General features: G+C 33.1%; 3 protein-coding genes across 4 annotated transcripts in view; 2 read left to right on the forward strand and 1 right to left on the reverse strand.

The window, feature by feature from the left end:
- Positions 1-10,574, reverse strand: part of LOC142324008 (uncharacterized) — a 54,706-nt gene extending 44,132 nt beyond the window's left edge. The window contains exons 1-2 of the mRNA XM_075364553.1: positions 10,029-10,574; positions 6,490-6,615 (exon numbers count right to left, since the gene is read on the reverse strand). Coding sequence (XP_075220668.1) covers positions 6,490-6,615; positions 10,029-10,416 — 514 coding nt within the window. The 5' untranslated portion in view covers positions 10,417-10,574. The remainder of the gene's footprint in view (positions 1-6,489; positions 6,616-10,028) is intronic.
- Positions 10,575-10,656: 82 nt separating this feature from the next.
- Positions 10,657-21,587, forward strand: CSN5 (COP9 signalosome subunit 5). The gene is made up of 4 exons (XM_075364551.1): positions 10,657-11,126; positions 16,212-16,446; positions 19,956-20,150; positions 20,780-21,587. Exons 1-4 carry the CDS (start codon positions 10,972-10,974, stop codon positions 21,224-21,226), a joined length of 1,032 nt encoding a protein of 343 aa, XP_075220666.1. The 5' UTR covers positions 10,657-10,971; the 3' UTR covers positions 21,227-21,587.
- Positions 21,588-29,116: 7,529 nt separating this feature from the next.
- Positions 29,117-59,055, forward strand: Ctu1 (Cytosolic thiouridylase subunit 1). Of its 2 annotated transcripts, XM_075364558.1 has the most exons (7): positions 29,117-29,574; positions 32,477-32,708; positions 33,229-33,347; positions 41,880-42,068; positions 45,501-45,705; positions 46,391-46,528; positions 58,907-59,055. In XM_075364558.1, the coding sequence occupies exons 1-7, from the start codon at positions 29,527-29,529 to the stop codon at positions 58,924-58,926; spliced, it is 951 nt and encodes a 316-aa protein (XP_075220673.1). In that variant the 5' UTR covers positions 29,117-29,526; the 3' UTR covers positions 58,927-59,055. The 2 variants fall into 2 exon arrangements, with proteins under 2 accessions (XP_075220673.1, XP_075220672.1); XM_075364557.1 differs by lacking the exon at positions 58,907-59,055 and having other exon boundaries at positions 46,391-47,098.
- The last annotated feature ends 1,893 nt before the right edge of the window (positions 59,056-60,948 follow it).

Here is a 60,948-nt window from a genome sequence, read left to right on the forward strand (position 1 = left end):
TTCTACTTTGAGTAAAATTTTGGGATAGGGACTCATGGTAACCCACCTCCTTGACCAAATGCAACTAAAATTCATTGGCATCAATGACTCACATTCAGAAGTCATTGTTCAAAATTTCATAAAAATTGGTTTACCCTGTCTGAAGATATCAAGCAAAGTAATAACTGATAAAAAAAAAACTAGGCTTATTATATTCCCCATTCCTGAATGAAACTGCCCAAATGCATAATCAGAGTGACATACTAATGTAATGGAATCATTTTAAAATAATTACAAAACTTTCACCTGAATCAAGAAATGACAAAAAAGAAAAAAGTGTTCCCCTAATGAATGGAGGTTTGAATAAGGCCAAACACCATTAGAAATTATCATAGTATCTAAGGGGCATTAAATTATGTAAAAATGTTTACCTACCCTTTGAATAAATTGTCAGATATAAGACCTGTAATGTCTACATCTCCAAGTTCTCTACAGATCAAAATTAAATGGCATCAATTCCATATACAGAAACCATCATGTCAAACCTTATCCAAATCATTCAATCCAGTCTGGAGATATCAAGCAAAACACAATCCAACATACATACATACATACCTCCACAATTATTCAATGCTAAAATTGTTGTTTAATTAGAAGGCGATCATGACACGTCAAGATCTGCAAAACCCTTGACATCCAAAATTTGATTAGCATACTTTTCCTTATATAGTATACTGTATTGCTATACAGTATATCTATGTATCTGGGAAAGTAAAAATAATAAACATAATGGGTGCAGCAATAAATTGGGCAATTTGGCGACGCTGGATAGTCTACCCCACTGGGTAGTGTGATAGTCTACTGATGAATGTTAAAAATGAAAGCATTGCTATTTTGTAGCCCTTGTCAGGATGGAGTCATAAAACAGTGAGCAGCATCCTTTTACAGTTAAAGTGTATTTACAAAAAAAATCTGTCACAGTAAGTCCATTAGAAGGACAGATTTCTGGTTTTAATTCAGAAAGAAAAGAGGTTGCACTGCTTTAATGATTTCTGAAAATAACATTGCTTTTTGTATTTTTTTAATTTTTTTATTTCATGTTATGTTAGTATCATGTGTTCAAAACGATTAAAAATTCAAAACTGATTTTTTGGATATCACCCCTTTCCTTCATACCAGATCACATTTTGGACTACTGCAAAACTAAACTACATAGCGAAACTAGGTTACAGTGAAAGAAAAGTAGACAGTATCACATGTTGGAAGTGGGGGGGGGGGGAGTTGAAAATTGATTTTCTTTACATTTTAAGGTACGAGGTGTATAGGATTCACTTAAATTGGGTTCTCTCTCTCTCTGTCTCTATACATATATATAAAGTTGAATCATAGGCCAATGTATAAAATTTTGTAGCTTGAAAATTTCCAAAACTACTATATCAATTTCATTGAAATTTACATATAGTAGCGCATCAGAAGTTGCCCATGTGAAAATTTGATGAAGACATTTGGTTGAGTCATTCTTGAGTTACGCTCAATTTAAGGGAAAAAAGTATCTTCTCTGTTATCTGTCACTACTGAATTAAATCAAGCACTTAAACTAATGCTTTCATGAAAACTACAGCTCCATTATAAATAAAATATGCTAGATCGCAGTACACACAGTTTATTCAAAGAACATTTTACCGAAGCTTTTTCTAAAATGTATTTATTACTTTTATTTTTAATTTAAATATTAGGGTAAACCTATATAGCCAGATCTGTTTTTTCTGTATTACTGATTTATAATTTTAAAAATAATGTTTATTATACAATAAATTTTAAAATAATTAGGTTTATATTTGATGCATAAGGTCTGTTCAGAAAATAACCAAATTTAATTTTTTTAATCTTTATTATTAATTTTACAGATTATTGGTCCTTGTCCCCTTCAAAGTACTCCCCTCCCCTATTGACAAACTATTCCCAGAGGTTTTTCCACTTCATGAGGACCTCCTGGATAGCTTCATTTGAAAGGGCCTTTAACGTCTGTGACGAATTTGCTTTAATATCAATAGTCTCAAAACAATGTCCTTCATCAGTGATTTTAATTTGGAAATAAGAAAAAATCACAAGGAGCCAGGTCTGGCGAGTAGTGAGGCTGAGGGAGGACAGTCATCTGATTTTTGGCACAAAACTGATGAATTGACAAAGATGAGAGTGCAGGCACATTGTCATGGTGAAGGAACCATGAGTTGTCTTGCCACAACTCTGGTCTCCTTTTGCGGATTTTTTCACATAACCATTGTAAAATGCTTTGACAGTATGCATGGTTCACTGGTTCACCTTGAGGCAATAATTCAAAATACACAATTCTATTGAAATTGAAAAAAACAGAAAGCATCACTTTGACATGGATCACTACTGATGTGCTTTCTTGGGGTGTGGAGATCCTTTGCCATTCCACTGTGATGATTGAACTTTTGTCTCGATGTTGTAGCCGTAAGCCCAGCTTTTGTCTCATGTTATGATCATTTGCATGAATGTTTGACTGTCATTGGCTTGTTCAAGAAGTTGCCGACAAATGTCCACTTGATGTTCTTTCTGCTATTTGGTCATCATATGAGAAACAAACTTTGCTGCAACTTGATGGATGTTAAATTTTTCGGTCAAAATGTCATAGCATGATTCAATTGAGATGCTAGCCTCTTCTGGAAGTTCTCTGACAGTCAATTGGTGATTTGCATGTACCAGATAGTTGATTTTCTGAACATGGATGTCATCAGTTGAAGTTGAAGGCCTTTTTAGTCGAGGGTCATCTTCAATTGACTGACAACCACTTTTAAATCATGAAAACCATTTGTAACATTGTATATGACCCAGAGCATCATCTCTGTAAACTTGTTTTAAAAGCTGAAACATTTCTGTGAAAGTTTCCCAATTTTATTCAAAATTTTATGTTGTATCATTGTTCCCAAAAATCACTACTAACACTCAAACACGTTGCACTCAAATAAGATTAACATGAAACTAGACAAAATATCAATAATCCGTGGTCGCAGAGGAGGTTATGAGAAACACAATGCTGCCAACCGCACGTCACTAAATATCTCTGTTAGCATGTAATTAAAAATGTTCAGTTATTTTCTGAACAGATCTTTTATATTTAAATGGGGCTATAGTTTTCATGAAAGCATTAATTTAAGTGTATGATCTAATTCAGTGGTGACAGATAATAGAGAAGATCTACATAAAATAAAGTCTCTTTTTGGCTCTAACTCCAGTTCCTATGAACTGATTCATTTGATAAGCAATAGGACTCTATTCTCAATAGGATTACATCACCCCACCATGTTTCTTCAAAATCGGTTAAGATTTACATCCAGTAGAGCAGATGAAAAAATCTTATGTACACACGTCTGGATGCAGTAGCGATTTCCAAATTCTTTGGAAATCTGCTAAAAACGGTAACAGTTATGTGATCATGCAGCAAGTGTTTTGGAATCTTTTAATATTCCTCATAATGATCCAGTGCCTTTTGTTCACATAACAAAAACACAAGTTTAAAACTTTGAATGGGTCCTTGTTGAAAAGAACTGAAACCACTAAAAGGGTGTGTATAACAGAAAATTTTGCAAGTGGAAGGTGCTATATAAAAGTCCCAGTACGTTACCATATCGACATGCAGCAGCATAATGTATTTTTGATAGGAGTGTAAGGAGAATTTCACACTAAATCTTAAGTAAATTCAGCATAAGAGTCAGAATGTCATGCACTGAATGATAATGATCATGATCATGCAAACCAATCTGCTTTCTGTCATCGGAAGTTGGAATGATAAATGTTAATCCACACCTAAATAACCTTTTGATGGGTAATGAGGCTCTATCAACAAGCAAACTTATGTCAAGCAAAAATCCTCAAACATTACACAAAAGACCATTTCATCAGTGGAATTATAGGACATTTATTTGAGATGCAGTTTCAGTAAATTCACAAAGCTATGTTAGCAAATTAAAAAATTTTCTTCAGCCAGAATTAATTTTTCTTCCCGTTAACCAAAACATATTATTTCAACAAGATAGTGCTATAAGCCACATTTGAAGGGATTTCATGACAGTTGTAAAGAAATTGTTTCTTAATCATGTCATCTCAAACAATGTGGATAGTCTTGATCACCTGATCTGCCTGCATGTGATTTTTTCCTTTGGGGTACCAGAAATCACATGTTTTCCAAACACCATCACCGTGCAAACTCTAGGACCTTTAAGAATGGATCCAAGAATAGGTAGCTCGAATACATACAGTCGTACTGCAAAATGTGATGAGTTTACCTATGCACAAGACTGTTGGGATGTGTAAAACAAAATGATAGTCATCTTTGAGATGTTTTTAAATACTGTATTTTCACTTCATACAAAGTGACAAAGTAATAGTTCTTTTACTTATTTATGAGTAAAAAGTTTTATAATTTTTTTTTTTTTTTACTTACTAAAAAAATAATTTAATTACTTTTAATTTAAATTAGTAAACATGCATAATTTATATTTTTTAATAGCCGATTTACTGTCACATACTTTAAATACAATTTATTATTAAACATAATTTATTGAAATAATCCTACAGTACAATACTGATCAGCAACAGTTGTAAATGATCTTATAAGAGTCTGAATCACTTTCAGGAATAACAGAGCCATTGTAGACTCATAATCATTCCACATCATGCTTATTAAGGAAAGTAAGGAGTGAAGCATAACTGAATAAATTTGACTGAAAAAAGTTTCATAGCTTTTTATTAAACTTTAAGAAAGATCATGCAATATTAGTTTTGTTGCTGAAGTAATGTACTTCAATGAAAAACATAAAACATTAGCATAATAAGGTAAAAATTTAATTTATTCAGAAAATAAATATAAATATATTTTTATTAATTACATCACAGTTTTGTCAGCTTTTGTTTTATTTTTACTTCAAAACAGATCCTACTTAAAAAAAAAAAAAATACTCCTTATACCACTTCAGTGTAAAAAGCAAGAAAAAAGGAAAAGAAACAATGAGCACAAAAAAAATTACATTACGCAAAATACTAGCAGAAATAACAGAAATAATGATATATTACGAAGATCATAAACAGCACTGTTCATGAATGTCAAACCAACTTCTGACAAAGGAAACTATTAGCCTGACAAAAAAAGTTCTGTAAGGACTCGAGAAGTATAATTTTGAGTAAAAAAAATAAACAATTATTAAGTTATTATTATTTTTAAATGCATAAACTGACAGTAATAGCAACAATAATTAAAATACATACAATTTTAAGTAGTAATAAACAACTGTAGCAGTAATTAAACAAGAACAATCAATTAAAATAATATTAGCATTAAAACTAAAAATAAACATAAAAAATACCAAGTATTTTTATAAAAAAATTATTATTAAAAAATACTGTAATAAAAAATAAAATATTATATTATTATATTAAATATTAATTTTAAAAAATCAGGTGCGGCTGTGTTGGGGCGCATGGCCGTGGTTTAATGTTTCATATTACAGACCTTGGATGAAGTTCCTCCGAGCTACAAAACTGACCAGCTTATCAGTAGAGTTAAATAGGAGAGCCACCATCGTATTTTTTTTAACAAAACTGAAAGTCTCCAAGGGAAAATTTTACTTCCTTCATTTGGCCAACTCTACAGATAAACTGGTCAGTCTGTATGTCAGTGAATCACTATGAGTGTATTGGATTGAAATAAAAACAAGACATTGACTGTGTACTAGATTTTTAACATAAAACAGACACTAAATGGTACATGTTATTTATTTCGACTAATATTCAACAACAATTTTGTTCAACATTGGTCTGCGATATGAGAAGTAAGAGACATAAGGCATAATAAGCAGTAGTAGAGGTGCTTGCGCCATTGGCGTCGTTTACTGAGCAAGCTGTGCCAGCTTTGCGACGCTCCCGAAACAGTCTCACTCACTCGGCACCAAACATTGGGGTACTTGTGCGTGGCCCGTAACCGACCCTTTCCAATGATATACGTAACTTATATTTCTGGCTGGCTTTTGCATGGGCTGAAGCTGACATTTTGAATTTTTATACTTTTTACAAGTTTACTTTAATTTTTTACACATAAATATTGTTCAAAATACACTTACTTAAATCAATCTGTCTCGATAAACTGTAAACACAAGCACACGAATCACCGTGCTATCACATCTAAGTCATGAGCTACACTGAATGGAAACGAACAAGAGCACCAGTTTTGGACGATCTGCTCTGTGCCCCCTCCCCAACAAACTGCTCATCAGTGATGCAAACTCAAGTCGTATTGGCGAGCTGACCATAGGTTATAAAATGACACCACATTTATGTCTCAGACTAATAGTACGGGGGTTATTAGGGCAGGACGATATAGACCTTTTTGTTATACTACAGATTTCTGTTCTGGTACCCGTATGTTTTGGTGTGATTTTAAAAATGTTTCACATAAAAAAAAAAAATAAAAATAACATGGATAAAATATACCATATTTTCGTAGTAACCAGTCTTCTGGGACAGGACAATATGAACCAGTAGGATCAACATCACCTAATCTTGGCAATTTACTGGGTCGACCAAATTTAGAACGCCAACGAAATGCTGCAAGCTGTCCTGCAAAATATATATAAAAAAAATTAATCACAGCTTTTTTTTTAAGCATTCAAACTTTTCTGCCACATATGTACAGGATTAAAATTTGAGCAAAAGTTTTCTGGATGAAAAATTTTTTTTTTTTTTCAAAATTAGAACATTATATTAAATCAGATCCAGATTAATTTGGATTAATCCACGTAGAGATTAACTAGTTATTTTATTTAAGCTATGATTATAAAACCCAAAAATTAAAATAATTATAAAAATCAAATAATTTTGTTAATCATCATGATGTTTTGTACTCTGGCATCAACTGTTATAGCTAGTGGTTTTTTTTGCATTAGGAATAAATGTGTTAGAGTGTGTATTTGATTTGTCTAATTATTTAGTATATTGTTGTGTATTTTATCATTTCAAATGTTTAAAAATTTAAAGTAAATGTCTTTTTGTGAGTCTGTAGAATAAATACAATGTGTTGTAGGATTGTATGAAATGGAAGGCAAATGCTGATTCTATGCTGTTATGGAGCAGTTTCAGTATGTTAGTTATACATCCTACAACCATCAATCAATCAACTTTCTTCGGATTTTATTGTGATGATTTGTTAATTTACTTTTTTTTACTGAGCTAAACGTTCAGCTTTTTTAAACATATCTTATTCTATCAAGTCTTCATAGACCATTTATGTTTATGTATTTTGTTACAATTTTAATCATTTTTAACTGCCAATTATCACAAGCATAAACATCGCAAGCCAAAGCAGCATTTAATGAAAGAAAAATTTTTTTAACTAAAAACATATACATATATATAAAGAAGTTTCATTTTTAAATCTAATCAACTTTCTGTTTGGTTTGAAATTACTCTGAAATATAAATTCTTAGACTACAAACAGCTGAAATAAAAAAAATTAAATTAAATAAATAAAAAAGCTTAAATTTAATTTAAGAGAAAATTTATAAATAAAACTAAATGGGATAATTATTTTAACAACTTTTAATAACTGTATCAAAATAATAATTGGATGTTTTTCAAGAAAAAAAAGAAATTTTTTTTGGAAAATGTTAATTCTAAATTGATCTAGTTTCTTTCATGAGTTGCGGCTTTCAACAGGGTTTACTGATTCCATTTTGCAAGGGGAGCAGGATATCCATCTTTTAAATCCAAAATGGCAGGTTTAAACTTGGCTCCATTTAAAAATTTAAAAGCAGTCAAATAGTTATCTATGTATACAGTCACAGCAGCAGCAGTAGTCAACTGGTGAGAGTTCCAGTCTCATAAATCAAGAGATCACAGGTTTGATTCTCGTATTGTCATTTTTTTTAACTCTTATTTCCACAATAAAAGTTTATTGTCTCACTTGGAATATGAATGATTAACAAATAGTTAACTAACAGATTTTGTTTTATAAAATATAAAAAAAAAAGTAAATAAATACATTTATTTTAATTTTCATTATGCCTGCTACAATCCATAGTATAATTATAAAAAAAATCTACAAAAACATTTTAAAAAAATTTTGGATTCTAACAGGCTAACTGAAAAGTAAAATAAACTTATTTTTAAATGTTTGTTATAATTTTATAAAACAAAATCTGTTAGTTAGGTCAATAATTATTACATTGAAATAAACAATAATAATAAGCAAACATGAAATTCATACATTTTTTTTTCTAGATTCTTAGAACTATTATTATAATAGTACATAACAAAGAATCACTCTGAGTTAGTATATACTTAAAAAAGTAATTGTTAAAAAGAAACAACGTGGAGACTCAAACCCAAAGACCTTTTGATTATGAGACGAATGCTTGCCTGATCCTGCTGCTGCTGTGATGTATGTGTACAAATAAGCTACTTAAATCACTCAAAAATCTCTAAATAGAGACAAGGAAATAGAGCCATTTTGAAAGTTGCCATTATGGATTTAAGGTAGGGATCCTCCTTCTACATCCTTGCAAAAGGGCATCAATGAACTTTGATACAAGCTGACTGCCTGCCCTTCTTAAAAGTATTTTTAGATAAGAATTTTTTACAAAGTATACAAGATTTAAATGATTAGATTTGTGATTTAGTCTGAGAAACCACAAAATCTATTAACAAAACTGTACTTTGATAAATATTTCTTTAAAAAAACAATATTTTGGATTTAAGAATTCCCAAACATCAAGATCTTGAAATATGGAATCAGAATTTTTCTATAATCACAATGATATTTCTTATATATCTATCATTATAAGAAAGTAAAATAATACAGTGAACAAACAAAAGTATACCTAAATATTTGATTTTTATTAATATATACGTACATCACATCCAGAACGGGTAGGTGTATAAAAGAGAAAACTATTCCAGCATTTTACCAGTTACATCAAGAGACACCATGATTAAAACTCATGCAATGGGACAGTGTAAAAAAGTACACCCTTAAATTATAAAATAAAATAGGGATGGTGAAGTTCAAATTAATAATTTCAAATATAAATATACTAAATACACTAATTATGTGACAATATTAAATAAAATAAATACAGAATAAAAAAATATAAATTAAAAACCTTTTTTTCTTTTTTTAAATATTTTTCCTGGAAAAGAAAATTTAACTTCATTTTAAATAAATTGATTGGAAGATCTTTTAAAGGATTGGTAAATAATTAAAAACTGCAACAAAATAATAATACATCCTAATTTTTAAGCCAAAGTATTGTGTTAAGTTACACAAAAACAGTTATGTAGTCTGGTTTGATACAGATAACATTCTTTTTTTTCTAAACGGTTATAATTTTTTAAAAATAAAGGTTGTATACTCTTAAACAGAAGTACATAGATTTAGAAGTCTTAATTTACCAATTATTGATTTGCACGATTTATATTTATGGGTGCCAAACAATGATCTGACACTCATTTTTCTATCTAGTTCATTCTGACTTTCTGAGCAAGCTCAAAGAGCTGATATTATATTTCTGACAGGAATGTATGTGTGTATATTCCAGTTCAGTTAACTATAGTAAAGACTATTTTTAAACTATAAACTTTTGAAATGACAATTCTGAATGAAATTTAAGAAATATAATGCCTTTAATATCTTACAACATTTTCAGTCACGTTTGCAAATGAAAACCTGGCATTATTTCGTCACTTAAGTTGGTTATACAGGCAATTATATATTTTATAAAACAAAAAAAAAATTATAGAAAATCATGGTATTCTGAATGTATTATGTCCAAAAAAGAAAATATTATTTTATTTCAAATAAATGTTCTTTCTAAAGGCAAGATAGATAAAGTTCTGAGAGGTGTATATGTCAAATAACTGTTAAATAACGGTTTAGCGAATAACAAAACTTGGAAATCGGTGAAATAACGCGCATCTACTATTAACCTTTAAAGATTCTCTGTTAAAGTTTCAATACAGGTAAAGAAGTAACAAACCTTTGTATTCAGCCTTCAATTGTTCCGATTCAAATTCTTGAAGAACTGTCATTAAAGCTGCTCTTTCTTCAGTTGTTAATCTCATTACTAACGCATGAGCATTTTCTTTAGTTAAAGGAGGTGTTGCCTCAACATTAGCATCCTTAGCAGTAGTTGAATAAACTTTACTTACAGAGTACACATTTCTATTCATATAAACATTTCCACAACAGTTAATATTTAATTTTGTTATACGATTTACGTCCAAAATTGAGGAAGACAATGATTTATTTGTATAAATATAACTTACAAAAGTTCGTTTTAAAAATCCATAATTACCACTTTTAACCCCAATAAAGCCAGATTTTTGTAAAACATCAGAAAATCTTACTATTTTCATTGAATTCATTTCTTTAATATTATAATTATCGTAATGATAAAGTTAAAATTCCATTTTAAATACACACTGCAAAGGTACGTTATGAATGCGCTCATTAATATAAATAATCGATGAAGGTTATTAAAAACTATGCAGTACGAAGAGATATCATTTGGGCCTGCCGTAAAACAAACAACATATGAGTAACAGCTGTTTGAAATACCGGCTGGTATTTTCGTTCTTCACCATCGAAGTTATGTATTATGTTAAGTAATCTCTAAATATAGCGAATTGCTGCCTACAATTTTTTAAACGAAGGTTAAATTTTTTTCCTAACTTTTACTTTCATTTTTGCAAAATTAATTGTATAATTATTTATTTTGACTGGATACCTGCCTCCATGTACCGTATCGATATTCGTTATTTCATGCATAATTGAGAACTGATTTTTTTACTAGTTTCTGTGTGGACAGTGTATTGTTCTTGTTTATAATTAAACACCTGTTTCGTCGTAGATGATCTTTCAAAAGTGATTAAGTATTTTAAATTTTGTTTTTTTTTTCTAGTAACGCTTTAGAATATAAGATGGCTAGTAATTCGGGGGAAAATCAAGCTAACATTGCTAGGAAAACATGGGAAATGTCGAATAATATGGAATCGGTTAGTTCAGTTGATGAAATTTATCGTTACGACAAGAAGCAGCAGCAGGATATACTGGCAGCCAAGCCTTGGGAAAAGGAGTAAGTATTCTTTACTGTTAGTTAGCTTTGAGGTTAAGGGGTAGTTTTATCTAGTCTCATTGCCCGTATATACTACCAGATCATGATTATATTAAGGTTTTCTAGCATGCATATTACTTTTTAGACAAATAATAAATGGTAAAAGAAATGCGGAAAATCAAAGAATAAGTCTTATTAAATAAATCTTATTTATTGTAAAGGCGTCACTTTGAAAACTGTACTCGAAAACAGGAGTGTTAGAAAAGGGTATTTTAATAAAATTACATACTTCTGGACTTTTAAAAATAATTACTGCTTATAATATAAGTACTGTTTTAATTATGCAATAACTCATGGTTTCATAACCTTTTACAGAAGTGAGGTAGACAATTTTATTTAATTCAAACGTAGAGTTACATTTAAACAAGGGTTCTTTATGTTATCAAAAGATTTAAAGTATTTAATATTAGATAGTTATCTTATTAAATTAGCATATTTTTAATTTGAGGTATTTTGTAAAGACTTGTCATTCATTCTTGTGAACAATTAACCCTTTAGTATATGTATGTGTATGGAGAATGTTTGATTACATTTCATCTTTGTGAAATAATTAAGGTTAAACTCTATGCCCAACAGACATTGTACTGTGTCTACTGCAAACACATCTCAGTTTTGTAAATTTCTGCTAGATGGCCTTAGTTGTCTAGTAACAGATCACATTTCATTATTTGACAGTGTGTCATTATGTTTTATTACTGTAATTCAAGCTTAATATAAGATTTTAGGTTAAGGTTAAACAATACCATTGACTAAACTTTATACAATGTCAACATAACCTAATGCTCACCAGCCTCATCTAATTAACCTTAAATATTAAATGCTGGGAGACTAACAAATGTTTTTAATATGAATATTTTAATTTTACTCACAATATTGGGAAAATAAACTGTGTTATATGCCCAGCAGACATTTTACTACAGCTATAGTGGGCTTATTTACAGTACTAATGCCATCTAGCGAGTCCTGAGGAACTTAGATTTCGTCAAGAATGTCTAGACATAATACAATCTGTGCTGGGCATAATTAATAAATTTTATAATGTAATTATAATTTAAATTTGTGTGAAACAAATTATTAATTTGCAAGCTTTTTTATTTAAGATACAAATTACTTTATATCCAATCAATGTAAGTCGCTTAGATTTTTCATCCAATTTTTACTTTGCTGTTTTCAAATGTGAGCTTTTGCAGCATAACCAAAACTTCTCAGAAGTTTGAGACTAGATTTGACACTGTTCCAAAATTTATAAGATATTGTAGTTCCCAAAATAGAAGTTGGAGAGCAATTCATCAGATAGAATGTTCTTGCTACGGCTTCTGCCTATAAATTCTTCACAAGGTTGGCATTGAAGAACATATTTTTGGCCTTTTATGGTCCCGTTTTTGTGTTTTGCTAATCCATTTTGTTGTATAAAGGAACATGTCAGACTTGTTATACCATCTTTGTCACATAAACTGAAGAAAGCAATTAATGAATTAGCCCTCATTATCGAATCTAATTTTTAACATATTTTTTTATCTGTTTGGTTTTCAATTTTTTTTTGTATTTTGGGATGAAGAATTTGACCTCAGATTTTTCTTTTAGAAAATATACTATTATGTACCTGCTATAATCATCTGTTAGGGTGAGACAATATCATGATCCTCCTATCAAAGGGTTTTCTACGGGTCCACATAAATTGTGTGAATCAAATGTAGCAATATGATAGAACAATGCTCCAAGATTGGAAAAGGTAGTCTGGTCTGCTTCACTCATATTCAAACTTTACAAGGTTCCACATTGCATGAAGAGACTGAATAACTGGAGGCTAGATCATTATTCTGCTTGAGCATATCCTTATTCAAGTAAGTTAGAAGCCTATGCCAAATGTCACTTGATTCTTTATTAACTTTCTCAGATGATTTTGCAAAACAAGTTTGTTTTAAAGGACTTATTCTATATAAATTTCTTATATAAATTTAAAAGTGGCTTATGTAAAAGGACTTATATAAATTTAAAAGTGGCCATCACTTTCATAGCGATGGCCACTAAAACATTCTTGTCTATTATATGGCACTGAAAATCTTCACTGACTAGTTTGAAACCTAATCCTGTCAACTTCCTTGCAGAGAGTAAATTGTGCCCAAATTAGAAACATATAATCCAGAGTTCATTGTTATTGTTTTTATTTTGTTACACAATATTACTTAAAAACTTATCTTAACTTGTCCATATGATGTGACAGTATCTTTGTTTGCAAGAGTCACTGGCTTACCTCCATTGGAGTAAACCTTATAAAACAATCTTTGTTTGGAGTCATGTAATCTGTTAAGCCTGAATCTACCAATTTCCATCATCTAGCCAAGCAGCTACATCATCACTGTCTTCGTCAACTGGGTCTGCAGTACAAGATTTAAATAAGTACTTAATTTCTTGGGTTGATGACAAAACTTTTATGGAAATATTACAATTTCAATAGACCATAAACATCTGGTCTTGCTTTTATTTTGCTGTTCTGTGTTGGATTTTTTACCATTCTTAGTAAAGAAAAGTGAATCTTCAATGCTTTCATCAGAAATATTTTTAACATTTTGCAATATAAGGGTTTTGATATTCTCAGCTTTTAAGGTTACCCCTAATCCATTCTGTGGGAATATTGAAGACCAATACATTTAACTTCTGTGCAGTGCATATGTTTGTGTTGATGTATTCTACCATATTCAAATAATTAATTTTCAAGTTTGGTTGTGATGAGGATTTTTAACAGTCTGACCTTGCTAGTGAGACCTGAGTCTTTGCATGCTATTTCCAGATTCTCCCAAATCAGCTTCATTGTGATACAGTTTCTTTTTTATGAGAATAATTACTGGTATCCAAAGCTAATACAACTTTCGTCTTTGCTTTGGCCATATTACATTCATTGGTGATAGCTGATACATTACTTAAAACACATTTCCATAAATCCTCATATTCTAGGTAGGTTTCATAGCAAAGTTAAAATCTCTGTAATCATGCCCTTAATTTCTCAATCTGTGGGATAGTTACTTGTGGTTGCCATAGTTTAAACAAAATAAACTTATTCCTTGTACAGTTATAGCACAAAAATCAACTTGCAACATGTGCAAAATATGGAACCCTAACTCCAAAACCTCTATAAAGTGAAATATATACACAATAACACTATTTACTTTTAAACTTAAACATTTGTCCAAAGGCCCATAACCTGATGAAAGGGATAATCGCAAAAAAACTTGGTGCAACTTATTTGCATGTTGCTGCATTTAATATGTACACAAAAAAAAATTAACCTTAAAAACATATGATATATTTGTGAGTAACAATGTTGCTACATATACTAATTTGTAAATACATTTATAACAGAAGAATCCTTTGAAGAAGACTAACTCTTTGTATGTTTATCTGAGTTAAACCTTTTAAAACGAAGTACTTTATAACTGCTTGAACAACAGTTTTATCTATTTTTGAGGAAATGTCAAAACTTGTTTGCTTTACTTAATCGCCGCAAACAAGCAATTAAATGCAAAAATCTGAAACTTCACAGCACACCATCTAAATGATGGTACATGACTAATATCTTATAGTAATTTGGTCATGCGTGTGCAATCTGTATGTCAGGCGAAGAACTTACTAAATGAACCTGTTATTACTCTTTTCTAAGATGTCTGATATTTTTACATAACTAGGCTTCCTTGGATCTACTGCCATTCTTAATTAATTAATTACGCTGCAAAGCTTAAAAGATAATTTAAAATTAATGTATGTGCAATCTTTGGTACTTTTCAAGAAGATGCCCGCAGCCAGTCTTTAGTTAGTCGGTTGTCGTTGTTATTAGATGGCACCACTGAAAGGGGAAAATAAATAAATTAAAATTATAGTCTAACCAAACTTAATCTATCTTGACTAGAGAGCTAAGGTTAAGTTTGGTTCAATTATATATACTGGTGTTCTTTGATGGTTGGGTTTTAATTAACCACACATCTCAGGAATGGTCGAACTGAGACTATACAAGACTACACTTCATTTACACTCAAACATATCATCCTCATTCATCCTCTGAAGTAATACCTGAACGGTAATTCCCGCAGGCTAACAGGAAAAATAAAATATTTATACTTTCAGATTTATTTTTATTATATATATATTTAGTTATTTATATAAATTTATTGTGCAGTGCACCTTCAATTTATGTGGCTGTTACATTCTGGAACATTTTCACGTAAATTGAGACACATTTAATGCAGAAATACGGGTTAGGTTCTTGTTAAGTTATACAGTAAATGATATGTGTAAGTTAGTGTACTTTATTTTACTATTCTATTATTACAGTATCATTGTATTATTTTAATGCAGAAATACAGGTTAGGTTCTTGTTAAGTTACACAGTAAATTAACTATACTGAAAAAATACTGTACTTTATTTTACTATTTTATTATTACAGTATCATTGTATAATTTTAATGATTATTACAGTACAATGTATCTATTTAAAAAAAAAGATACTATTTATTTATTTTCTCCTTTCAGTGGCACCATTTAGCAACTAACTATGACAACTGACTGACTACAGATCGATCGGCTGTTGGCATCTTCTTGAAAAGTGCCCAGCCTTCAATTTCAGTGTTGTTACTCTGAGAGATTAACAATCTCTCATTCAGTATTCAGTTAAGAAAAAAAACTCATTTTGATTCTTTTTCATTGTGTGGATATACATTTTAAATATATTCTTGAGAAATTATTAAAGTAATTACTGTTTTTTTTTTTTACATTTTATTTTGTTACAATCTATAGTGATTACCATTTCTGGAGAGTAGTAATATTTAATCACAAAAATTGGTGTAAATAGAACTTTTTTTTAAAAAATAAACTCAAATTTTATACAATTTCAAATAAATTATGTAATTGATCAGTAATAAAATAATATGTATTTAAATTTGCATTGTAAATTTCTTATCTTTGTTACCATAATATTCTGATTAATTATAACATCTTGTTTATGTATAATAATTTAATGGATATTAACTTCATAATTTGACTTTTTTTTTACAGCCCACACTTTTTTAAAGATATAAAAATTTCAGCATTGGCTTTACTGAAAATGGTTATGCATGCCAGATCCGGTGGTACACTAGAAGTAATGGGTTTGCTGCTTGGTAAAGTTGATGCAAACACTATGATTGTGATGGATTCATTTGCTCTTCCTGTAGAAGGTACTGAAACAAGAGTCAATGCTCAAGCACAAGCATATGAGTATATGACTGCTTATATTGAAGCTGCAAAAACAGTAAGTTGAATTAATAAATATACTTTTAATATATGCATCCAGAATACATTTTATTGAATTATAGTGACTTATTTTATTTGAACACAAATGTGTTCAGAGGTGTTAGTATTAAGAATTTCAGAATAGAATTTTAGTTAGTATGTTTAAATCTTTGGAAAAGTCTTTTAATTGATAAATATTATTAAGTTTTATTCAGTAGAAGTCTATTATAATATTTTTGATGGAAGTGAAGAAAAATAACATTGTAGAAAATGTAATAAATGTAAAATTAGGTATTTCTTAGCTTCATGAATAACAAAATCTTATTATATAGTTATTTTCCTCACTTCCTGAGTGGCAGTTTGAAAATAAAACAGTCCAAATTGTATGCATTTGTTATATTTTATTTTGCTATTCAATAGTTTATGTTAACTAACAAATAAAGTTTTAATTTTTTAAAATATAGTTTTTTTAATATTTTAATGTCTTATTGGGTTGACAAGAAAGAAATTTTGGTTTTGTAAACTGAAATAAAACTCAGTTCTTTTATACAACGAATGAACTTTAATCAGTTAAATATTTTCCATTCTGTCCAATAACCTTTTGCCATCTTTCTGGCAATTTCATGATTCTGTGCTCATAGAACGTCTGGTCCTTATCAGCAAAAAAACTGAACAGAGTGGGGTTTCAGTGGATCGACCAGAACGTTGGTTGCCTTTGAGTGAAAAATCTATAGAATGGAATTTTTTAAACCAATTCTGACATGTGTGTACTGTTAGGCATCAACACTGTAAACTTCACATATCTCTTTATAAGCCTTAGCAGCTTTCTTGCCTTTATAGAAATAAAAAGGTTTCCTGTAATAATAACATTGACAGAAGTCCTTCATAACAAATATAATGCCATCTATTTGTGAAAACTGAAATTACTGTCTTGCTGAGCTTTCATTCATTTTATATTGAGTTATTTTTATTCAAGTGCCAGGTTAATTTATTATATTTGCTATTATATGAAATTAGAACTGTTTGGGTGACTGTTGAGTGCCTCAGATTGACGCTAACGTTTTAGCATCTTATAAATTGTTCTTGTTATAATATATAAAATTTATGATTTAGGATCAATCAGATTAATTTAGAAGTTAAACCAAATAATTACATCACTTAACATAAAAATATACATTTATTTGTAAAAATTGCTTGTATGTGATTAATCCTATGACATTGATTTTTATTTATAATAATAAAATCTTCATAATAAAATTTCCCATTCTTTTCATGTGTAATCATATAAGCAATAAAAACCCTTCAATTTCTTTTAAATTGTGTAGTGATAACATGTATGTATGTTATCAAACTTGTGTATGTTTATTTGAACAATTTTGATAATAAAAAAAAAGTATAGTAATCCAGGCCAAATTCTTAAAATAAACATATGTCCTTAGGAAAACCAAAATTCACTTGAACATTTAATTTATATAAACTCATATAAACAGTTTGAGATATTTTTCTCCTAAAATCATGGTAATTAACACTAGTGTTATTTTACTGGTCTACAAACACATACTAGAAAATGTGTATGTAAATGAACTCTAACATTACTGTAGGGAAGTGAAAAAAAAAGAAAAAGAAAGGTGTGCTAGGTAATAATAGAATTGATGTATAAATTACTAGAATATACATATGAAAAAATCTGATGTGGACACCACGTGACTTCCTTGTATGCCTGTTAAATTACATATATGCATTTTTTTAAAATGAAAAGTACATAAAATTTTATTTTATTAATAATTCCTGATATTTTTTTTTTATTGTTATTGAATTATTATTACCGTAAATTTTTTTTATAATCGAAGGTTAATAAGTATTAATAATAAATCAATATATTTAAATTAAAAAAAAAAAGTTAACAAAAAAAAGAGATGAAGTCCGATTTGAACCAATGCCTTCCCCTTGATCCAAATATTTCATTAATTAAAATTTTATTTGGCTATAACTCTGGAACCAATGAAAATAAGTACCATTTATGATATAGCACTGAAAAGATTTCAATGACGGCTAATTACTGCAGTTAAGGAAAAGTCCAAAATCCAGATTTTTTTGGATTTTGGATATTTGGTTAAGTCGATTGTAATCAAAAGGAGAGATGTACAGCTAGATGTTAAAACAGTCCTAAATCTAAAATGTCATCATTCTACAGCTAATTGTTTTTGAGTAATGCGAGATACATACATACTATTGCCGAACGGCTTTGACGGCACGTGACACTTTCTAACCTTATGGTAGCCCTGAAAAGAACCATTTTTGTTGTCGATTGGCTTTGACAGCTCGTTGTAATTACTAACCTTATGGTAGCCTCGAGAAGGGCTGTTGTCGTCGAATGTCTCTGATGGCTCGTAATTCATAACCTTGTGGTGGCCCTGAAAAGGGCCGTTTTTTACGTTAGTTCTGAGAAGAGCTGTTGGGTTTGGAAGCTGATCTCCGGTGAAGCCAGGGAGTTGCGGCTCGTCCATTGAAGTCGGACCAGGCTTTCCCTCAGCGACAGTTGGGTCCCCACTACAGCATGGCAGTGATGGCCCGCAGAGCCCCGCAGTGTTGGCCCGGCATCAGTCATCCTTCACATGACTGACATGGCCAAGCCGGTTCTCCCTGAGTGATCCCACGCTGAGCCAGCTACTGTTCCTGAGTCTGCCAGCCAGGGCGATTAAAGCCCGGCAAGCTGGAGCTGGAGTGGGAAGGTAGCGTCTGTGTCCAGCGGCTTCCTCGGTGGGCTAGCCAGGCCTGCTGCTCCGGCGGGAATGTTGGCATCTGTCCGCCAGGAGGTCCCACATTGAGGTGGCCAGGGAACTTCTGTCTTCCATCTTCTTCTTGGTCTTCTCCAGGTGGTGATGATGAATTGAAAATTCACTCTCGTGCACGCTCTTTTATTGGAGCCTGAGAGTGGTGGGGCTGCAGCGCCGCTATGGTGGGAGAACTGCACTGTGGGATTGATGCTTGTATCAGCGCATACGTATACTGTGCGCCAGCTCATATCGTTGCTACCATGTTCGCCCGCCTATATTAAATTAGACATATATGTAGTAACAGTACATACATACAAACATCATGGTGAAACCAGTCAAAATGAATTCAGGGGTAGTCAAAATGGATATTTCCATTGAAATCTGATAACTGAAATTTTTTGCGATTACAATACTTCCTAAAGGAAGTAAAGATTAGTGAAAAGTCATACTACACTGTTACCTTCATCTAAGGCTATTTGGGTTGCATGAATTTTTTATTATGCTTTAATATTTTTATATTACAGTTTTTGCTGTGTAATTTAAAAAAAAAATTATACCATGTCTAATAGATATTATTGAATTAAGTAAAGAAATTGTGGTTTTTAAGCTTAACATTTAAAGGATTTACTTATTATTTATATTTAAGCATCATCATGCACCTTAGAATTTCCAAGTTTTACTGATGAAGTTTTTTTCAACTGCTTAGGTAAAAGCAAATTAGAATTATGTTGTGTACTTTTGTGTTAAATAGGTAGGAAGACTAGAAAATGCAATCGGTTGGTATCACAGTCATCCTGGTTATGGGTGTTGGTTGTCTGGCATAGATGTTTCTACTCAAATGTTAAATCAGAATTTTCAAGAACCATTTGTCGCTATTGTTATCGATCCTGTCCGTACCATTTCTGCTGGTAAAGTTTGTCTTGGAGCATTTAGGACTTATCCAAAGGTAAACCCTTATTTTTTTAAAAAGAATTTTACTCTTTTGAATTTAGTCTTTTTTTAACCACTTAACTGCTGTTGGATTATAAACTGGGAAGTTTATGTGATTACTGTATTTACTTAATGCCAAATTTCACATAATATTTATTTGTTAGTGCATTAAATTCCTAAATTATAAGTAATTATTTTTTAATAGTTTCGTGTAGTGTTCACTTAGTTGGTCTTATTTCAATGATATCATTAACAGAATTCATTTATCATCTTTTTCCTTATGGTTTTTAGGCAGTTAATCTAGATTTGTTTTACACCATCTACAAAATTCATCATCTCTTAAACAATGATAAAAGCAATGAGACAGTAATTGTTTTACCAAGATCTGTAAATTGCTAAGTTCTTGTTTTATAGTTCAACAGTTTTTGTTTTCTTCTATTAATCTATAGATCTGATCTTTAGTGGATAAGAATAATACTTGTGGGTAAGGAAAGGAATTTCTTGCCTTGTATATAATGGGGATGAGTTTAATTACACATTTCATGAATTACAGTGTGATACTTTGAATGGTTAAGTATAGTATTTACTATCTTTGATCACTTTTTTCTTTAAATCTGATTAATATGAATATGTTAATTTTTTCAGGGATACAAACCACCAAATGAAGAACCATCCGAATATCAAACAATTCCATTGAATAAAATTGAAGATTTTGGTGTTCATTGCAAACAATATTATTCTCTTGAGGTATCATACTTCAAATCGGCATTAGATAGGCGTTTACTTGATTCATTGTGGAATAAATACTGGGTCAATACTTTAAGTTCGTCAAGTTTATTAACAAATGCTGATTATACTACTGGACAAATATTCGATTTGTCTGATAAATTAGAACAATCTGAATCATCTCTTGGACGTAGTGGTTTTATGTTAGGTGGTGCAGATCCACACGAAAAAAGAACTGAAGATAAATTGTTAAAAGCTACTAAAGATAGCTGTAAAACAACTATAGAAATTATTCATGGATTAATGGCTCAGATGATTAAAGATAAACTTTTTAATCATATTAAGACAGCAAAATCGCATGCTTAACTTTTTTTATTTTTATTTGTATTTATTGTGTAATTAACATTGAATGAAATAAGCATACTTTTTATAATACTAGTTTTACATTAAATGTGTAATTAAAATATTAGTTTTCAGAATATTATATAATTCCTTAATTTATCTTTATTAAATGGCTTTGTCAAAGCTCATAATTTGCATTATCCACTATTGGACAATAGCAGAGCTTCTGTGAATTAGTAGTACATATACTAAATTATTTACTAAAAATTGATTATTGTAAGTCATTTGCCTATGTAATCTTAACACCATTATTTTGTCCTTTTAATCCTTCATTTACCGTTGTTTTTATTTGTTAATAATAAACATGAACAATAATTATACCAAGTTTTTTTTGTAAAGTTTTATTTTATTAATAAAAGTATATTTCTTAAAATAATAAAATCTGCTTTAAAGAAAAAATAAATGCATAAAATTTAAAAAAAAAAAATTGTTTTTATTCCTTACTTTAACTTTGATTTAGACAATTATTGATAAATTCGTAACTGCTGACATCAAAAAGTTGAAATTTAATGAACTGAAAAAGCATTATATTGCATTTTGTAAATTTTTGTAAAGTGTTTTTTTTTTTAATGTTGATAATTTTCATTTAAAATATGAATAGGCGTACAACAAAAAAAATTTTCATATGAAAAGAAGCTATTTGAACTATTCCAGAACTCAAGATCCTGCATCTTGACAAACTTAAGAAAAAGGCACATATGAATGACATAGATTAACCTACTGTAAGGTATGGCTCTGTGTAATGCAGTAACGTTTTTTTACCCACGTTTTCCAGTTTATTTTCTTAATTTCGGTGCAAAAATATATTTGAATATCAGAGTTCTGAATATCAGTGAATATCCTATCTGATTATGAAATTTGAAGTTGCATATCATTATACTGCAACATTGTTTACAATTCCATACACTGATGATAACAAAAATGAAAAAAATCTTCAAATTGTCTGTTGGGACAGTAGAAGAAGGAGACCACCAGAAGAACTTTCTGTAATAAATAATAAAAAATATCTTTGAAATTGGAGATAAGACATGAAAAAAATTTTATGTGCATCAAATCATAATGCATACAAAAAAATGGATCATTTTGAGGTAGGAGCTAAATTTCATTTTTCTATTTTTAACTATTAAAAAGTTATTTAAGGGTTGCCATACTTTCTTAAGATCTATATTTATATCCAAGTTAAATTAAGCCACATCTTTTTTCAAGTTAATTTAAACAAATTATTTTAAAGGAAATTATTTTACAAACTTACAAGGTATTTTGATCATTTTGTAAATTATTTTTTTAGAGACATTAGCTAACCATGTTCTCCCACTCCTGTTTATTCAACTGCCATCTTCAATCGTGCTGTGGATTAATAGATGCCTTAAGAACACCACAAAACCTACTTGTACACCTATTAAATTATATATACACATTTTTAAATGTACATAAAATGTTATTTCACTAATAACCTGACTTTTTATTCATATTTTTTTATTGTTATTGAATTATTATTTATTGTAAACTTTTTTTTGCAATCAGAGGTTAATAATTATTAACAAATAAATATATTTAAATTAAGAAGAAAAATGAAAAAAGGAAGAAAATGTTGCAAACAAAGAAAGAATAAAAACAAGAATATTGTAAATATAAAGAGGAAGAAAACATTAATTAAGACTAAGGAAAGAATAAAAAGATTAAGAGAAGATGACAAATATAAAGAGGGAAAATTTGAAAACTAGAGAACGTGTACACAAATTAGGATCAGAAGAATTATATAAAACCAAAGAGCGATTAAATGATTGGCTACAATAAACAAATAAATGAAATGATCAACTCAAACTTAGGGAGAATATTGTCTGACAATATCAAGGAATAATTAACTAAAAGATAAGAATTTTTTGCAGTTTATTAAAGATCTGTCATTTATGCCTCAGTGTATATGTTCTTTTGAGGATCTATTCTTCTTCACTCTGTAGTTAACTTTAATATAGAAAAAATTAAACAGAAATTCCAGAATAATTAAATAAAATTGTACAGAAGTTAAACTAGAACATCCAAAAATAATACAATTCTAAATTATAATTTTCAGTTAATATTAAATCAGATGTTTTACCAAATCTACTACATATACATTGGATATACACATATTTAGTAGTGCCCATTAAATTACTTTTGTACATTTTTAAAAGCATAACAAATTTTATTTCACTAATAACTTGTGATTTTTTTTCTTTTTTTTTATTGTTATTGAATAATTAGTTATTGTAACATTTTCTTTACAGTTGGGTTAATAATTATTAATAAATCTATATATTTAAATTTAAAAAAAAAACTTTTAATTTTTTAATTAAAAAAAGTTAAAAAGGAAGGAGATGACATCTGATTTGAACCGATGTGTCTCCCTTGTAATATCTAAATATTTCAGTAATTAAAATTTTATTTGGCTATAACTGGAACCAATGAAAATAAATACCACTTATGATATATCACTGAAAAGCTCTCAATGAGGGCTTATTACTGCAGTTAAGAAAAAGTCCAAAATCCAAATTTTTGGGGCTTTTAGGTTCAGTTGATTGCAATCAAAAGAGGAGGTACACAACTAGATTTACAACAGTCTGAAAAAAAATGTCAACATCCTACGGCTAATCGTTTTTGAGTTATGCAAGATACGTATGTACAGACATCGTGCTGAAACTAGCCAAAACAGATTCAGGGATGGTCAAATCAAAATGGATATTTCCGTTGAAATCTGAAAACTGAAATTTTTTATAATCACAGTACTTCCTTTACTTCATACAAGGAAGTAAAAAACATACCAACTGTTTAGTATGCTGCTCATTCTCTTAATAGATTAATTACTCTTATTATATTACATTTCTGAAAATTGATTTAACATCTTCGACACACTTGTTGAAATTGACTTTCTTAAAATGGTTAATTTATTAAATCATTACATTTTAAAAACCGTGCAGTTGATTTTCAACCAACAATATGTTATCACTTACCAAATCAATTTGTCTACATTTATAAAAATTGCCCTGACTGACTTGACATATCAGTGCACAGCTCAAACCACTTTGCTCAGGTAGGTGAAGTTTAGAGAATATATAGTTTTTATAATGCAGGCACCCACTTAGGAATGATTTTGGAAAATATTGCATTTAACAGGGTGAAAAGAGGGCAAATTTTTTAAAGAATAATTATATCTGAGGAACCTAATATTTTATAATATAAATTGTACTTAGAAACTCTTAAAAAGAAATAATATGTATTTCATCATTTTCAAAAAATCCAGTTTGGGGGCAAATTTTTTCATGGGACTGTATGAAACCGAAGGTATTAAAGTTTTGGAAATTTGTATTTTGATTTTTTTGAAAACAAAATGCTACGCGTTTTAAAGTAGAGCTTGCCCACATAGACAGATGATGTCTGCTGGTGCAGGTGATGTCAGTTTAAGTTTGCTTTCTTTTGTAATAAATTATATAGCCTTTCATTTGATTGAGTTCTTGTAATTACGCTCTCTCCTTTTTGATATTTAATACACGACTTAAGTGAATTTTTTTTTGTTTTTTAAATATAAATACTTACCTTCTTGAGATGATAGGTCACCTCAAGACAAGATTACTTATACCATTCATTCTGAAGAATTAGCTTTATCAGAGTCTGCAACCTTTTTTTAACAAAACTTAGTCATTTTTATGCTCAGCATTATTATTGCACAAAAGAGGATTTTTACTTTAATCAGAAGAAATCATCAAAACAACACTTAAACTATCAAACATTTGAGTGGAGGGGGTCATCTTATAAAATGTAGGGCTCCATATCTATAGTTCAAACTAACATGAATCAAATGATGCTGTAATCAAAGACTTTACTGGGAAAAAATGGATAATCCTTATATCAAAATGGCAATGAGAGTTTACTAACCGCATTACTTTTCAACTGTCACCATAGCATCATGATCAACAACAGGCACCATTACCTTAAAGTTAGTAGGAATAAATAAATCTCTTATTGTGATATGTTCATAAGGACCCCTCCTGGGGTGGAACTTACCACTTTCGCCAATGACCTAGCAGTTGTAATGGCACAACAGATGGAAGAACTTAATTACTGGCTGATCAAACCCTGGTGGGTTGGATGGCAAGGAGAGGTCTGAAGGTCTCGATCAGTAACATGGAGATGGTGATTATGTCAGGAAGGAGACGTATTCCTAAGCTCACTGTCAGTTTGGAGGGAGTTGAGTTGAGCCCCTCTGGTAGAGCCAGATACCTAGGTATCTGGCTTAATGGAACTAGGGAATACACCACGCATATTGATGAAACATGCAAAAAGGCGGAGAGGGTGTTCTTGGTGCTGTGCAAACTAATGACAAATGTTGGAGGGTCCAGGATGATGGCTAAACAAAGACAAATAGCTACCATGGCAATGTCAATGATCCTTTACGCATGCAGTGCCACTGGTGTGGGACATTGGGGATAGCATGAAATAAGTTGAAAATTGAAAGGATGTACAGAAGATTAGCTATCCAAGTGGTGCAGGCTTACTGTACTGTCTTTCCATAGTGGGGATGCCACCAGTGAGTCTACTGGCAGAAGAGCGTTGCTCCACATACTATGGAGTAGAGAGGTTAGAGGTTAGGAAAACACTGCTGAACAAATGGCAGGAAGGATGGAATAATGCCTCTACTGGGCATTGGACATATAGATTAATACCTTCTGTCAGGGCATGGGGTGAAATTGACTTTTGGACGGTTCAATGAATACCTGTGTAAGAGGTAAGCGGACAACCCCATAGTGTCAATATTGTAGGCAGGTTGATAATGCTGAACACATGCTTCTGGGGTGCCCTAGGTGGGCCGCAATGCGACCGTTCAGTGGAGAGTGCCCCCCTGAAGATATAATTTTATGTTCACCTCTGAGAGTGGGTGGAACTGCTGCACTAGTTGGTTCAGAGAGATACTATCTACAAAAATGAAAGAGGAGGACCAAAGATAGGGAGTGCTTTGTCTGAGAGTGGCGGTGGAAGGCAAGCTCTCGAAGGAGATCCACAGGATCACCTTCTCTTGGTGCCCCCAGGGATGCTGTAAGCTGCTGCTTGAAGGCAGCGTAGGTGATCCTGTTGACACACGCAGAGATGAAGTATACCTTAAGGTAGTCCCATCTCCTTATTGTGTGAAGGGTAGGGTTTTTACTGGGTCCCTGCTTTGGCAGGAAACCTCACACACTCAGCAGTATGGGCTGCTGGGCGTCTGGTTGCAGATTTTCCCTCCTCCAGTGCAAAACAAAAAGAAAGTTCCACAGTAAAAAAAAGGAACTACCCCAACATTTTCTTGAATTGATAAAGGGAATCAAAGGTAAAATCTTAATCAGGGCAGAGCAGTTAATTATATAATCTTATATATAAAAATGAGTGATTGTCCTGTATGTGTTCCTGTACCATTCATCTGATTGTGATAAAACGCTAGTGAGTTGTGCGCACGCCTGTGAAGGTTTCTGAATTAGTTTCAACCCACTGAGGTTGAGATATTTTGAAAAGATATATTTATGGTCCGATTTGGCTCATTCAGAATGTATATTAGTTATGTGAAAAAAAATATTTTTGCAACAAATGGACCTGCAGAAATATTTTGAAAAATTTTATTTATGGTCTGATTTGGCTCATATTCAAAATATGTATTGCTTACACGGATGGAAATACATCTGCAAAAAATAGACCCCGTAGATGGCGCTAGTGTTGAGATATTTGGAAAAATTGCATTTATGGTCAGATTTGGTTCATATTCAGAATATATATTAGTCACGTGGAAAGAGAAATTTCTGCAGAATCTATACCTGCTAGGTGGCGCTGGTGTTGAGATATTCACAAAACATACAAACAGATTTTCTTTTTCTATATATATATAAAAGGGCAATGTGTGTCCGCTGTAGATTAAAAAACTAATAGACTGATTTACGTGCAGGAGAAAGGGAAATAGGAACAAAGGAGAAATGGAAAAGAAAAAATGTGTTATTTTTAATAAAGATTGCACATCTGTAAATATAAATGCTGATAAATCATTTTTAATATACTATCTGTCAATCTGATATGTTTTTTGAGCGAAACTCAACAGATGATATACTTCAGATGGTAGTATACACTGGCAAAATAAATATTTAATAATGAAGGTTGAGCTTCTTAACATTTTATTAAGATGTTTCAAAGGAAAAAAGTATTGTTTAATTTTTTTTACAAGTAAGATTAATTTTATCATCCTATGAGAACATTTCACCTAATAAAACCCAGAAATTTTGCTTTGTGGATAACAAAAATATTATTGTTATCATTAATGGTAATTCTATCCATGCGATCAGAAAAGTTATTACTAATTTGATTAGTATGATTGTGTTTCCTTAATAGCACAATGCAGTGCTGTTATCCATATTTAAGTTTGATGATCACAGACCATCCAGTGAATAATTTTTTGAACTGTCAAAATAGAATTTTCAAGTTCCATTAAGATATCAATAATTGTATTGATATCTTCTGATATCAATGTAGTTATGTCATCTGCAAAGAGGGTGACAGTGAATGGTAATGATTTTTAGATAGATAAATAAGAAAAGCAAGGGACCAAGGATACTTCTCTGTGGCACTTCATGTTCTTTATCTTGAATTGAGGATGAACATTTTACAAGTGTGTTCTTACCAAAAAGTGAAATTTCAACTGTCTGCAAAATTGGTATGGTATGACTTTAACCATTTATAAGGAGCTCCAATGATAGAATAATAAATACATTTTTTCATTAATAAGAAATGTGGAATCAAATCAAATGCTTTACAAAGATTGCAAATAAATTACAATATCTCAATAACAAATAAACTAATTTTCACGTGTACCGTCTATTGAATTCAAATTCTAAGAGACAACTTTTAAAACAATAAAAAAAGTTATTTTTACAATAAATATTGGCTTTGCAGAAAAACGGCCATTTTTAACGGTTTTTCATCTTTTATGCAACAACTAGTGAACGAAATTCAACGTTTACGGACTTAAATTATAGATTCTGCATATGGTCACAACTTTTATTCAGAATTTTTTAGTTTAGGAAATTTACCTTGACCTACCAAATTATAAAACCGATTTTCACCACTTTTTTACGGCCGTCATTTTGTTCAGTTAGCAAAAATGTTATCCACTCGCATATAAACAAGTTATATTTACCCTAGTCTACAAACCCACGTACTACTCTACTAATTTTTTAGCAAAATCATTTTTATTGACTGGACTATATTTTTTTTTAATAGTGACAGCTGCAGTCTAGTACAGTACATAAACCCACAAATTTAAACAAATGTTCAGCTTCGCGTTTGTTTGTAATGTTTGAAATGGTAAAAATAGAAATAGAAAATTGCTCCATTAGCGATCGTAGCGGCAAAGTAGTTAACAAGACCGTAATTACAAAATACTACATACTTTTTAATTTAAAATTAGTAGGTATGTAGTAAATATATGAGTGCCTTCAAAAATTTCGATTAGAAAAAAATAGGTTTCTGTATGGTATTTATTTAATGTAAATACAAAAGTTATCTTGTAGACTGGTCTAAAAGAGTGGTTTATATTTTTGTGCAGTAAAGGAGTACTATTAGGCAAAGAAGGGACTGGACTATTGTTCTAAAAATATCTACTGAATATATATTTTAAATAGTTAGAAAGCGAATTGTAAATATTTTATTAATATACAGAAGATATATTTATGTCTAAGATAAAAAATATTTTGAGGTCTTAAGTAAAAATGCTTGAGGCCTTTTAAGTAATAAGAAATTTTTTGTATCCTATTTAATGTTAAACTCTACCCGTGTTTATTTTTATAATATTCATGATAATGCGTCTGTACTTTTATTAGTTACGATATAATCAGAGGTCTATTAAAAATACTGCTATTGTAACAATTTCTGAATGCCTAGATGCAAGATTTTAAGGTGTGATGTTAAGGATGAAAAATATATTCATTAAAAATGAATAATTGAATTATAACAGAATTCGGGGTAAAATAAATATGAACATGATGAGTAGTAGTATTTCTGAAGACAAGGTTAACCAACATGGCAGTTATCACATTTCCCCAGTTGACATCTGGATAGTAGTTCTAATCTAATTTAGTGGTGAGCCACTGGATAATTGACAAAAATGTTATCAGTGTTGAAAACACATTTTCTTTATGCAGTAATTCTTTTACTGTAGTAATTTTACTTTTTCTTCATACTCCATGAGTAATTCGTTTATCAGCTGAAGAAAGATGCCTGTGCCTTGTAGTGCTAAATGTGGAAAAAATGCAGTTTTGAAGGTAAGCTTTATCTACTTGGAGGGAAATTTGACATAATATTAATTTTAAAAAAACTTTCTTTGTATGCTATTTTTTCTCTCCGTTTGTAAATTATGTTAGTTAGCTCTTAAGCTGGAATCTCATTACTCTTTTAAGAATATTTTTGTTTAGTTAAAGGAACATTTGTTTGTTATCTGCGGATTTCAAATCTGTTGGTATCATTACCCTTATTCATTTATCAGATTACATAATTAAATATTTAATTACTCTATTATTCATTTACATTAGTTTTTATTTTTTGTGTTAATATTTTGCTTGTATAAGAAATTCTGAGAGTAATTGTGTATTCCCAGTGCAGTTAGTAGATATATTTGTAATATTTTTAGGGATAACAAAGAAAAAATGGCGTAATCTTTTCTGCAATAATTTTAGTTATTTTGATTAATCTTTTTGCCCTTTAACAAGAAACCAAACTAAATTTATTAAGTTGTTTTAAAACTTCAGATCACCACAGTTTTCACTTTTGTGGCCATTCTAAGTGATTGATAATGCTGTTCATACCCTACAAGTAACTGATGTCATTGTTGGTGGTTTTCCGGAGTGAGGAAGATGTATTTAAAATGCATAAAAATACTACTGGATTTAATTGTTCATTTTTTTTCTTCATATCATTATGTGTTTGTGTATTTCATAGTATCGTAAAGTGGGTATTTGTATTTGGAATAACATGGTTGTTAATGTTGATGGATCTGTGAAATGGTTGGCAAATGTTGACTATATTATGGTGCTATGAAGGGTTTTTATTTGTTGTTGGTATTTTTGTTTGAAGCTTCATTGTATTGTAGGGGTATTGCGTTTATTTGGCGATTGTATCATTTATTATGATTTTATTTTGTCTTTTTATGAAGAAGACTACATTGTATCTGGCCATTTTTCATCTTTGCTTTTTGTTTATTTATATTGTATGATTTATTTGATACTTTTCAAGAAGATGCCCACAGCCAATCTGTAGTTAGTCAGTTGTCATTGTAGTTAGTTAATTTTTAGATGGGAAAGGAGAAAGTAAATAAATAGTACATATTTTTTCTTTTTAAATATGTACATTGTCCTCTAATATCATTAAAATAATACAATGATACTGTAATAATAAAATAGTAAAATAATGTACAGTATTTTTTGAGTACAGAAATTTACTGTATAACTTACAAGAACCTAACCTGTATTTTTGCATTAAAATATATCATTAAAATAATACAATGATACTTCAGTAATAAAATAGTAAAATAAAGTATAGCATTTTTTGAGTACAATAATTTGTGTATATCATTTACTATATAATTTAACAAGAACCTGACTTGTATTTCTGCATAAAATGTGAATCTCAATTTACGTGGAAATTTTCCGGAATGTAACACCCATGTAAATTGAAGGTGCATTGTATAATAAATTTATATAAATAAATAAATATGTATATGTAAATTTATATAATAAATAAATCTAAAAGTATAAATATAATTGAACCAAACCTAACCTACACTTACTAGTCAAGGTTAGCGAGTGAAGCGAGCATAAGTTAAGTTTGGTTAGATTATATTTATTAATTGTATAAAGTTAGATTATAATTTTAATTTATTTATTTATTTTCTCCTTTCAGTGGCGTCATCTAACAACTAACTAACTATGATTGTAGACCGCATATTAAAATAGCACCGATTATTCTGTTAAATCCATTTGCATGTGCTAGATATGTTATTGTTTGATATTTCAGTGATGCAAGTGAATTGAGTAGTTCATGAATCATAATTTATAAAAGCAGATAGTTTATAGTAATACGTAATTAGAGAAGGTGTGAATGAGTGTGTTTGTCATTGTATGTATATTTTTATTGTGTGTATATGTTTATATATTTTATTATTATTTTTTTAAAAAAATGTGTTTTGATTATGGTTACTGTTATGATTACTGTTACTGTTTATGATTGTGGAATCAAGAAAATTTATTTGCTTATTGTGTATATTGGCTGTTAAATATAATTTATTGTTTTACAGTATGTATTAATGGTGTTGCTTTAATACTAGATGGTTTCATCAACTTGCCAATGCCAGTATATTGTCTTTTGGGCATGTCCAATACAAGTATTTATGCTGGAAAAACATAATTCCTAGGATGCTGAAAATTATTTAATTGTGGTAAGGCATCAGAAGAGTTAGAATAGTGATCAGTGTATCATTAATGTAGAAATGTGTATGAATTTTGTATGGCCATTTCATGTACAGACTGTGTGTATGTTATTTTCTTGGATGTGTTGCTTATCTGTCAGTAATGTAACTTTTTACTGATGGACTGTCGTGAAGGTTTACATCTTTATATTACCTTATGTATTAGGTATACATAAGGTAATATAAAGATGTAATACACCTTATATATATACATCTCACAAGAGGACAGAATCGTGCACCATCTTTATATACTTTAACATTATGTTATCTAGTATTATTTAGCACTAGCTTTTGTGTAAGCTTATTTACCTCTAGAGGTGGCTAGGTCAAGTGTTAAGAGGAAACATGTAGCTCATTTTTTTACTGTATATTGTTTTATATAAGTATTGTTTTCATTTTTTCTTATAATACAACATTGTAAATTATTGTATAGTCATTTTTTTTATGTTAGAGGTGAGGAAACCTCTACCACAGACCCGTCAAGAAGCATAGTATAGTCACCAGAGGGACTTGCATGATCAATTGTCAGAAGTAGACAGTGAAACTGTGAAGTCATATGGGGATCAATGGAGAAACATGAAAATCACAAATATGCAATTGAATTTTTTTTTTCCAGTGGAAATCATAAAATTCAGTTTTATAATCATATGTCATTGTGTTGATGTTTGATAAGAACAGATTAAAAACTTTTGTTTTAATTTCAGCGTCCAAAAACTGGTGATACATTATGTAAGGAGTGCTTTTTTTGGGCATTTGAAACTGAGATACATAAAACCATAACAACTGGAAATTTATTTCAGCCTGGTGATGTTGTTGCTGTAGCAGCATCTGGGGGAAAAGACTCGACTGTATTAGCATATGTTTTGAAATTACTGAATCGACGTTATAATTATGGTCTTAAACTTTTATTATTATCTGTTGATGAAGGAATTACTGGTAATTTAATTTTAATATAATTAATCTTTTAATTTACATTAAGAAATTTTAAACTTTTATTTTTTGTGTACACAACTGTAATCATTAGCCATTAATAAATGGCAACAAATGCAGTGAAACTACATCCAACATGGTTTAACTTTGGTGATTTATGGATATTAGTTTAATAAATAAGGGTTTGTCCATTGGAATTTTGTACTAGCATTAAATTTTATGTTATTTATTTATGTTTTATAGTGACTCTTTGCTGATGCAGTTCTGTTTTGTTTTAGTCTTTAATTGGAAGTGTTAATTAGATTTTTGCATATCATAAAAATTAGAAAACCAAATGCTCTTTGACATAAAGTTTTTTATATGAATGTTCTGAAGGAAGTTAGTTAAGAGTTTCTTTTGTTCTTATTCAGCTTCTAAAATATACTGGTTTATTTTATATATATAATTTTTATAACATAATTTTTTTTTACTATTGTAAAAGATTTGTAAATACTTATGATTTTTTTTTATTTACAAATTTTTTTAGGTTATAGAGATGATAGTTTAGAAACAGTTAAACAAAATAGAGATGATTATGAGATGCCATTAACAATTCTGTCATATAAAGATCTTTATGGTTGGACAATGGATGAAATTGTGAAACAAGTAAGAGTTTATCATCTTATTATTGTATTTATATGATATATTTAAATTGTAAATGTTTATAAGCATAGTCATAATAAGATTGGTTTACTGTCATTTCTATTTGTAGTAAATAAGTTCGCTAACTCACTTCAGGATTAACAATAAAATTTCTGATTAACCTACTAGTATATATGAGGTGTTTTAAAAAGATCTAACTTTTGTAATATTTCCTGCACCAACCTTTGCACAGAGAGTGATCCAACAACTGATGCTGGTTAGTGGCAACTTTTGAAAACAAAAAAAAAACTGGTACCATCAGTGAAGACCTTGATGGTACCAATGCTGATGACAACTTTCAAAAACATTATAATAGCAGATGAGATCTGGGTTTATGGCTACAATGTGGAAACCAAAAGATGATCATTGGAGTGGTTGTGGAAAGGATTGCCCTCAAAAAAGCTTAAAATGAGTCTGTCAAACACAAAAGTGGTGTAACTTTTGATTAGAAATGCTTTGTTCATTATGAATTTATTCATTGTGATCTGATAGTAACCAAGGTCTGAGTAATCAGGGAGTTTTGCATGAAGTTTTATGGCATTTAAGTGATGCTGTACACCAAAAAACATTTGAGTTTGAGGAAACCAAAGTTTCACCAGACACCACAGCTCACATGTTCTTATCCATCATTATCTGGCAAAACATGAGATAATTATTTCATCCACTCACCAGATTTGCCTTTGGTAGACTTTTTCCTATTTTGCAAATTTAAGGTAACCTTGAAAAGACAATTTTCAAACCACAAACAAGATTAAATAAAATACAATACTACAGCTGCATGCCATTCCAAAAGTGCGTTCCGAAAAATGGTCCAGAAGTACAAAAGAAGGTTGGAAGCAGTGTATTGCTATCAAAATGGGTAATACTTTGAAGGGAGCAAATCTATATAAGTTTTGAATACATTAATACATTTTTTATTACATAAGTTAATTTTTTTTTTTTAAACATACCAAGTATATTCTTGTAATTTAATTATTTTTCATGGATGACCCAAAGATAGTAATAATTACTGTAAACAAAAACTGTGAACAGCAGTAATGATTATACCAGAAAATTAGGAATGCATATGACTGGTTTACTGTAAACTTATTAATAAGTAAGATGTAACATATGCAGCGAGTAGGTCATTTACTAAAGTGAATATTTTCTATCTAGGCTTGAAACTGTGACTTATTGAAATCTTATTCTAAAACTATTTTGTCTCATAAAAGCCCTATCCTTGGTTACATTTCATGGCATTTTCCATGCTGTTATAAAAATAATTGCCACTCTATAATTGAACATTTACCTGTTCGAAGATAAACGATGTCTGGATTAATGAATGAATGTTTTGAATAGTCTTAACATGTTAGTATTACAAAACTTAAATGTGAGGCTCTCGCTTGATGTGCTGTTTTAAGAGTTGTAGCAAAGGTTAGTAAACATATTTAAAAATTAGAAGATATTATGATAAATGAGTATGATGATGAATGTTAGTAAGACAAAAAGTTAAATGACTAAGCCAATAAAAATCTGTATAAAAAAGGGCTTCCTTTTTTATGCACCTGTAACATTTTACTAGTTTCTTAACTGGTAAAAGATTACAGGTACTTAAGAAGCATGTTAACAGAATTGCAAGTAAAAATAAAAGTCAACGGTTAAAGTAGCTTTAATGGAAAGGTTTAAACGATTTATAATGTTATCTATCTAATATATTGTATTAAATTTGAAGAAGAGTTTTGTAAAATGTTATGCTGTTTTGACATGAAATATGGAACTAAAGAAAAAGAGAAGAAAAGTTGAGGCATTTGAAATATGGGAAGAAGAAGATTGAAGGAAATTAAATGGACCTGCAGGTTTAAAAATGAAAAAAATAATGAGAAGAGTGAACAAGAGTAGAAGATTAATCAAAACAATTCAAAATATTAAAAAACTACTTTCTATGCTACATCTTAAGAAGAGAAGGATTTATTAAAATTGTTAAAATGATTATTAATAAGTGCAAAGAAGAACGAATGGAAAAACATAAAAATTGTAGATTATCTATAAGAAAATGGGAGATATAGGAACTCAAAAGTTAGCTGGGAAGAGCTAAATAATATCGAATGAATGTAGAGATGAATATATTTCAGGAGATTTGCTTATTTAATAAAAATATTCTGATACAGGAATAATATTAAATATTAGTATTAATAAAAGTAATAAATAATAAAAGTATATTTGTATTTTGTCAGTTGCAGTTAATGCATATCTCTGAAACATTACAAAACCACGAGTGATATAACATGAAGCAATGTAGTATGTTCCAAGATAAAAAGAAATGAAAGAACAAAAATTGTTAAATTGATTAATATTTTATACAAACAAAATTATATAACAAATTCTCTGTATTTAATGAATGTATTACTCCATCATATGACCTCCATGGTATAATGTTGAGAAAGTTTAAATGTGTATCCTGGTTGGGCTTACATTATTCATTTGCTACAAAATTCATTTCTTATAGAGAAATAGAATAGTAGCTATAAGCATGTTAGCCTATAGTTATTGAAATGAATTAATAAGTAAAATATATTAATGTCGAGTAATCTACCAGTTTAGTGAATCCAGACTATTCGCCCTGCAGGTTTTGATTCAGGTTCTCCATAAAAAATTAGGGAGACATCTTTTGGGATAATTCAATTGAAAATTGGGGGGACCCTCCAGAGGTGGTTGAAATTTAAAAATGGCATATTTAACACTGAAAATACGTGGAAGAATAGTACATGCCCACATATGATTATAAAGGGACTTGAGTTCTGTTGATTGATGCAACTTGAAAAAGAGAGAGCTGAGTAAAGATACAGAGAAGGAGGAAAAGATGTATAGAGAGAGAGAGAGAAAGAGAAAGATAAAAATATGCCCATCTGAATTGGTAGATTACTCCAGCACCCATTCACTTGTTTTATATGTATGTGATAAAAAAAAATATAAAGAGTATTTATTTAAACACGAGAATTATATATGTGTAGGGATAAACAGTATCATTTGTTTTGTTTATTTTATTCATGACCAGAATGCCTTGATTTTAATTTTTATAATTAATAAATAACTGTAAATTTATATTGCACTATTTACAAATTAAAAATTGGATATGCACAATAAAATTTAAAATAACATTGTTAAAATAACATTTTTATTGCACTATTGTTGTCCTAATGTACCTTGAAAATGTGATGTGTTACAATATCTTTTTTATTGCTAGTTCTGTAAATTTATGGTAGTGGGTGGTAAAATTAATGGAGTATAGTATGTAGAACTATTCATTCATTTTTAACGTGTTTGTTTCTGTAGTTTGTAAATTTCTGTAACTTTTTATTATATTTAATTTAAACAACATCAGTAAGGAATGGAACAGAACGCAAGGATAGCGGGAGTTTGTTTTCTCCCTACTAATTGCAGAACCTGGACAAATATCCCTTGCTGAGGTGTTTTTCTATTTTATCTGGTGGGTTATTATTTGCTTATTGGCGGTTATAGATTTTACTTGTATTTTATTTATGAACAGATTTGGTATTTATTTGGGTTTAGGTCTTTCAAACCAGTGAGAAATAATTGACTGGGGCTGATACGGGAAGTCTTAAGTGTGCATTTGCTTTGTACTTCGCAATACGAGGTGCGACAATAAAGTAATGAGACTGATTTTTCTTTGCAAGATGTGGCAACCCTGCAGCTTGCGTAGACATACCATCTTTGACCTTGGTCTATAAGCTACTTCTAGTCCAAACGGCACATTGATGCAACTGCTCAGTCTTGAGTTGTGCTGTAATAAGTGAACACGTGCTTGTGTCTCTCGTCACAGAAATGAAACCGCAAAATATTGCCCAGCGGTATGCCAGTTTTTTTTGCGTTAAATCGGGTGAAAATGCGACGACAACTTATGGTAAGCTTTCAGAAGGCTTTTGAAGAGGAGGTTATGTCAAGAGCTCAAGTTTTTTGGTGGCATAAAATTTTTAGTGAAGGCAGAACGAATGTTGAAGATGAAGACCGCAGTGGACGACCATTAACCTCACGGACAGATGTCGTCTTGACCAGGGTGCGTGAAATCGTACGATCTGATCGAAGATTATCCGTGAAAATGATTGCAGAAGAACTCAACATCAATCGAGAAACGGTTCGTCTAATATTAACTGAATATCTTGGTATGAGAAAGATTTGTGCAAAAAGGTCCCCAAAAATTTCAGAACAACAGCGAAGAAAAATGTGGCAGCTGATTTGTTAGTGCAAACGGAAATCAATCCAGATTTGTTGAGCTGTGTTATCACTGGTGATGAAGGTTGGTTTTTTCAATACGATCCAGAGACAAAACGCCAAAGTTCGCAATGGTGCTCAAAGGAATCACCCAGACCAAAAAAAGCTCGCATGTCAAAGTCAAAAGTGAAATGCATGCTTGTATGCTTCTTCGATTCCAGGGGAATTGTTCATAAAGAGTGGGTGCCTCGTGGACAAACAGTTAACCATTATTTCTACAAAGAAATTTTGGAAAGACTTTGTAAACAAATTCTTCGTGTCCGTGCCAACATTGCTGATAATTGGATTCTGCATCATCATAAGGCGCCATCCCATACTGCTCTGTCAGTACAGCAATTTTTAACCTCAAAACAAATTTCAGTACTACCACAGCCACCTTATTCACTAGATATTGCTCCGTGCGACTTTTTTCTATTTCCAAGAGTCAAAATGGCGGTCAAGGGACACCATTTTCAAACAACACAAGATGTCCAAAAAGCTGTGACGAGGGTCTTGGAGGATATTACAGAATATCAGTTCCAGAAATGTTACCATCAATGGCAGAAGCGCTGGAATAAGTGTGTGCCATCAGAGGGGAACTACTTTGAAGGAGACAACAATAAACATGACTAAAACGGTAAGCAACATTTTTTTTCACATCAGTCTCATTACTTTATTGTTGCACCTCGTATATCCCTTTAGTCCATCCTTTGAAGTCCTTTCAGTGCTAGAGCTTTTCGGTCTAACATAAATTTGCCTTTCGTGGGGGTCCTAGTGTTCGGTGGAAGCTTCCAGATACATGTGTGCCCAGGAAGGGGGTACCATGTGGCCACCATCATTGTGGTTCACCTGAAACAGAGCCTTTTTTTTATGAAGCATGGCAAAATCGCTCTTAATGTTCCTGCACACGCAAAAAAAAAAAATCTAAAATTGAAAAATATTAATTAGGGTAGCATGGGCTTAGATTCAGATGTTTTCAGTAACAGTTGAAAGTTAACAATTTATTTAATTTATCATTTTGAATAATTAAGTGGTCTACTAGTACTTAACACTGATCAGGTAATATATATTTCCAATATTAATAGTGAATATTAAATTAGGATGGGATCAACATAATAGCAAGTCAATGGATTTTGAATAAAAGGTTTAAAAGATATTTTATTTTATTTTGTTTATTTAACTGAAGACTTCCACTAACTCGACTGTAGGGAATGAAAAGGGTCTGGCCAGGTAGTAGCATCTTATCTATTTCCTGTTGAGAACTTCTGCGTAGCATAATACAACAAAACCATATGTTCAATTATTATTAAGCACTCGTTAGGACATTAGATTTTATCTCTACTTATACTATTGTAGGATATTATAATGGGATAGATTAAATTAATATTTGTTCAAGTATTTATTTTATTTTATTTTACATTAAATTTGAATAAAATACAACACAACTAAGTGTTTAATTATTTGTTAAGCACTAGTTAGGGTGTTGTTTTATATTTTATAATTCTGTATTATTGAATGATACTGAAATGGGGTAAATAAAATTGGTTTAATTTTGGTCAAAAAAAAAACTCCTTATGTCCATACATTTATGAACTGTAACAACTTTACGCGCACATCTCTTTGTAATGACCTTTTTTTTTTTGAAGGCCTGCAATCATTTCTGAGAGTTCCCTGTTGACTCACCCAATGTAGAGGCTCCTGGGCTGGTTTATCATATACAAACCCTCATCCTTCCTTTTCATGGTGATTCATCTAACAAGGTGTGAGGCCTTTTCCTCACACCTTGCAGTGTAGGATCCTCTTAGCAGAGGTCCCTGAGATGGCTGTGCTCGGAGACGGCCGCTGTCCCAAACAGTCCGCACGCCTGTTCTACACCCACTTTCAGCACGGTTTTTATGTCCGTGTCATAGCGAAGTATGACGTTTTTGATAAACCATGGCGCTCCAAAAAATCGTCCGCAGTGCCGCATTTTGTACGGCCTCCAGATTTTTCTGGAATGTGGAGCACAACAGAGCCCCTCATGCCAGGTAGGCGTATGTCAGAATTGGCAAGACGTACAGTTGATATATGAGTATCTTAGTCACCACCGGAATGGGGCTGGTTCGATTAAATACTGGGTATAAGGAAGCCCTGGCGGCCTTTGCCCTCTGGGTCACATTTTTTACATATTCCCCCAAGTTAAGCCGTTTATCCAGGACCACTCCCAGATACTTAACTGTTGTCTCAAAGGATATTTATTTTTCCTCCTGAGATTTCCAGCTGTCTGGCCAGACCGTGTCGTTTGCATATGAATAGCATGGGCACAAATTTTTCCCTGTTGACCCTGATTTTTATATATCAAACCACAACTCCACTAAATCCAGCTGCCGTTGGAGTCTCTCAACTGTGTAATCCTTATGTCAGGATGTGTAGTAATATGCCATATCATCGTTGTATAGTATTGACGCCTTCCGACAACAGCATAACGTTTGTATGTGCAGTGTACAGAATTGGCGAGAGGACTACCCCCTGGGGATTCGTGGCGGTTATCACCCTGGTAGTTGATAAGGATCCCCCAACGTGTACTGCAAACTGTCTTCCCAGTAGGTAAGACCTTATTGGCTTGACACGGTGGCCAGAGACCGTCGTGTGAGCGGTTTATATGTAGGCCGTTATGCCAGACATTATTGAAGGCTTTAGCCATTTCCAAGAAAATGGCCACAGACATTGCTTTTCTGTTCATGCCTCCGACAAGGCTATCCACCAGTCGAACTTGTTGTAGGGTTGTCGAGTGGCCCTCTCTGAACCCGAACTGCTGAGGCCAAACCTCTGGTCTTAAACATTGCCGAAGTCGTTTGAGGAAAATCTTTCAAACAACTCTGACAATGCTGGTTGTAAGAAGATCAGCCTGCAATTGTGGGGGGAAATATAGACTTTTCCCCTGTTTGGGCAGGTATACCATTTTAGCCGTCTTCCAGCATTCTGGAAAATACCCTACATACAAAATGGACGTGAAAAGGGTGGCCATGGTCGCTATGAGAGCGGGGAGAACGTTCCGGTATGCTCAGCCCTTGATCCCATCCACCCCTGGGGTCTTATTGGGGGGCTTGTGGTCTTGATAGCTGCAGTCACTAATGCTTCAGTAACACGGTCTATTTCATGGGGGGCATCCTCTACCTGAGCGAGTAGTCCGCGAGGAATGACTCCACCTCGATTGCATGGTTGTTGTTCAGGCTGGCAGGGTTTCGAGTGAACTGTTCCTCCAGTGTGTCCGTGAAGACCTGTGCTTAGTCCGACCCAGAATAAGCCAAGAAACCTTGTCTTCCCAGCACTGGGTGGTGAGGCTTCTTTTTTTCACATAGCCGTTTATTCAACCTGTACACTGAAGAGTAGTCGTCCGATATCGTGATGAGGTAATCTCTCCAAGATTCTTTGTGATGTTTTGTCAGCAGTACTTTAACCCTGTCCGTTTGTCTGTAAAATGCCCACTTGACGTCGGGGGACAGGGTGAGGCGATATCTCCTTCTCAGCTGGTGCCTTTCCTAGATTGCCTTGGAGATATGAGGTGGGAGATCGTTATGGATGGGCTGTGTGGCCTTCTCTGTAGTGCCATAAGACAGAGCCTCGTTTATGGGCGATGTGGCGCGATCAACCATGTTGTCGATGTCCTCTGGTGCTTTCAGGAGTTCTGGATCTACCCTCCAATCCCATTGGAGAGCCTCATGGAACTTTCTCCAGTTCACTGACGTTTGGAGTGTTGGTGCTGGGTCTTGTCCAGCCCCTATTAGGCCCAACTCCAGTGAGACTGGAGAATGGTCTGAGCTTGGGTCCTTGACCGTTTCTATCGCGAATGGCATTTGTACCGCCCTCAGAATCGTGATGTCAAAGGCATCAGGTCTCGACTGACCATTTGCACTCATGAAGGTGGACACTTCAGGGCCTGTGATGACTAGCCTGCAGTCTCTCTCCTCTTCGCATAGCAACCTGCGATTACCATTTATTAAATTGCTATTCCAAGATGTGTGCTTAGAATTGAGGTCGCTTATGAGTATGAAGGCACCATCCTAATTTTCCAGTACATCAGTAAGAACTGATGTCTTTAGTGAAGAATTAACTTAAAAACAATTCACGTACATGTGGATTCATGTAAAATTAAATCTGCAGTTGTAGAACTATTCACAAAGTAGTTCATTTAATTATGTCAAATAAATTTTATTTTTGGATTTATATTTATATTGTTATTTACAGGTTATGTTATGTTTTTTTCAGATAGGTCGTAAAAATAATTGCACATTTTGTGGAGTATTTCGAAGACAGGCACTCGATCGAGGTGCTGCTATGTTGAAAGTTAATACTGTGGCTACAGGGCATAATGCTGATGATCTTGCTGAAACTATTCTTATGAATGTCCTTAGAGGTGATATTGCCAGACTTCAGAGATGCACTGCTATTGTAACTGTAAGTATGTCTTAAATTATTTATGTTTGGTATGTGTGTCAATTTTTTATTACTGTAATAAATATTTGTTGTATTCATACTTATTCATGGTATGTTTGATTTTGAAATTGTGAAATTATTCAGATGCTGATGTTACAGTATCCATAATATTATTATAAAAAAAGGACATATATAAAAAATTTTGGAAAAATGGGACATTTTCCAAAACAATCAGAATTAATAAGATCTGAGTGTTGTTAAAAAACCAAATTTAATTATACAAAATTACTGACAAATAATTAATTTAAATTACTGTTTTGTCTATTTTGCAGAGGTAGATGTCTCTTTGTTGCCATACTTCCCTGATTTGTGAATTTGTTTGAGAAGTTTTGCCTCCTTCAAAATGTTTTCATGAAATTCTAAGAAAGATCTTTTATTGAAGTAAGTTTTCACTATAATCAAAGATATAACAGTTTCAACTTTCATCCTATTCTTCATTTAACCATAGAGAGTTCACTAAGGAGAAACACGTTCTACAGTAGCCTTTGATCCAGGAATTGCCAGGCAGAATTCTACCAAATGAACTATGTTCTTACGTTAATATTTTTACTCTTGAAATTGACAAGATTTTCATTGACAATTTGTGTTTTCATTTCAGCATTCTCCCATTTTACTCTTGAAGTAGTTTTGTACACATGGCAATTCATCAAACATCTCATCTTCATTCTTAGAAATACTTGGAACAATGCTTTTAACGAAACCACAATATTGCTCTAATTTGTTGATTCTCTTCAAATAACACCCATCAAATGATTTTAAAGGTGAGAGAAATGATAAGCACCATTCATCAATGTACTCAATATAAGAATCATAGAAGACTTTAGCATAACTGTTAAATTCTATCAAAGTTAATTATTTCTTTTCTTCCAGTTGCCCTAGTTGATCATATACAACAGAAATCAGATACCTTTCTGATTTTATACATTGTACTTTGTTCATTAATCTGTTTATTTCTTCATAGACTTCCACTATTGTGATGTCTTGCTTCTCAAGAAATTTATTTGATATAAAAACAAATTTCAACTGGCTTATAAGGAAATGTTCAAGAGTAATAGAAAGATGGGGTTTTAAAGAATTGTTTGAGGACATTCGGTGACCCCATAGGGGACCACAACCTTAACTCATCCACCTTATGATGATCCTGGTTGCCACACCGTCCCGTCCATTCCTAGCTCTAATGGGCTTTGTCGAAGATTGTCTTTTAGACTCTCTAAACCTGATTACACATTACAGACATCTGTTTGGCCTCTGTCAGGATGCCACCGATGCAAATGCCTCGGTAGACATTTCCATCAGTATATTTACACAACTTTCTCTCGCTTTCATATGGTTTCCACCAACCAGACTACTACCATAACTTACAATCTTCAAATATCAAATTAACAGATTTGTGGAAGTGTGATATTTGCGCCTTCTTCTAACACCAAAAGTTTCACACAAAAACTTTTCGTATATAACTTCAGTTAGACTATGCATGCTCAACGCGACTTGATTGACTCTTATAAATAAAAAAAACAATTCTCATACCAACAAAACAGGTGTTGATTGCAACAATGACAATTTTGTCCTATAATTCAGTCTATTCAAAATTTTCTTGATTTACTTAAAAATCAAGAAAAATATTCACTACTTTAATAAGCTTCTGATGAAAACATATCCTATCTCTCTGTTCTGGACTGCTTTTGGGATCAAGGTCAATGCCCCTACACCCTTCCACTCTGCAACTTCATCTCAGAGTTCTCAACACATCCATTCTCATCCTAACAGCAAATATCACCTAACCAGGGCTTGATGCCAAAATGGCTGTCTGCAAAATAAGCACCCAGGCGGGTCCCAGTTGTCCTGTTTGAAGACATCAGGACTTTTATCAAGTGAGAGGAAGTAGGATTTTAGAGCAAGAAATATGATAGTTCTTTGCAGTGCTGGTAAGAGGGGTAGCCATCTTATCTTACTGTGCCCAAGTACAGTTTTATATTTGATTTCAGTTAACTCACAGAATGACTAGGGATTTAACTTGTACTGTATGTATGTGGAATGTTGACAATCAACTAACAATTGCGTAAGAAATCTGAACCAATTTATAAAGAATTATGCACCGCATGTGAAGGGCAGCCAATCCTATCAGTTTGTTTACCAAGTTTTGTTTCAGTTTAAAGAACAAATTGTTTTTGCCTTTCTTTACCACCAGATTTTATATTGGTGTTGTCTGCAGAAGTTCCAATCACCTTCTATTTAGGTTTTTATTTCTTAGAACCTCCAAACATAGTTTACTAGCAAATTTGACATTCTCCTTATAAATTCATTAATTAATTCTAGTTCTTCCACTATAACACCCTTTTCAGTAAGAAAATACCTAACTAGGGCTGAAACTAACTTTAAATGTTATCAACTTTAAAGATGATTGGATAAAATTATCATCCAATCTGAAATGAATCTTGCACTTTTAAGGTCATCAAAAATCTCCTGTGTTGCATATGATTCAATAATGTTAGAAATTATTGTATTATATTTGTTTGACCACAAATGAATTTAGGATTGAACAAATTTTTTTACAATAGAAGTTGTGTAGTCCATTAACCTAAAACTATGATTGTTCATTACACTGTGGTATACGCAATGGCTTTTGTTTTACCAACTGCCTGTCCATTTCAGTTGCTGCTTTCATAAACAACTGGTCACTAATGCCTTTGTTAGCACTTTATATTTGAACAGCCATACAATGTTTTTTCGTTTTAACGTGACTTTACATTAAACCCGTTTACCTTGTCCAATATTATATTTTGACTTGCACAATGTACATTTTGCTGTTTCTCCAATTCCAGTAATAGAAAACTCACTTTTCAATATTTATAAATAATGATTGCATGTTTATAAATAATGATTGCACAAATAAAATAAGATTTCTAAATATATCCATATTTAAATATAAATTGAAGAAGCATTTACTAGAAATCTAATATACTTTCTCAAATCCCCCAACTCCAGTTATGAATAACTCCAAACACTGGGTAAATTTTCTGATCGCAGAACTGTATGTTGTAGGAGGTTAATTATATTTATTGCTCACGTTTTCTGTCTTATTTTTGTATGAATGACATAAAGAACCTCTTTTGTTCTTTATGTGTGTGGTATATATTTATATTTACATTTAATGTAATAATAAATATTTACATATTTATTAATACATTAGTAATTCATTTTTTTTAACTAATTGAGAAAAAAAAATTCTCTTTATAGTCATGTTTTATTAAAAAAACATGACTGAATCTTTAATAATTAATTTTTAAATAAATTATAGATAAGTATCATGTTTCAGTTATGGTTAAAATAATTTCTTAGTTTTCTGGATTATACTTAACTTATTAATTTTTATGTAATTTTCTTTGATTTTAGTCAGGAGAAGGGACAATACCTAGAGTGAAACCATTAAAATATACATATGAAAAGGAAATCGTCATGTATGCATACTTCAAACGACTTGTTTATTTCTCAACCGAATGTGTATTTGCACCAAATGCGTATCGTGGTCATGCAAGGACATTTCTTAAAGATCTTGAAAAAATACGGCCATCTGTAATTATGGACATATTACATTCAGGTAAGTTCTCTTTTTAATCTTTTTTTTTTACTTTGTGTAAATATATATACATTAGATGTGAAGCATTTTCATGGTAGAGATTAATTTCATTAAAGTTTATGTGTTAGGGAAAAAATTATAATATTTAAACCTCATTTTGAGATGTACTTGTATATGTGATATTGGTATTGTTATAAGTGGTCATTGCCAGTTTTATTATTCAATAAATGGTCAAAAATGTAAACAAGAAATGATAAATCAGTTTCTAGAAAAGAAATTAGAAGTGAGATTTGAAACCGTTTTATTAACAAAAGTTATAACACATAGTGTATAGAATATGCTGTTAAGTTCATGAATCAGGATTTGAAGTGGTAACTAACTGATGAGTTGTGAGTAGCCACCAAATGACTACATAAAGTAAACAGCACCAGTCCATACATTTGCCTACTTTACAGTTATTCATATTATTTTTAGTTATTATTTGCTTACGATAAATATAAATTGTATCTAATTGGAAAATCATAATTACCTTTAGAAATGATGATGAACCAACAAAAGCTACATATTTCAAGTTAGTCAGTAGATTTTAATAGACACCCACAGGCACTGCTAAGAGCAATAATTGATATTAATTAACTTCCAAACTTCGGTAGCATGAAATATGCTAATTAAAACCCAATCATATGTTTGTTTTTTTATTTTTTAGGTGAAAAGTTGTCCATCCGTGAGGGCACTAAGTTACCTACTAGGGGAACTTGTACCAGATGTGGTTTTGTTTCAAGTCAGCCAGTTTGCAAAGCATGTGTTTTATTGGAAGGTCTTAACAGCGGTCTTCCAAAACTTGGTATTGGTAAATCTAGTAAAGTTAATAGATTAAGAAATGAAGCAGTTGATTTTTGAAATATTCTTCTGCTATGTTTGTAATAATCATGTAACTTTAATGTTGCAGTATCTGAAAATTATTACTATTTTATATATAGTTTTTTATATGTTACGTAAATAAATTTCTCTAAAGGAAATCATTTTTTTTTTCATTTATATTATTTGACGTGCTTTGGTTTGTGCTGTTGTAGTGACACAAAACACTTTCCAGTGTTTTCACTTTTCCAAAACACTAGTGACACTTTCCAGTGACACAAAAATTCCAGAACTTTTGATTTTAATAGAATGTGGTAAGTTTGTCTTTTTTTGTAAAGTTTGAGAAATATTCTCTGATACAATGGACAGAGGGCTTTTTCTGTAAAGCAATCAGTTTCTTATAGTGCTCTATTGCTACTTATTAAATTTTTACAATTTCTTTTAAATTAAATATTTTAGCGTCAGATTTCTGTATATTTAAATTCAGAACATACTTGTATTAACAAAAAAATTTGTAATATACTAAATTTACAAAATAAAATTAACTTACACAGTTTTTCAATTGTTTAAGTATTTTGTGTTAAATGAAGGGTTAATCTACTGATAAATGTTTTTAATTTATGATGGTTTCTAAAAATTGGTGTTCTATATTTTTTTAATCTTATTATATGCTTTTTTTACTTTTGATAGTTTATTTTATATTTTCATGGATGTGAAAAACAACTAACATGAAAAAGGTATTTGTAAAATTTGGTAAGGTAAGGAAAAACCTATCATGATAAAAATAACAATAGGAGTGCAGAAAAGCAGTTAAAGCAATTGCTACTAAATGTAAGTTATGGCTGTCTAGATTGTGAGAATATGAATTAGGTTTTTACTCGAAGTTTAGATCTGATTTCTATCTTTAAATCATCTACTTGGTAATGGAATTCTTCATTTAAAGAGCTTTCATTTAAGTTTTATGGAAGAAACTTACAGCAAGTGGGCAAAGGTATTAAATAAATAAACGATTTTATAAAGATCCTTTTGAAGAACAATTTTTATGTAATTTGAATGCAGTTATTATAATTTTTAATATTTATAGAATGTTAGTAATATTAATTATAAGTAAAAAATTAATTCTTTTGACACTGAGATAATGGAAGGGAAATAATTCTCACTTAATAAATTAATTTTAGATACAAGTCTAGTTAGTGTTATCTGAATTCTTATGCCATTGCCAGAAGTGTACTTAGGAGCAAGAAAAGGTTGCTTGTGTGTTCAATTAATTATTTGTTGAAAATACTTGGCTTAAGAGATTCTGATAGTCTTTGTAATACTGCATAATCAAAAAATAAAAAATACGTTTTTTACTTTAAAGAATTTATCATGTAATAAAGGCAATATAGTTGAATCTTGATAGTCTTTCCTTTTTCCTGTTTAGCTTCTGGTAATTACCGTTCAGATAATACTTCAGAGGATGAATGAGGATGATATGTATGAGTGTAAATGAAGTGTAGTCTTGTACAGTCTCAGTTCGACCATTCCTGAGATGTGTGGTTAATTGAAACCCAACCACCAAAGAACACCCATATCCACGATCTAGTATTCAAATCCGTATAAAAATAACTGACTTTACTAGGACTTGAACGCTGGAACTCTCGACTTCCAAATCAGCTGATTTGGGAAGACGCGTTCACCACTAGACCAACCCGGTGGGTTGAATCTTGATAGTCTGGATGATCTTTAATTGACATGCCTTGTGGGGTGTAATAAATAGCCAATTGAGATTGGGTTGGGAGAGAATGGACAAGCGTACAAATAGATGGGGAAAGGTTATGAGCAATTCAATGCATGTGCGGTTACAATGGCCTATACGCAATTACTATCATCCAGTGTGTTCTAATACCTTGTAGTCAAGTTCACATAATGGTTTTTTTTTATTGTATTGTTCTAAAGAATTTCATAAGCTTTGTTGGAAAGTGTCTTCATCAATAGGAAAGAGAGTATTAAACTTAAGTGGCCAGTGGAGATTGGTTGTAGTGAGCGGATATTGTCTTTAAAGAGGATATTTAACCCATTTACAACATAAAATGATGGTAGGAAATTGAGTGTTTTGTGAAAAGCACCACAGCCCTTTTTATTTTAATGTTTTTCTATCTCGAAGTTCATCTGTGATGAACTTGATTGTAGTACATTGTAGTACTCCTGGTTCATCTAGGCATGTTTCTATTTCAGATGATGTTTTAAAAGTAAAACTTCTTTTGTCAGGAAATAATGAAAAAGAACGATTTTTTAGCTAGTGACAGTTAGATGGCTTGATAATAATAAAAAATATTCTGTGTTTTAACAAGGATGGGTGAGAAATTATTAACAAACATGTTTGTCATTCCTGAGTTCAAATGAGGTACTCTAGTGAGGCTTTGTTTCAGACCAGGTATACTGTGTGAATGGTCTCAGTTGAAGAAAGCTTCTAAACAAAATAATTGTTTTTGCAATGAGACTAAAGCACCAGTAAGTTAGATACCAGAAAAAAATGTAAAAGTAAGTTAAATAATTCTGCCTCCACATTTACTGAAAATTTCTGATTATCCATTACTGCTCGTATTAATGTAATTTTTTTGATAAAATGACAACTCTCTGATCCTAAGTTTGTTGGAGTACTTGAAAATTGGTTCTACTTTGTTGGATTCATCTTGAAAATAACAAACTGTAAGAATTAAAATGATTACTAATATACTCATATTTGTATATTCAGTATCATTGTATCTTAATCAGAACAATAAAAGGTTTTCTTGTTTTGTTATTTTTCAGGTCTGCATGATACAAAATATGTATTGTTTTAAAAATTCTTCCAAATCATCTTGAATATTCTAGAAAATTTGTTGCATTCCCAAAATCCTCAAGTGTAAAACAATTTAATTTTGTCATATTAATTTCATTTCCATTTAATAATACATGTTAACAAAAAATATTGTAAATATTGGTCTTTCGAACAACCACTTTGTTGTAAAAGTTTACCTGTTTGGTGTGGAGTAACAAGTTAATAATAATAATATTGTTTTTTTTTTATTTTTATCGGTGTTACAGAGAAATACCATTTACATACTCCCCACAAGTGGCGGAGTGTCGGACTCGCATGGGTTGAGCTAGATGTTATTACTAAGAGTCTATGTGTGTCCACACTCTGCCGACTAAAACTCCTAATTCATCATTCCTTCCCACCCGAGGTTGGATCAGCAATTAAACATAGCACAACCCCAGGGTGCCTTTGAGCTCGGGGGTCAAGAGTTCTTGTGCATCATCACCATCACCTATCCACACAAGCACAGACAAACGATAGCTCTACAGAGGGCTGTCTGTCACCCCTTTGCTCTTTGGTCTGTTCTTCACCTGGACTCAGGACTTTTAATTGCATCAGTTTATAACTTTTAATAGTACCTGTCTTGACCTTATTTTGAACCCAACCTAACATACCCGTGGAGTTCACTTAACAAACAAACCCATGGGCTGGCACACTTAGGCATGCCAGCCCTCATGACCGGGGCTGTCTGCTCATCTCTACACTAAAATCCTCTGTGCCAACACTCCATATCCTTGTACGAGTATACTGTGGCACAACTAACTTCCAGTAATCTGGTGAAGCAGTCATGTATGCAATCAAATTGTCAGGTGTCAGTCTCTTGATAGCAGCATGTGACCGGCGCTCAGTCCATTCCGGGGATCTGAACAGGTTATGTTCACTGTTGCAAGATATACACCTGGCATGCCAGCCCTCATGACCGGGGCTGTCTGCTCATCTCTACACTAAAATCCTCTGTGCCAACACTCCATATCCTTGTACGAGTATACTGTGGCACAACTAACTTCCAGTAATCTGGTGAAGCAGTCATGTATGCAATCAAATTGTCAGGTGTCAGTCTCTTGATAGCAGCATGTGACCGGCGCTCAGTCCATTCCGGGGATCTGAACAGGTTATGTTCACTGTTGCAAGATATACACCTGTTGGAATCTCTCCTACCTATCCTGAATAAATATTCTTCAAACTTTCCATGTCCTGTTAAAATTTGAGTGATATAAAAATTTACTTCCTCATATTTCCTATACACCATGCTGATAAATCAGTAATCAAATGCTTTGTCTATAACGATTTGTTACCTGTCTGCCAACTGTCTTGCCAGGTATTCAAGGTAATAATCTTAGCCTCCGTCTTCCTCATACCCTGATATATATCTGTTCTCTCCCTTATCTGTAACTCTGTCGGAGGAACCAACACACACGCAGCCTCGTAGGACAGTATGCGATATGCAGAAACAACACCCAATAGTGACCCACGACGTACATGCCGCAATCTGTTCAGATTCCTCTTAATTCTCACAGTGGAACCCCAAATTGGGGCCATGTACAATAAGGTGGAAATAATAGCCAACATGATTAGTCTTTTAGAAGCTCCAGGTGCAGCCTGTGAGGTCATCAGCACCTTCAGTGCCCCAAGTACCCTCTCTGCCCTGTTGCAACTTTCCAACACATGATCGCCAAATGTGCATGCTCAGTCTATGATGAACCCCAGGTACTTAAGTCTACTCCTGGCCTGTATTTGATGACTATCCACTCTCAAAACTATGGGCCCAACCTTCCTCCCTCTTCGTGAGGGTGAATTATTTGCACTTGCCTGGTGCTTGCTCTAAGCCATGTTCACCCATCCAGGTATTTTTAACACTAGGGCCGCATTGCCATGTTCTTCAATCTCACCTTCTGATCTACCACTAATGAGAACTGAGAGATCATTCACATAAGTGATGGTCTCAATACCCTTGGGTAAAGTCAAATTAAGAACGCCATCGTACACTATTACCCAGAGTAAGGGGCCCAGCAGCGATCCCTGTGGGACCCTCCCAAACATCTGGAAACTTAAATGACTGCCTTGTGTATCTGTAGTGACCCATCTGTCACTTAGATATTTACGAATCTGCCTCTGTAAATATACACGTAGTTCTTTCTCTTAAAGTGTATATTATGATATTTTGGGGTAAGGACCCGAATGCATAATGGATGTCCAGTGTAACAAACAACAGCATACCTCTTGTCTTCCAAGTCCCTTGTTTGATCCGAGCAGCCCAATCTGTCACCCTTGCAACCCCCTGCAATATAGAGCAGCCATGACAAAACCATATTGATTAGGGTGTATGCAGACACCTGCATCAAGCTTTTTAATGATGCGGGATGTCAGCATTCTCTCAACAGCCTTTACCATATTGTTTAATAAGCATAATGGCCGGTACTCCATATTAATCTCATCCTAGCATGTTTAGGTAGTAACTCTAATCGCAACTTCTTCTAACATTTAGGAAAGCATCTGTTCTCTAAGCCATGGTTTGCAGTATCAGTAATTTCCCATGGAATCCTTCTTACTAAGCCTTTTAATACGGTAGCGAGTATTTCATTGGGTCTAGGACTTTTATGATCTCTTAATTTAAGGACAGCTGCAGTGACCTCCTCTTGCGAAAAGTGCTTTGGTTCACACTTGTTCATCTCTAACTCCCCCTTATCTTCTCGGGGAAAGTCTTCTTATCTGTATATTTGCGTTATCCTACGCGAGGACAGGCAGCTTTCTACCAAGCTTCTTCATCACTATCTAATATACCCATCCCCATGGACCATAATTTAACTCGCCACACAATTCACGCCATTTACTCAGTTTAGGTTGTTTTATCTCATAGTTGAGAGTGCACCTTGCCACCACATATCTAAGCACCGCTTCCTCGTATTCCTCACCTCCAGCCCTTCTCAGCCGTTTTTTATGACATATCAGCTTCTACAGATCTTGCCTCATCCTTGCGATCATTTAAAACCTGGTCAACATAAAATTTTGAAGTGAAAAGGGAGTAGATCTTCTATATAGTATTTTATATGCTGAATCTGAATATGTATTCTGAAACAACCCATCACATAATGTTCGTAAGTTACAACCTTAAACTTACTTGTTCATAAACAATACAAATAAATTAGTACATCTGTATATTTGCTTATTCATACCTGATTTATATTGTGATACATACTGTAGACCTATATTTGATAAATAACAGTCAAATGATGTCATTTCATCAAGCCAGACTTTTGTAGACATGACAATGAGTCGAGTAATGAGTAATTTAATGTGATGAAATTTTCTTCCGTATGAGTTCAGCTCTTGATATGATTTGCTGTGTTCTTTTTTGTGGTAGTGGTTTTATCATACACATATTATAAAGATTGTTTCATAAGTGATGCCATAAATTCAGTGAAAGATTTTTATGACAGAAGAAGTTTTGGTATTATTTTATTAAATATCAAGGTTTTTTAAGTTGTGTACTGTGTTTTATTGCACTCCATGGTGAAACAATTTTATGAAGTATTTTATGTAATTAAGTATTTATAAAATAAAACAATTATTTCTATAATTAAGTAAGTATTTCTGTAATATTTCAGTTTACTTTCATTCATTAAAACATTTTGAATTTTACAATGAATAAAAATTGGGTTTGTAAAAATTACCCAAATATTTTTTATGTTTGCGGAGAATTCACCATGAAAAGTCAATGAAAACCAATATCGAATCTGCTGAAAACTGCTTACAAACATTGTTTTCACTGTCTTTGGAGAGCAAGATAAATCCTGGGCTCCACATGTAGCATGCATCAAGTACTACGTTAAACTAATCGAGTGGTTAAAAAAAAAGAAAAAAAAGAAGCATTTGCCTTTTGGCAAGAGCCTACTAACTGTTATGATGACTGCAATTTTTGCTTAAAAAATGATACTGGTTTCAATTCAAACAATAAAAGCAATATTGCATACCAAAATGTTTGTTCAACTATGAGACCAGTACTTCATGGTCTTGATTTACCTATTCCGAACACTCCATTTTCTTGAAAGAAATTTCTGATTCCCCAGAAGGCTCAACCGATGGAATCCTCAACTTCAATAGATATTAGTTACATTCTAGAAGAATCGAATACTGAACCTCATCTCATCACACAAGCAGAACTGAGTGACATAATTTGTGATTTGTATTTATTGAAACATTTATAGAAATACTCTAGATACTCTAGAAGAGATGGTTTAATTTGTTCCTGCCATGATGTTAGGGAGCTAATGTCTGATCTGGGCATTGAATATGTTATTCATGATTATAGACTCTTCAAAAAGAAGCATAAAGGCAGTGTTGTTGCATAACTCGAATAAGTTTTCTTCTATACCGGCGGCACATGCTGTAGGAATGAAAGAAACATGAAAGTACGTCAAAAATTTAAAAAGCCATTACGTATGATGAACACTCATAGCGAATCATTTCTGACCTGAACCAATAGGGCTTCTTCTCGATCTTCAGAGTGGCTTTACAAAATATATACATTTTTTGTGTTTGTGGGATAGTTTGGCTGCAGATACATTATGCAGTTATAGACTGGTCAAAAAGAAATCAGTTTACCCAGGAAAGGAGAATGTTGTCAATATTCCCCTTGTCGAAGCAGATCGTATTATTTTACCGTTAGATAAAGATGGAGATGGCTTTAAATATTTAGCTGAGGTTTTTCACAGTTAAGTGAAGCCAAATTAAAAGAGGGAATATTCATTGAGCCACAAATAAGAAAGTTAATTTGTGAAAATATATTTGACAGCAAACTGAATCTTAAAGAACTAGCAGCATGGAAGTTATTCAAAGATATCATTACTGGTTTTCTTGGAAATAAAAAAGCTGAAAACTGTGATCAGCTTATAAATGAACTAGTGAATTACAAAAATTTAGGCAGCAGAATGTCATTGAAAATTCATTTTTTACATTCTCATTTGGACTTTTTTCCATTTAAACTTAGGTGACATCATCTCGATTCCCCCCCGAGGGGAGAAGATCCCACTCCGTAGCGTGTCCGGTCGCTACACCACCCCCTCCATTCCTAGCCAGTAGTGGCTTTAACGGAGGACATCTTCTCGCCCTCAAACTGATTGCGCACCACAGCTTTCAGTTCAGGCTCCGCAGAGATGCCACCGATGCAGATGCCCCGAGGGACATCTGCATCGGTAAAGTTCACCCCGAGATAGTTTTACATGTTTATGCCTTCAGAAAGAAGACAACGGACACCTGCAGCTACCATGTCGCCCTCAGGAACTAAGCTAGAAGCCTAACCGCGGAATGAAGACCCCGCGCCTTGCTCTAACTATTAATGAGCCAACTTACTGAATGTCTCAGATCCGAGTAACTACCACTTCAACAAAACTTCCCACTAAAGTTTACACAGCGAAATTTGGTCCTACCTCCCTTAAAGAACCCCGCTTAATAACTCAATGAGTTCAAACTATCTGACTCCGCTTCGGTCTGCCCGGGAGAGGAGAGCGAACGCCTACTCCCACGCAGCTCCATCGCGGAGTCCCGCGTGACATTCACCATCTTTCGTAACCACCGTCGAAACGCCACTGCCTACCACCGAAGCGGCACACAGCCACGTCCCGCCGACGGTGTCTTGTGCTCACAAAACGCCCTCGTCGGAGCGCGACCGCACCCCCCGGGACAAGGATAACCATGCCCGTTGACAGCGGCCGCAACTCCGCCGACAGTTTTATTCCAACAAAATAACACCAACTAGATCTAACCGAGGCACGCTGCCTTAAGCGCCTGCCTACCTTCGGCCAGTCAACTGCCCAGGCGGTCTCTAGCCACCCAGGTTCCTATCACCTACTTAATCCCTTCGGCAGTCCTGTTCAGGGCGAGGAAGCGAAGGAATCCAGCAACTATTGTCCACTCTCTACGAGTCCTCCAGTTGACTCGTAGATCCAAAACAGAGTTTACTCTCTCGAGTTCCGTAGTAATTCTGGTACGCTCAGCTTCGTACCGGGGACATATGTGTAGGACATGGTTCACGGTGTCATCGACCTTACAGTCCGGACAGAAGTCGGAATCAAACAACCTAAACCTAGCCAATTTATCCCTAAAGGCACCATGTCCGGAGAGGTACTGGGTCGTGTGCCGATTGGGGGATACCCAGCTAACCGCTCGCAACTCTCTAACATTGGAAAATTTACCATGCGTATAACGACCTGTTGAAGAATCGTTCCACCTATCTTGCCAAGAGTCAAAACCTTGGTCTTCGATCTCATGCATACGCCCTGAAGTAAGAAGGCATCTTACAATCTTTGCAACATACCGCTGGCTACGTTCTGTAGCCGAAATGTCCAAAGGTTTGATGCCTGCGATCACAGTTACTGCCTCTCGCGAGACAGTCCTGTAACCGCCGACAACCGCTAATAAAAGAAGACGCTGGGCTCTTAATAGAATGTCCCTATAACATTGGTACCGCATACGATGAGCCCAGACGGGCGCAGCGTACAACATAATGGCCTCGCAAACACCTTTGTAAAGAATCCGCATGGTACGGAAATTCAACCCCCAATCGGGATGGTCTACTCTACGGACGCCGAAGAAAGCATCAACTGCCTTCTTCGCCACATACTGTAGGTGCTTCTTGAAGAGAAGCCTCTCATCAAGGATAACACCCAGATACATCTGAATAGTGACATACCTAATTGAACGGCCGTCCATCACAACTCGCGGGTGGCGAGTTGCAGCTAGCCGGCCCTGCAAAAACATCATAGTGGTTTTCTCCGCACTGTAAACCATCTTATCCTGAAGACTCCACAACCGCAAAACCCTACATGCCTGTGCCGCTCTAAGCTCAATCTCAGCAGCAGCCCATCGTCGGCGTAAGCCACAACGCGACAGCCACCAGGCAAACGCAGCTGCATGAGAGAGTCGAACTCGATGGTCCAGACGAGTGGACCTAATACACTGCCCTGTGGACATCTTTTAGACAGGGTCTTTCCTAGACAGGGCCGTCACGAATGACAACAGTTCTATCGCTGAAATAACTCGAAAGAGTGTTAATTTCATTCCGCGTGCAACCACGCTTCTGCAATTGAAACAAAGCAGAGGGCCACCACAAGTTATTAAATGTTTAAGAAGACACCGAGTACATATTTGCACTCACTGCCTGAAGCCAGATCAAGGACTCCAAGAATCGCGTCCTCTGTACTCTTGCCGGGTCTAAAGCCATAATGGTCGTCCATCAGCATGTGATTTGAAGTCAACCTACTATTTATGCGGAGGTAGAGTACCTTTTCGAAAACCTTTCCAATAACTGGCAAGAGCGTCAGAGGACGGTAAGAAGAACTGACGTTGGGTTCCTTGTCGCCACCCTTGAATAACAGCTTAAACATAATACCACGTTTCCAGTAAGCTGGCAAATACCCGGCGAATAAACACCTATTGAACACCCTAGTCAACGGGCCGAGAATCACGGGCAGGGTGCGAACAAGGAGCTCCACCGTAATACCATCATATCCGGGGGCTTTGTTCCTAGCCAGGCTACACATTACTTGACGGACTTCCGCCTCAGCAATCTTCGAAGACACAGTCTGTGTCAAAATCTACAACCGCCGCTCGAACTCTCCGATGATAGGAGGTCTCACCAACCTCGGTATCATCGGGGAGCAGATCGTCCATCAGAAGAGATAGAACACGATCTTTCTCAACTACAACCCCGTCTTGGGTCGAGAGAGCCGACAGAAGATTGTCCTTTTTCCGCTTGTGATCAAGTACTCGATGAACAACACCCCAAGGGCCTTTATTCCCTTGCTCTTGAACAAAAGAGCCCCAGGAATCCCGCTTCGAAGTCCTAATACTATGAAAATATTCGTTCCTTTTCTGACGATACTCCGTAAACAGAACCGTGCGCCTGTCAGGATCATGCGCACGCTGTGCGGCTCTCCTGAGTCGGCCCACGGCCTGCTTTATCGCAGTCAAGTCCCGAGTCCACCAACCAGCTACTCTCTCTCGACCCGTGCTCCGGGGGATTGAGAATTCTACGGCTTCAACCACCGCAGAAGAAAAATTCTCTGCCAGGTTATCTAGAGGGACCTCGTCCAGGGTACGAGTGAACACCCGCATCCTGGCCGCAAGAATGTTAGAAAACTTAGGCCAATCCGCCTGCCTGTGCAAGAAGCGCCCCTGCTGAACAGGAGCGGCCGCCCTAAAGACATCGCGCAGCCCACCTATCCAATCAAAAACTATGAGCCGATGATCGCTTTCGCAATCATCGACTACCGACCAATTTAGAATCCTACCAGGGATATCCTTACCGATGGTAACATCAATGTTGGTACCATGGAAGGCCCTCCGCAATCCTACTGTGCCGGCGAAAGTAGCCAACTCGCCGGCGACATTGAATACTTCAAATCGGTGCTGCGCGATGAAGCCTTCTAGAAGTTCACCGCCGTCGTCTGTGATCCCACTGTGCCAAAGAAGCGATTTGGCGTTCGCATCAACTCCTATAAGAACAGGACGACCCGCTATCAGCCTAATAATTCTATCCCATCTTTCCAAGTGTAAGTCAGTGGGATCTCTGTACTGAAAGTACGAACTAACCACAACTAGGTCAAAACCATCCACAGCAAGCTTAACAACGACGTGATGCGTGTCAGAGGCTTGCCGTATAAAGACACTATCTATGGACTTCCTGCACAGCACGGCGGATTTGCTTTCGCCAACATGGAACTTATTCCAGCCTGAAAAACCTGGCAGGTCATCCTTGACAACGTACGGGTGTTGCAGAAGTAAAACATCGAGGTTGGGTGACATCAGTGATGAAGGGAGGATAAGGTTCCACCAAGATGTATTGCAGATGGAACAACATTACCTAGGCAGATGGAATAAATCTATGATGAGCTGACTACTGCTGAATGGTGAAAATAGAAGACTTTCCCTGAACACTATAGGAAAATAAGAAAAAAGAAATTAAGATAAATATAAATGCCTGCAAAATAAAGGTAGGAATTTTAATTGTAATTATTATTATTTTTGTATTCTATTTAAGAAGTTTCTCAATATTTTAACTTCCCAACAGGATATATAATCTTATCTGGTCATATTGTTATTTATCCTCAGTGGGACATATAGTCCCATGATACTAGAAAGATACTGTTTGTTCTGTGTGTATGTTATAAGGCTGTTTACTTAACCCACTGATATGCTACTTCATTTAGATCATTGAGTGGCAGTTATGCTTCTTAGTTTCACCTACAGGTGGCAGCATCTTTGTTACTTCCAGTTGGTGACTCTTTGTTTGCAGTAGCATCTGTTGCGCATTGTGTAAGCATATCTGTTGTTGCACCATCCATTGTCATCACTTATTCGATAAGTACAATCTTTTTCTTTATTTTTTATTTCAGCTGGGATAATATGTCCCAGTGGTTTATTTTTATGGGACACAATGTCCCACTGGTATTCAATTTTTTTTATGTAGATTTTGTTCATATTGTAACTTGTTTTTTTATGTTTTAAAATTATTTTTTTTTATAGATACATCAATGGCTATTTAAGTAAGTAAGTGGCTATTTTCCGATGAAGAGCTTGAGCAGATTTTGCACGAATCGGAGGATGATAAGGATTTTTCAGATGATTCATCTGAAGATGAGACTTACGTTCCTGGTCAAAATGATAGCACAGAAACAAGCAAAGAATCAGACAGTTCCATAAGTGATACTTCAGAAACTAGTCTGATCATGACTCAGGTAGTGATAAATATACTATTACTAATAGTAATACCCAAGGTGACAAAAATTCTGTTACCGACAATAACAAACAAGCTGATATTCACATCATCTGGTCAAAGCCTAATCACTTGTTCAAACTTAGGCTGCAAGTAACTCCAAGTCGTCCGATATTAATTATCAGTAAAAAAATTACTGTTGAATCAGATCAGCTGAACTTTATATACAACTTTTACCCATAGTCTTATTATTTTTATATCACAGTGTACTAATTATAGGTTAGATGAAACCTCAAACTGATCCAGGAGAAATAATGATGGTGCTTGGAATCTTCCTTGTAATGAGTTACAATAAAGTTCCTAATTTTTCAGATTACTGGAGTTATAACCCATCATTAGCGAATGAAGCTATAAAAATGGCTATGTCTAGAAATTGTCAGTTGTTGCTGTCAGAGTTATATTTTAATCATCCAGTAAGAGGTAAAAATGCTTCCAAAACAGTGACAAAGTTATTTCATGTCTGAAATATTCATTTTCTAAAGCTAGAGAAGATAGCCCATTTCAAAGTATTGATGAGTCAATGACAAACTTTAAACGGGAAGACCAGCATCAAGTAATATTTGCCTCTAAAACCCATAAAAACAGAGAATAAAAATATGGTAATGATGCGACTCATACTGGATTTGTATATGATTTCAACATATATACAAGTAAAATTGTGGAAGAAGAAAATGTAAGATTAACTCTGGGGGAAAAGGTTGTGCTCAAACTTTGTGAAACCATTACAAATCCAGATGTAACAATAGCATTTGACAGATTTTTCACCAGTGTCAAGCTCATGGATACTATAAGTTTTCCAGTCATTGGTACATGTGTTAATAATAGAAAAAATATGCCAAAATTTAGTGGAAAGTTAGGAAAAGGAGAGTCAGAATATTTGGTGAACAATTCAGGAACTTTGGGCTCAAGATGGGGTGACAGCAGAGAGATGTTTTGGTACTGAGTAATTGCAATTATATAAGCGAATGCAAAGTAACCCGTAAATAAAAATATGGCGTGAGAATGGAATTTAACTGTCCATCAGCTGTTTCATTTTATAATAAAATAATGGGAGTGGTCGATTTATCAGATCAAAAAATTACACTTTTTGTTTTTATCAGAAAATCTCAAAAGTGGTGGAAAAAAAGGTATTTTTGAGATTGTTGATGATGAGTGTTATTAACTCTTGGATCTTATTCAATGAAGTAAAAAATAAAAATGTTACACTGAAGCAGTACTTGATATCTCTTGCAGAAAAACTGATATCCATTGGTAAGGAAAGTTGTAAAGTTAAATGAAATAAGTGCATTGGCCAGCCATCTAAACAGTCTAAATTAATGTTAAATGATAGAGATCATTTGCCAGTGGAAGGACACTCCCAAAGATGATGTGCAAAAGAAACAAGAACAAGAACTACATATGCAGTTTGGAGAATACCGTTATGTAAAAACTGTTTTACTCTCCCTATCATTCACAAGAATTTAGTAATATGTATAAATATATTTGCAGTTTCAAACAAACAAGATTGTATTTAACATGCATTGTATTTTTATTTCAATTTGTCTTACTGTCATGTTTTCCATGCATTGAATTTTTGTATTTTTTACCTTTTATAATAAGTTTGATGTATTCATAAAATAATTTTACTTTAGTTTTGTATTTTTTTTAAAGTTCAATTATATCAAATAAGAGTGAATGTTGGAAGAAGTGGGTCTTTTTTTATTTCTCTAACAGCAACCAATGGGACATAAAATCCCACTGGAAAATTCCAATGGGACAATATGTCCCAGGTCAAAATTTAACCCAAAAAATA

The sequence above is a fragment of the Lycorma delicatula genome, chromosome 4, assembly GCF_047948215.1.
Source record: "Lycorma delicatula isolate Av1 chromosome 4, ASM4794821v1, whole genome shotgun sequence".
NCBI classification, from domain to species: domain Eukaryota; kingdom Metazoa; phylum Arthropoda; class Insecta; order Hemiptera; family Fulgoridae; genus Lycorma; species Lycorma delicatula.

Coding starts and splice junctions, on each gene's coding strand:
- CSN5 (XM_075364551.1), top strand. CDS start 10,972: ATGGCTAGTAATTCGGGGGAAAATCAAGCTAACATTGCTAGGAAAACA. Junction 11,127..16,211: donor GCCAAGCCTTGGGAAAAGGA/GTAAGTATTCTT, acceptor TTTTTTTTACAG/CCCACACTTTTTTAAAGATA. Junction 16,447..19,955: donor ATATTGAAGCTGCAAAAACA/GTAAGTTGAATT, acceptor TGTGTTAAATAG/GTAGGAAGACTAGAAAATGC.
- Ctu1 (XM_075364557.1), top strand. CDS start 29,527: ATGCCTGTGCCTTGTAGTGCTAAATGTGGAAAAAATGCAGTTTTGAAG. Junction 29,575..32,476: donor GAAAAAATGCAGTTTTGAAG/GTAAGCTTTATC, acceptor TTTTAATTTCAG/CGTCCAAAAACTGGTGATAC. Junction 32,709..33,228: donor TGTTGATGAAGGAATTACTG/GTAATTTAATTT, acceptor AAATTTTTTTAG/GTTATAGAGATGATAGTTTA.